Source organism: Balaenoptera musculus, chromosome 4 (genome assembly GCF_009873245.2).
Source record: "Balaenoptera musculus isolate JJ_BM4_2016_0621 chromosome 4, mBalMus1.pri.v3, whole genome shotgun sequence".
Lineage (NCBI taxonomy): Eukaryota > Metazoa > Chordata > Mammalia > Artiodactyla > Balaenopteridae > Balaenoptera > Balaenoptera musculus.
The window spans coordinates 67,637,126-67,709,214 of NC_045788.1; the positions used below are offsets into that span (position 1 = coordinate 67,637,126).

Sequence of the window (72,089 nt, forward strand, 5' to 3'; positions counted from 1 at the left end):
ATTAAGTAAGGTCAACAAAAATGCTGCATATAATACTTCAGCTAGAGTTTTTCACCAGCACACTGTTCTTTTGATAGACAAATAAAATCATATTTTTATCTCTTCTGAGGAAAAAATAATGCAATACTGTCCTTTCTGACTTTCCCCTCTATTGTTACTGCCAGTGCTAAGGTATTCACATAACCCCTTATTGTTCCACTTCCTCCTTATTGCCCCTACAATTATTGATATCTTTATTTTCCTAAAATATAGTTATAAGTGGATAATTCTTTTTCCCTAAAGCCTGCATGAACCCCAGTTTCTAAAAAAATAAGTCTAAACCCAGTAAAATGTTTCTAGATGAATAGAAGGTTATCTACACTTTATTACCACCTAATTTCACAGTTATATATACCATCACTTTACTTCATGCACCCAAAATTCCTTCCTTCATTATTTTGTTCTCATTATTTTTTTTCCTCTCAAATGGTCTTCCAACTTCCATTAGTCAAATGGCACTTCCTCAGTCCTTAGTCTTTATTCATACTTGCAATAATTGCCTCTCCCAACCTGGAATTAATATCTTTATATATTTAGACTCCACATCATTATTTTTATTTTCTTCAGTAATGTAACATTTAAAAACATGTGTATTATACATGTTTGTTTTGTATTATCTCCCACACTCATTATTTTTCCTTTTTCACTGAAAGCATAGACTAGTACATTGTGGTTACTAGGTGAAATTTACTGAGTGAATGAGATACAGATAGACATTGAAAATATAACAGCTGAATAACCAGCCATGGAAATGATTTGTCTCCCTTAAGATATACATGTCAAATATATTTAATGACATTTAGATGGTAGACCATGTAAATAATGAGGGGAGACTTTAGAAATAGAAGAGTTTGCAACAGAAATTGAAAGAAAGGAGAGACAGCAGAAGCAATAGGAACTACAGTCCTGCAGCCTGTGGAACAAAAAACACATTCACAGAAAGATAGACAAGATGAAAAGGCAGAGGGCTATGTACCAGATGAAGGAACAAGATAAAACCCCAGAAAAACAACTAAATGAAGTGGAGATAGGCAACCTTCCAGAAAAAGAATTCAGAATAATGATAGCAAAGATGATCCAGGATCTCGGAAAAATAATGGAGGCAAAGATCGAGAAAATGCAAGAAATGTTTAACAAAGACCTAGAAGAATTAAAGAACAAACAAACAGAGATGAGCAATACAGTAACTGAAATGAAAACTACACTAGAAGGAATCAATAGCAGAATAACTGAGGCAGAAGAACGGATAAGTGACCTGGAAGACAGAATGGTGGAATTCACTGCTGTGCAACAGAATAAAGAAAAAAGAATGAAAAGAAATGAAGACAGCCTAAGAGACCTCTGGGACAACATGAAACGCAACAACATTTGCATTATAGGGGTCCCAGAAGGAGAAGAGAGAGAGAAAGGACCCGAGAAAATATTTGAAGAGATTAAAGTCGAAAACTTCCCTAACATGGGAAAGGAAATAGCCACCCAAGTCCAGGAAGCTCAGAGAGTCCCATATAGGATAAACCCAAAGAGAAACATGCCAAGACACATAGTAATCCAACTGGCAAAAATTAAAGACAAAGAAAAATTATTGAAAGCAGCAAGGGAAAAACAACAAATAATATACAAGGGAACTCCCATAAGGTTAACAGCTGATTTCTCAGCAGAAACTCTACAAGCCAGAAAGGAGCGGCATGATATACTTAAAGTGATGAAAGGGAAGAAACTACAACCAAGATTACTCTACCCGGCAAGGATCTCATTCAGATTTGATGGAGAAATCAAAAGTTTTACAGACAAGCAAAAGCTAAAAGAATTCAGCACCACCAAACCAGCTCTACAACAAATGCTAGGGAACTTCTCTAGGTGGGAAACACAAGAAAAGAAAAGGACCTACAAAAACAAACCCAAAACAAGGAAGAAAATGGTCATAGGAACATACGTATTGATAATTACCTTACATATGAATGGATTAAATGCTCCAACAAAAAGATACAGGCTTGTTGAATGGATACAAAAACAACACCCATATATATGCTGTCTACAAGAGAGACACTTCAGACATAGGGACACATACAGACTGAAAGTGAGGGTATGGAAAAAGATATTCCATGCAAATGGAAATCAAAAGAAAGCTGGAGTAGCAATACATATATCAGATAAAATAGACTTTAAAATAAAGAATGTTACAAGAGACAAGGAAGGACACTATATAATGATCAAGGGATCAATCCAAGAAGAAGATATAACAATTATAAATATATATGCACCCAACATAGGAGCACCACAATACATAGGGCAACTGCTCACAACTATAAATGAGGAAATCGACAGTAACACAATAATAGTGGGGGACTTTAACACCTCACTTACACTAATGGACAGATCATCCAAACAGAAAATTAGTAAGGAAAGAGAAGCTTTAAATGACACAATAGACCAGAGAGATTTAACTGATATTTATAGGACATTCCATCCAAAAACAGCAGATTACACTTTCTTCTCAAGTGCACATGAAACATTTTCCAGGATATATCATATCTTGGGTCACAAATCAAGCCTCAGTGAATTTAAGAAAATTGAAATCATATCAAGCATCTTCTCTGACCACAAAACTAAGAGAATAGAAATCAGTTACAGGTAAAAAAACGTAAAAAACACAAACACATGGAGGCTAAAAAATACATTATTAAATAACCAAGAGATCACTGAAGAAATCAAAGAGGAAATCAAAAAATACCTAAAGACAAATGACAATGAAAACACGACAATCCAAAACCTATGCGATGCAGCAAAAGCTGTTCTAAGTGGGACGTTTATAACAATAAAATCCTACCTCAAGAAACAACAAACATCTCAAATAAACAACCTAACCTTACACCTAAAGGAACTAGAGAAAGAAGAACACACAAAACCCAAAGGTACTAGAAGGAAAGATCAGAGCAGAAATAAAGATCAGAGCAGGGGCTTCCCTGGTGGCACAGTGGTTGAGAATCTGCCTGCCAATGCAGGGGGCACGGGTTCGAGCCCTGGTCTGGGAAGATCCCACATGCCGTGGAGCAACTAGGCCCGTGAGCCACAACTACTGAGCCTGTGTGTCTGGAGCCTGTGCTCTGCAACAAGAGAGGCCACGATAGTGAGAGGCTCGCGCACCTTGATGAAGAGTGGCCCCCACTTGCTGCAACAGGAGAAAGCCCTCGCACAGAAACGAACACCCAACACAGCCAAAAATAAATAAATAAATAAATAATTATCAAAATACCAAGAACCTCCTAAAAAAAAAAAAAAAAAACATCAGAGCAGAAATAAATTAAATAGAAACAAACAACAGCAAAAATCAATAAAACTAAAAGCTGGTTCTTTGAGAAGATAAACAAAATTGATAAACCATTAGCCAGACTCATCAAGAAAAAGAGGGAGAGGACTCAAATCAATAAAATTAGAAATGAAAAAGGAGAAGTTACAACAGACAGAGAAGAAATACAAAGCATCCTAAGAGACTACTACAAGGAAATCTATGCCAATAAAATGGACAACCTGGAAGAAATGGACAAATTCTTAGAGAGGTAAAACCTTCCAAGACTGAACCAGAAAGAAATAGAAAATATGAACAGACCAATCACAAGTAATGAAATTGAAACTGTGATTAACAACCTTCCAACAAACAAAAGTCCAGGACCAGATGGCTTCACAGGTGAATTCTATCAAACATTTAGAGAAGGGCTAACACCCATCCTTCTCAAATTCTTCCAAAAAATTGCAGAGGAAGGAACACTACAAAACTCCTCCTATGAGGCCACCATCACCCTGATACCAAAACCAGACAAAGATACTACAGAAAAAGAAAACTACAGACCAATATCACTGATGAATATAGATGCAAAAATCCTCAACAAAATACTGGCAAACAAAACTCAACAACACATTAAAAGGATCATACACCATGATCAAGTGGGATTTATCCCAGGGATGCAAAGATTCTTCAATATATGCAAATCAATCAATGTGATAAACCATATTAACAAATTGAAGGATAAAAATCATATGATCTTCTCAATAGATGCAGAAAAAGCTTTTGACAAAATTCATCACCCATTTATGATAAAAATTCTTCAGAAAGTGGGCAGAGAGGGAACCTACCTCAACATAATAAAAGCCATATATGACAAACTCACAGCAAACATCATTGTCAATGGTGAAAAACTGAAAGCATTTCCTCTAAGATTAGGAAAAAGACAAGGATGTGCACTCTCACCTCTATCGCTCAACATAGTCTTGGAAGTCCTAGCCACTGCTATCAGGGAAGAAAAAGAAATAAAAGGAATACAAATTGGAAACGAAGAAGTAAAACTGTCACTGTTTGCAAATGACATGATACTATACATAGATAATCCTAAATATGCCACCAGAAAACTACTAGAGATAATCAATGAATTTGGTAAAGTTGCAGGATACAAAATTAATGCACAAAAATCTCTTGCATTCCTATACACTAATGATGAAATATCTGAAAGAGAAATTAAGGAAACACTCCCATTTACCATTGCAACAAAAAGAATAAAATACCTAGGAATAAACCTACCTAGGGAGACAAAAGACCTGTATGCAGAAAAGTATTAGACACTGATAAAAGAAATTAAAGATGACACCAACAGATGGAGAGATATACCATGTTCTTGGATTGGAAGAATCAATATTGTGAAAATGACTATACTACGCAAAGCAATCTACAGATTCAATGCAATCCCTATCAAATTACCAAAGGCAAATTTTATGGAACTAGTGCAAAAAATCTTAAAATTTGTATGGAGACACAAAAGACCCCGAATAGCCAAAGTGGTGTGAGGGAAAAAAACGGAGCTGAAGGAATCAGACTCCCTGATTTCAGACTATATTACAAAGCTACAGTAATCAAGACAATATGGTACTGGCACAAAAACAGAAACATAGATCAATGGAACAGGATAGAAATCACAGAGATAAACCCACACACCTATGGTCAACTAATCTATGACAAAGGAGGCAGGATATACAATGGAGCAAAGACAGTCTCTTCCATAAGTGGTGCTGGGAAAACTAGACAGCTACATGTAAAAGAATGAAATTAGAACAGTCCCCAACACCATACACAAAAATAAACTCAAAATGGATTCAAGACCTAAATGTAAGACCAGACACTATAAAACTCTTAGAGGAAAACATAGGAAGAACACTCTTTTACATAAATCACAGCAAGATCTTTTTTGATCCACCTTGTAGAGTAATGGAAATAAAAACAAAAATAAACAAATGGGACCTAATGAAACTTCAAAGCTTTTGTATAGCAAAGGAAAACATAAACAAGACGAAAAGACAACCCTCAGAATGGGAGAAAATATTTGCAAATGAATCAACGGACAAGGGATTAATCTCCAAAATATATAAACAGCGCATGCATCTCCATATTAAAAAAACAAACAACGCAGTCCAGAAATGGGCAGAAGACCGAAATACACATTTCTCCAAAGAAGACATACAGATGGCCAAGAAGCACATGAAAAGCTGCTCAACATCACTAATTATTGGAGAAATGCAAATCAAAACTACAATGAGTTTTCACCTCACACCAGTTAGAATGGGCATCATCAGAAAATCTACACACAACAAATGCTGGAGAGGGTGTGGAGAAAAGGGAACCATCTTACACTCTTTGTGTGAATGTAAATTGATACAGCCACTATGGAGAACAGTATGGAGGTTCCTTAAAAAACTAAAAATAGAATTACCTTATGACCCAGCAGTCCCACTAGTGGGCATATACCCAGAGAAAACCATAATTCAAAAAGACACATGCACCCCAATGTTCATTGCAGCACTATTTACAATAGCCAGGTCATGGAAACAACCTAAATGCCCATCGACAGACGAATGGATAAAGAAGATGTGGTACATATATACAATGGAATATTACTCAGCCATAAAAAGGAACGAAATTGGGTCATTTGTAGAGATGTGGATGGATCTAGAGACTGTCATACAGAGTGAAGTTGTTCAGAAAGAGAAAAACAAATATCGTATATTAACGCATATACGTGGAATATAGAAAAATGGTGGAGATGAACTGGTTTGCAGGGCAGAAGTTGAGACACAGATGTAGAGAACAAACATACGGACACCAAGGGGGGAAAGCGGCAGGGGGTGGGAGTGGTGGTGTGATGAATTGGGTGATTGGGATTGACATGTATACACTGATGTGTATAAAATTCATAACTATAAGGACCTGCTGTATAAAAAAATAAATAAAATTAAATTTTAAAAAAAAGGATTACAAATTGGAAAAGAAGAAGTAAAACTGCCACTGTTTGCAGATGATATGATACTGTACATAGAGAATCCTAAAGATGCCACCAGAAAACTACTAGAGATAATCAATGAATTTGGTAAAGTTGCAGGATGCAAAATTAATGCACAGAAATCTCTTGCATTCTTATGCACTAATGAGGAAAAATCTGAAAGAGAAATTAAGGAAACTCCCATTTACCATTGCAACAAAAAGAATAAAATACCTAGGAATAAACCTACCTAGGGAGATAAAAGACCTGTATGCAGAAAACTATAAGACACTGATGAAAGAAATTAAAGATGATACCAACAGATGGAGAGATATACCATGTTCTTGGATTGGAAGAATCAATATAATGAAAATGACTATACTACCCAAAGCAATCTACAGATTCAATGCAATCCCTATCAAATTACCAATGTCATTTTTTACAGAACTAGAACAAAAAATCTTAAAATTTGTATGGAGACACAAAAGACCCCGAATAGCCAAAGCGGTCTTGAGGGAAAAAAAATGGAGCTGGAGGAATCAGACTCCCTGACTTCAGACTATACTACAAAGCTACAGTAATAAAGACAATATGGTACTGGCACAAAAACAGAAATATAAATCAATGGAACAAGATAGAATGCCCAGAGATAAACCCACACACCTATGGTCAACTAATCTATGACAAAGGAGGCAAGGATATACAATGGAGAAAAGACAGTCTGTTCAATAAGTGGTGCTGGGAAAACTGGACAGCAACCTGTAAAAGAATGAAATTAGAATGCTCCCTAACACCACACACAAAAAATAAACTGAAAATGGATTAGAGACCTAAATGTAAGACCAGACACTGTAAAACTCTTAGAGGAAAACATAGGAAGAACACTCTTTGACATAAATCACAGCAAGATCTTTTTTGATCCACCTCCTAGAGTAAGGGAAATAAAAACAAAAATAAACAAATGGGACCTAATGAAACTTCAAAGCTTTTGCAAAGCAAAGTAAACTATAAACAAGATGAAAAGACAACCCTCAGAATGGGAGAAAGTATTTGCAAACAAATCAACGGACAAAGGATTAATCTCCAAAATATACAAACAACTCAGGCAGCTCCATATTAAAGACACATGCATCCCAATATTCATCGCAGCACTATTTACAATAGCCAAGACATGGAAGCAACCTAAATGCCCATCGACAGATACATGGATAAAGAAGATGTGGTACATATATACAATGGAATATTACTCAGCTATAAAAAGGAACAAAATTGGACCATTTGTTGAGACGTGGATGGATCTAGAGACTGTCATACAGAGTGAAGTAAGTCAGAAAGAGAAAAACAAATATTGTATATTAACACATATATGTGGAACCTAGAAAAATGGTAGATGAACCGGTCTGCAGCACAGAAATTGAGACACAGATGTACAGAACAAACGTATGGATACCAAGCGGGGGAAGTGGTGGTGTTGGGGGGGTGTGATGAATAGGGAGATTGGGACTGACATATATACACTAATATCTATAAAATGGATAACTAATAAGAACCTATTGTATAAAAAAATAAATAAAATTCAAGAAAAAGAAAAGAAATATACACCCTAAAAAAAAAAAGAAAGAACGGAAATTCCAAAGAAAGGAAAGACATTGGCACAGAAGTGGATTCCTTCCTTTTGACAAAATTTCATATCTAAATTCAATGATAAAAGGAAGAATTTACAGCACAACATATTTTCATAAATTCACTGTCTTACTTAAGAATGACATTAAGATTAGCATAATCCTAATGTATATCCTGAAAATATCTATCTGTAATTTCTGTTGTGTGTGTTTGTGTTACAGTCTCTTAAATGCGTCATATGAGTTTGCTTGTTTTCCAGTTATTCGATATTTTTAAATGAGATATATCATGGCTTTAATCTTAATCTTCAACTATAACTTTGGTTATAGTAGCCTGATGTCATTTGTGGTGGGGGGATGATATTAAGAATTGTTTCGTATCTTGCTATGTAGTTCATTTGGATGTGATTAGAAATATAATGGAATAATTACCACTTTCCTATCCTTCTTGATAGTTGGGATGCAGTTTCAGGGGCTGATTTCAGAACATTGGTCAGAGCAATGAGATTAAGAACATTTTTATACATTTGCATACCTCGGATACAACAGGGCAATCATTATTTCTCTATACCAATGAATATATATTCAAAAGTGACTGGCAAAGTGATGCAGTAGCCAACTATAATCGTTCTGTAAGTACCCATTAAAGTCTTCAAAAAGCTTTACCTTAATAAACATCCTTTTAAAAAATCAATCATATTGCCCTCAAGAAAACATAGATCATTTCATCCAAAATTCGTAACTCCCTTTATATATGGACAAAGACTTCTACTTATTAAGAATAAAAATTTACATAATAAAATAAAAGAAATGCAGTAATTTATTTTTTTAAAAAAAATACACATTTGTGTGTAGAAGAAAAGAGAAGTATGTATACAGACATATGCGTAGTAGTTTCAGAGTTATGATTGTTCTTTTTGCTTATTTTGTTTTCTAATATTTCTCTCCTAAGCATGTATGATTTAGAAAAAGATACAAACAATCTGTAAAAACACATCATTAGTTTGTCCTCACAATGCTAAGGTGAAGCAAGAGCCTTAGCAGAGATCATAGATTTAAATATTACATGTAACATACCTTATGGGTCCAATATATACTGATGGCAGGGGTGATAATAGAGGTAAAAAGACCAACCTGAGAGCATTAAGATACTGTGAGGGAGACCCAAATTTGATTGACCATTCTTCCCACTCACAGATTCTTTTTTCCTTTCTAAACTATCTACTTTCTGTTTGTACTTGTTACAGGAGCTATATACAGTTGTTCTAGATGGTTTTAGAAATCTCTCCTAGTTCTCATAAATTGTACTTTCAAGCTTTCATATTTTATGTTGATGCTTTTCTTTATGATGATCGTGATGGCGATAAATGTAATAATATAATTAACATTCCTGTGTACTTACTATGTGTCAGAAGCAATTCTAAATATTTGAATATAACTTATTCAGTCTCTGCCTCAAAACTTGAGTTAGGCGCTATTATTTTGCCAACATCACAAATGAGGCAAAATCCTAAGGTTAAGTAATCTGCCTAAAGCCATACTACTGTTAAGTGGAAAATGATAATACATTCTAAATTGTGAAAAAATAGCCTTTTTTTGTACTTAATTGCTATTCTTAAGTTCTAAATGAATCTAGACACATGTGAAGCTTGCTTTACCTGGCTTTTCTAGAATTGGAGACTCAGTGTTAAAAACAATCATCCAATATTTCAATATTCCTCAGTGTTGTTTGTAGTAGATTCCAAAATCTATTGATCAGGTTGTAAAATCAATGGGATAAGAAGTGAGAAAGGAACACTTTCTTAGTTCTTTCATATTCAATAAGATTAATATTATTTATAGAGAGCAATATGCTTTTTCTTTCTTATTTTACACCATCTGTCTCTGGCTTGGAAGGGGGTTAGAATTGTCATAGTTTTGATACAAAGGAAAAAGTTGTTAAAATTCATGTTTGACATTGAAAATAATATCACAGAAAGATAATGAGATTGACAGGGAGAGAAAATTACTTCCTAGGCATGGTTGTAGGATTGATCATTGGCAAGCTGGAACAGAAAGGAGAAGGGGGAAAGTAGAGGGAAAGCAGGTGATCAGATATTTGTTACAACTTCTTAGAGAGTAGAAGCATGTTAAGGGAGTAAGATGAATGACAATGACATAAATAACAAAGGTTTCCGAGCTGCTTTTTCTTTGAGATTCTGGAAAGAAATTGAATTCCAGGCTCCCTCCCACACAGCAAAGTAAACTTGACTCTTTCTCTTGAAAAAGTTGTGTATCCTATAACATTTTATTTATCTACACACATGCACACATGGATTTTTGATCATTGTATATTATAGACATTGACTGCTTTTTACTTTAATCAATTAATATAAGTAGTATTTAAAATTTAATAAAGATGTTGATATTAATTTTAATAGCAGCATTATTTTATTCAAAAATGATGAAGAATTAGGCCTTTTCTCACCTTCTGAGATGGTCCACACTCTGTCTATGGAGTGTGTTTCTCTCTAAATAAATCCATTTCTTACCTATCAAAAAAAAAAAAAAGATGAAGAATTAGAAATGCATAATTTGATGGCTAATAGAATGACCTAATTAACTAAGTATCTGGAACACTTACTTCCCATGGCTTAAAAATCATCTTGTCTGAGAAGAAAATAACTCAGGTATTTGTTGCCTAAATGTCTAACTCAGTCATATAACTCTTTTCATTTTTAATTGCACATATTTGACAATTCAATGCTTTGGGAGAATGGAAATCTATCACGTGTCCAACATCACAATCTCCATTTATTATCTTCTGTGGGTATCTCTCTGTAGATTTTCTGCAAATTGTTTCAGTTTGGACATTAACAGAAACATAAATGAGAAGAAAAATATCATCCAAAATTTTCCATTCCTGGGACTTCTGTGGTGGTGCCGTGGATAAGACTCTGTGCTCCCAATGCAGGGGGCCTGGGTTCGATCCTTGGTCAGGGAACTGGATCCCACACAACTAAGAGTTCACATGCCACAACTAAGGAGCCCACGTGCCGCAACTAAGAAGCCAGTGAGCCACAACTTAGGAGCCCTGGAGCCACAACTAAGGAGCCCTGGATCTGCAACTAAGACCTCGTGCAACCAAATAGATAAATAAATATTTAAAAAACCACAAAATTTACCATTCCTCCACTGTCCCCACCCAAAAAACTTTGTATTGTTTATCTCACCTCTGCTTCTTGTTTTGTTCATGTATACATTTTTATTAAATTGTTTCATGTAATGAAGTTGTAATTATGTTTTTGCTTTTGTCATTTTTATTATTTAATATGTATTTCATAACTCATTTCCTTTGTATGTAAAAATTAAATGTAAATTTCATAAATGCATATTCATATATAAAAATGCAACATATTTTTAGGAAAACTTTCACAAAGCTATAATTTGAAGATGATTAATTAACAGTACCAGAAAAAATATTGATCAGAATTTTGCATAGAAGCAATTTTTGGACACTCTTTTATCAAACTAAAAAAACATTTTGCAAGTAATTGTAGAAAAAAACAATTGATATTGCTTCAAATTTCTAGATGGGCTATCACTTTCTCATATTTTAAGTAAATAAAGAAAACACAAAGGGAAACACTAAAATGTTCACATATATAAAGTAAATTTTAACACACTTAAAATCACTGCCCATTCCTGGGTATGAATCAAGAACAACTGGTAATTTCCACTACCTGTATCTCCTTTGTCTTTGAAGAGTCTTCCTGACCCTTGAGAAGTTAAGAGTATTTTAAAAGAAATCATAAAAGTTGGACTTCTTTATGAGTTACTGTATCAATACCAATGTAAATAGGTATGAAAATCATAAATGATTTGTTTTATTTTAAGGATGCAAATAGCATATCTAAGTTATTGCCTTTACTCTTTTGGGTGCTATAGGTGGTGCCTCCCTTCTATTATTAATAACACATTTATAGAGTCAGTAGCAGTTCTTACTGTACAGAAATTTCTGCTGGATTCCAAGAATAGATATTTTATTTTATAAACAATCTACCCTGAAGCCACCTGGGCTAGTGATCATTCCTAGCACAGGCCTCATGCTTACTCTGTTGAGCTTCTCTTCTCTTTATTTTCCTCCTGCATCTATATTTACTGATGCAATTCTAACTTAATATCCAATGAATGTCTCAACATGACTTCAATGACTCCTTTCTTAGTTCCTCTCCACTCACTAACCTGTAAACTCTTTTAAGACATGGGCCATAGTCCCTGGAACATAAAATTGCACTTTGAACATAAGAGAAAAACAGAGAGAATTTACTGATTTGAATCAATAGAAATATGTGTAAGTGGTTTTAAGACATGACATTTTATGAAGTATGAAGTTTTTTACTCAAGAATTAAATTGAACGTACATTTACTCTGTGTGAAGATTGTGAAAAATAACAGAATCTTAGCCTACACATGGTTCTTAAAAATTAAAAGATTATCTCACAAATTTATGAGATAGATAGGGCAAACGTTATCTCCATTTTATAGGTGAATACACCAAGGCTGAGGAACGCTAAATTAATTCCTGGGGTGTTACAGCTGTGAGGGAAGAAGCTCAATTTTTTGACTAGAGTCCTTTCTTTTTCCATAATATCACTGAAATGTAGGGAAGGGGAATGTGAATCTTTTGTCAGTATTCTGACCTACTGACACAAATAAATGCTAATAATTAGCATAGATATTAAACAATCTTCCTGAAGCCCATTCCAAGGCCGTTGGAAGGAAGATATTTACATTTATCAGAGGGCTATTCTGGATGTTCAGCCCTTTTTCTTCCTTTGTTGCTAACAGAACAGCTCACAAGAAACCTAACCAACCTTTATCGTTTCAAAAGAAAGCATATTAATTAAAACTATTGTAGAAATTTGGAGTGAGGACAATAGGATGGGTGGATTACTTATGATCCTTAAAATCAAAAGAAGGAAAGGCTAAGTCTATAGCAATACGGTGCTCTGCTCCCGAAGGAGGCTGGGATTCCGGGGGTGCAGCACAGCTCTCCCAGTGGACGGGGCAGGGGATGCACTGTGCAGATGCCACTTTCAGGTTCCACCCGTATTGACTCCCCTGCGGGTTAGGGATGGAAGAAGAATGGAAGGTGGCAAATCTCAGGAGACTAAAATGAAAGGAGGGTGTGATTCGGCCTTTTGCCTGATTATAACTAGGGGTTCTGACTTCTCACTCCACACTCATTAAAGGGCTTCTCCTGCTCTCAGCTTCAGAGCAAACAGAGGACCCTGAGGGAACAGTACCTTTGGAACGCTCCTGATTACAGATCTGAGATCCTAGGCCTCATCCCAGAGGGACCATCCATTGAGTATTAGGGACCCTTTTGAAATGAGAAATTACCTTGAAACACCCTTTCAATGCCTTATTATTTCAGATTATAAGCCTGGAAAAGAGATGAAAGAAAAACATCAGCTGTGCCCCTGAAAAAGTACCATTTAATCCCTGACTTCCAAAGGGAGAATCAGGGATTAAATAGAATGCTCCCTGTAAATTAGAAGAATTGGGCTCAGCATTGTAAATATGTTTCCTCAACTGTTTTACTGTCCCTAGAGTTATACTTAAAAGGATTGACAAGAGAGGGAATGATGATATTACTTCAACAGGCATAAAATCTATTTCCTGTACGAAGGGAAGAAGAAAGAGACTTCATGGACATTGCTTATAAACTGCTACTTTAGGCTTTAGGCTTTTTAGCAGCAGTAGCAAGATTAGAAGAGAGATTTATTTCCCTTTCAATTTATCTTCCTTTCATTTAAGAAGCATATTAATATTTTTCACTGTGCGTAGTCTACCTTTTCCATCCCACTCTCTTTATCCCAAATTTCTACAATAGTTTTCAATTTATACACTTCCCTTTTTCTGAAATGGTGGAGGATGAATTAGGTCTTTTGTGAATAATCCCTTTTAGCAATGATGGGATTAAGAAAGCTTGGACCCCAGAATAGCCTTCTGATGAATGTAAGCAAAGATCTAAGACAACCCCCATACTCCCAGGCCTCTAGCTCTGAGGCTCATAATCGTCTGTAACAGACTGCAGACTGTAAATATATTTACTGGTCCCAAACATCATCATTGTGTAATATAGAAGAAAAAGAATTGGGTCTAAAGTCAGTGCCAGGGTTTACTTTGGGCCTCAGCTACTTGTTACAATGTGATCTATAAAACACTAAAGCCAGTTTTCTCATCTGTAAAATGGGAATCAAGATGTTTCTAATAACCTGTACTTATGACATGCATTTTCAAGGGTTATTTAGAGTGAGTGAGGTTCAGAGGTAGTTGTCTCCAAGAAAAAAAAAAAAATTCCTGTAAGGAAACTAAGTAAAATCCAGATTATCCATTACTGGTAACCTGTGTAACAGTGGATTATTGGCCTGATATGCAAGTCTCAAATTATTTCTCTTGATATTAATCTTCCCCTTAGGGATAGATATATGGCTTCTATAGTGACCTCAGGGAAGATCTGCTCACAATTTGTATGTGCAGACACCCAAATATTTTCATAATCTACCATGGTATGACTGAGATCAATCTGGAACATTTAACTGAGACTTTATTCATTTCAGGGGGGAGGGGGTTACAATGTGAAAGATAAGGAGAATGTTACAAAACTAGACAATATCTTATGGGATATAGCTTGCTGCTCTTTAGGCTCACATTGCTTATCTCATCCTGGTTTCTGCCATACTTTTGTGTGGTGAGACTATCTTAATACCATTCCAGAATTCATTCCTAATCATCAGTTTTCCTTGAGATCCCAAACCAGATTCCTGACAGTATTGCTTGAGCACCTAGATCCAGCCATATCTGAAGCACAAACTTTTTAATTATGAATGCTAATTATTCCCTTGCTTTGATTAAGCATGTTTCAGTTATTTTCTCTCATTTATAGCTATGTTAGTTTGAGCCCATATTTCATCTTTATATCTTCTGCAGAGCCTGGCACAGACTATATCTGTTGAATGAGTGCCTCAATTATTAATCATACCACTATTTGGAAGTTAAAATACATATATTTTTCTATAACAAAATTTATGGCAGAAATAAATACCCAAAACTTGTTTTTGTCTGTTGTTTATTCACTGAAAAATTTTCTAAAATAAGGCCAAAAAAGTAGGATTAAATTTTTTATCATTTATTTATTTATTAGATATAAATTCATTACAAAATTGACTTTTACATTAATTAGAAATATCTTAAATCATAAATCAAAATCATTTAAAATATTAAGTGTTAAGTTATATCGTACATTTATAGAGTATCCAATGTTAAGAATCATAACTGGATGTCTGGTTATGTTCATGTAACAAAAAATGTAGCTAAAAATATGACAAATATGTTAAGAAATATACCATATATTTGTAGCTTGTAAACCAAATAAAATTATTAAAAATTTAATTTAAATTTTTATTATTTTGATTTATTAAAATTTTTTTTAAATGGTGCATTTAATATTAACCTTATGTGAATCTTTTGGTAAACTGAAACAAATGTAAATTGCATACCTTGACTTTACAGGCAAGAGGTAAATTTATCAAAAAATTATCATAGGTGTATTAACTCTACACTTAGTAGGTCAGTTGTTGATTTGTCACACTTTAAAAAAATGTTCCTGTTTTCTTGAAATAGATCAAACAGAGTAACTCTTTTCATTGATTCACATAGCTTCTTTTCTTCAAAATTTTCAAAATTATAGTTTAGCATCACTGCAGTATTAAACAATCCCATTCATTAAACGTCACCTGCATAAGTAAGGTTTTCCAATTACCCTTATTTTCCAGATGCTAGTGAGATACAAGTATGATTTATTTTCAGATGATTAGAGGACACTGAAAATGTGATCAAATTTTAAAAACTGATACTGGATTCTAATTTTTATGGGAGGTTAGGTAAGAGAATGCTGTACACACAAAGCACTTGACCTTTTAGGCCAGTTAACATCGGAAAGCTTCATTAATGTATCCTGGATCAAGGAAAGAACCATTGAACCCTAAATGCTGAAAATATTAGTCTGGCCACGTATACCATACAAAAGAGGTGTACATCAAAAGATTATGGTTAAAACCTAGGAGAAGAAAATCCATTATTCGAAAATGTTATGCACAATATAAAAATATTCATTGCAATCACAAAAGTGCTATTTAATTTTTATTTCTCACTTTATATTAGTAAAATATTAACTCTGGTTTACTGGATGGGCATGGTAAAACCATAAAGTTAGAACATAGACTCAGGTGAGAGAAATTTCTAATTTTTCAAACATCATTAAAATAAGTTTCTATACATAATTCCAGTGAATATCAAATGCCTATAGATATGATTGTAAGACTATGTGGTAATTTTCTCCTGCATAAGCCAGAGAGAGTTATCATTTACCACAAATGTGCTGTAATTTCCTTAAATTGGGCTGAGACCAAGTTTCACTTAAAAGCTATTACATTTTATGTGGCTTTGTTGTATGTACCAAATGTGCTAAGCCTGGGTGCTTCCTCACAGTACCTAACACATGATGAAGCATGTAAAAAATGCAAAATAATTTGTTGACTAATCAATTTTGTTTTACAGCTTGATCATTTAGACTTTCAAAATATTTATGTTGCTTTCTTGATTCCTACTATTAAAGCACAGTCAATTCTAATTCTTATATTTGTAATTAAAAAGAGATAAATTTCACCATACAGGGGAACAGATATTAGAATGTAAAAGGCACTTTTGTTTTGGTTTTTGTTTTTAGAAAATAGAATGTGTTCTATTTCTTCCCAAGTCATGAAAATAATTAATATATTTGACAGGTTTCTGGTAACTGACTGTACTGCTGAACTGAATGAATAAGCATTTTCAGAACTCTAATGAAAAACTGATGAACTCATAAAAGTGCTAACAAAAGATCAAGATGAAAAAAAAAAAATGAATTACATGGGACTGAGTGAACTGATGAGGATGAGTATAATTTTTGTGACTTTCTGTCTGAATTTAAAAAAAAAAAAAAAATCCCACAAGGACTCAGAGGCAAAGAATATACAAATCAATTTTCACTGCAAAGTAAAGGAGCTGTTACAGTGGAGGATTACTGGACTGAATGTCAATATTATGACATAGTATGAGTGTGTTTCATGTTTGGTAATTGCAATCATTGTTGCTTTTGTTGTGGTCATCCATGTACAATGCTTGGTGTCAGTCTATTTATGTCTTGTAAAAATAAAATACAGTGTGTGTGTGTGGAAAAAAAAAAAAAAAAAAAAAAGAAAAGGAATAGATACATGTATACGTATAGCTGAATCACTTTGCTGTACACCTGAAACTAACACAACATTGTTAATCAACTATAGTCCAATATAAAATTAAAAAAATTTTTAAAAAGCATACTGCTAAATAAGTAACACAAATTTAAAATACCTAGAACTGAATGACAGTGAAAACATTACATAGCAGTATTTGAGGGATAAAGCAAAGGTAGAGTTTTGAAGAAAATTTAAATCTTAAATACATAAATTAGGTAAGAAAACTTTAAAGTGAATGCACTAAGTGTCCATTTTATGAAGTTAGGAAATGAAAAGAATAAACTGAAAGGAAAAAAGAAATACAGAAAAAAGCATGGATTCCCATACACACAGAAAAGACCTTCTGGGATTTTGTGATTGTGTTGGCTCTGCGGACCAATTTTGGGAGAAATGACATCTTTGCAATTATGAATCTTCTAGTTCATAAACATGATGTATCCCACCACTTATTTGTTGCTTCTCTAACTTCTCTAAATTTCATTATGTGGTTTTTCAGTGTGGAAGCCTTTCACATATTTCGTTGCCTTTATCCCTGGGTGTTTGGTGGTTCTTTTGATGCTATTGTAAATGGCATTATTCTTTGAATTTCATTTTTTATTTATTGGTTGCTGGCACCTAGAGACAAGTAAGTTTTTACAAAAAAAAAAAAAAAAGACAATTAGAATATTTCTATTCTGCAACTCCTAGTGAATTAATGTAACTAGGCATTGACCACCAACAGCTGTTAACATCACAAAAAGAGAGACTGCAGACATTATGAGCTCCTGATAAAAGAACGTAAAGGGACCTAACATGAGTCTGATCAGGCCTCTGGATCCAGCTGCCAATTTGCAGGGAACACAGAGGCCCAAGGAACACGTTTATCTTCCTCTCGGAAAATTCTGCCTTTATGTCCAGTGCTCCAAGTTCTTCAACATAGCAGTCATAAGGGGAAAAAAAAAAAAAACAGATGAAGGGGGAAACCTGTGGATTAAAAGGGATTTAGAAGACAAAAAAAAAAAAAAAAAAAAAAAAAAATAATTAATATATTTGATTCCCCTTCATGGATTATAAAGAAAACTGGGTGGTAGCAAAACTTTATAAAATAGATCATTTGTCCACATCACCAAAATAAAGCAAAAACCAAACAGCAACAAAACAAAAGACATGTCTTAGTCACAAAGAATTCCAAATAGAATACTCATGCTCTCAGGCATTGATTGTACAGATGACTTACTGAAGGGTGGAATAAAGAAAAATGGGAAAGATTTACAACATGGTGGGTCTTATCATCAACTGAAGTTTGGTCCCCCCAAAATCATAGGTGCACATCTTTGATACCTAACTTATTTTGGGAAGGATAGGGAGCCTGGGGAATTGGAAAGAAGGAGAACTAGCATGAACATGAAGAATGCATGTTTTTTAATCTAGAAAGAGAGATCTTCGATGTCAATATTTCCATTAAATCTATGCACACTTATTTAGAAAATAATGTCTCTATTTTTTAGATGCAGGTTCTCACACAGACTGAATTAACCCAAAAATGGGCTCATACCAGAAAAAGAATACTGTGATCAGAGCAATGATTTCTAGTGTTAACTACAAATGGCTCACATTTTTTAAAAATTGTATACAAAAAAGTTCACCCAACATATCTGCAATGCCAATCAAAAGCAGAGAACAGTGCCCTGGGATGGCAGTGTTGGAGTAAAGCCGATGGGACCCAGGCTCAATTTATACAATGTCAGTGATTATCTACTTTGACTTCTGTATTCTACAGTTGGTAAAACTGAATTTTCATACCAAGGAAGTAGCTTTCTCAAGGTCACAGCAGATGAGTGGGTCTAAGTCTCATGAGGGTGGCCACAGCATCTAACTTGTTCACATTTTATCATCACCCCATAGCACAATGCCTGGTACACAGTTGGTGTTCTACAAATATTTTGGGTGTGTTGATGAATGAACAAATGAACACATGAATGACTGAATGGATAAGTAAGACAGTGTCAGAGCTAGGCTAGACCATACTTTCAGGAATAGAAATGTATCAGCATCTAATTAGTTTAGGATAGTGACTTATTCTGTTACCACGAGTTCCTCAAAAATCTTCTTGTTTGAGTGATGTTGGTTGCAAACACAATGCCAGGTGCCCATAGAAGCTGATACACCATGCAGGCATTTTGAAGTAATTTTCATTCTCTTTTATCTTTTAATTTATCAGTGTTGTTGCTTATCAGTAGATTTCCAGGTGTTGAAGAGATTTTTTTTGTCAGCTCCATCATGGGACACTCAAGTTAATGAACTGCACTACACATAACATTACTCACACCTACATTATGTCTTCAGGAATGGCAATGGGCAAAGATTCTTGTTTCTACCCCACCCCCAGTTATTTGAACACCCAATAACAGGTATGTGGAGTAATTATAATGCTCATTTCAAAGGCAGTTTTTAGAAATGAAGAGGAACAGGAGAGAAATAAAAGTGGAAAGGTGAAGGCTGTGAACATTTAAACTGTCTGATGAGAGAAGAAAAGCTTTTAGACTTGTTATAATTGGAACAGCACATGTAGGTCTCAAAGGAATATTCAGGCAATTGGAAAATACCTTTTCAAGTATAGGGCCAAGGAAGGAAGTCAACAGCAGGTGTGGGTGTGTAAACAAGTCAAATTTAGGTGAAAGAAGAGCAGGCATGTTTCATTATAGATTCCTGGAAGCCATTCCCTGCAGATTTAAGTGGGTAATTGAGAGTGACATTTAAAGTGGCAGGAGACAGTCTGGGCAATAGCTTGCATTTTCCACATAGTCAGGTTCAAGTGCAAGACAGGTCTTGTAAACAAAGTTCATGGCAGTCCTTTGTGATAGAGGAGGGGATCACTAAGACTGCTTAGGGACCCAGGTAAACTTCCAGCCTCCCTCTTCATCTCGACGAACAAAGGCTTGTCCCTGGTGGAAGGAGTGAGTTTTCACATTACAGTGAGGGCTCAGGGATGTGGAAAAGGCCATCTCTGTCTTATTGGGTGACACATCAGAAGTATAGTAAGGAAGAGTTTGTAGTCCTCCTGGGGGATTTGAAAGTTGAGAAAGGAAGTGAAAATCTTCCCTGTGGCTGGCAGTGCTGTGTGAGGGGGTTGTTCTGTCACCGCCATAGTCAATTGGCAGATCTTCCCCGGAGGCACTGAGATAATCAACTGCATCATCCAGAAACTGGGGCAATGTGCTTGTGGTCCGTCTGGGATGAGACGAGAGGGCACTGTAGTTAGCTGATGAGGTGTCATCAATGGTGTTGAGGTCTTTCAACCCCAGTGTTCGAAGAACCCAGGGATCCACAGGGGGCCCAGGTTGTTCACAGTTAGCAAATTCACTAGAGAGGTTTCTTTTGGCATTTTTATGATGGGGAATCTCAGGAGGAAAATATCTTTGCTCTTTGGGTTTCCTCTTCCCCTTTCTGAATTTTCCACATGCTTTGGAGAACGCATCTGATGACAGCAATTTCTGGGGAAGTAATATTTGAAAATACACAGTCAGATAATCAACATCATTTTCTTTACAGCTGTCAAATATTTACTGGTCACCTTAATTCCTTAGAAAACTTGATTAAATTTACATTTTCACATGCAAAAGCAAAACTGATTGGATTAACTTCTGCTTTTAAATCAAAATCTATGATGACACGTTACCACCTAGAAATTCCAATTCATATAATTTTACTAGTCATTTAAAAGTTGAAATGATGTAAATGATGTCTTTAAAACTTCAGTTCCGGGAAGTAATGATTATTATTATTATTATGGCAATAATAGCAACTATCCTGTATTGAGGACTCGTTATATGCATGACCTCATTTTATGTAGAAACTATTAAACCCTCCTTCAATGAGAAAACTGAGGCACAGGGACATTAGTGGCTTGCTAAGGATCATGCAGCCTAGATTTAAGCCTAAGCCACATGAATCTAGACAGAACCACTGATTACAATTCTACATAACACTCTTCCTCTAATTTTCCTAACTTTCACAGCACTCCCATGTGGTATGTATCATATTATTCTAAATCTTGCAAAATTGAGAAAAAGAGAGAAAAATTGCTTAATTAATATCACTTACTAATTTAATAACTGTCCTTTTTCACAGAATGGTGGCTGGAGATAGGACCCCAGGCTAATAACTGTGAGCTGTGCTCCCTTTTTTAACAAAGCTAACTGAATTCTAAAGGAACTAAATATAGTGGTTTTTCTTCTCTGAGCTGCTATATCTGGGTAAGAGTCGTAAGAAATATGATCGATTTAGATAAATAACGTAGCTTGTCTAGAAGTAAGGTAAAGATTGGTGATAAAACAATAATGGTAACAGAATGGCAGATAGGTAACAAAAAATACAAAACCCCAAAAAAGGAAGAACAGCAAAAAGGGACTATGGGTAAACTATCCTTGAGTTAGAAACAGTTCATTTTAAAAGGGTAAGAATGAAATGTTCATGAAAAGATAATGTAGTTGGCTATGTCTAATTGCCAGTCAAGAAATCTGGGCTCCAGCCATATTTATAACATTTTAGAGCTGGAAAGATTCTTAAAAGATCTTTTAGCCCATACACTTACAAATGAAGTAAATGAGGCCCCAAGTGGGAGAGTGACTGACCTAAAGTTAAACAGATAATTAAAAGAAACCCATGTCTCTCGGATCTAATTCCCGCTCCAATGTCCCATCCAACTCTATCTTTCGATTAGCCTCTGTTGTCTCAGCAATCCCCTTGACTGGTTTTTGATTCTCAAGCAGCTCCTTTTGTAATATATGCTAAAATCTGCAATCTAGATACTTCAGGGAAATGATACATAAACATTGTTGTGAAAGTGCTATATTTCCTTCAGAAAAATTTGCCCATCCTATTGACGCATTTCAAGGCACATTGCTTAATACACCTCTTACACTGAATCAAGGAGTTTTACCCAAATGGTCTTCTTTCTCAAATCACTGCTCTGTCCTTATAAAGGGGGTCATCACATACCTTGGCTTTTTCCTCAAGACATTTAACTAAAGCAGAATTCAGGTATTGTCTGAGATGATTATTCTCTTCATGTAACCTAGCAAGTTCTTCTTCCTTCTGCACCAGAGTATCTTGGAGCTGCAAAAAGCAGACAATGGTGAAGGCTGCTCCACTATATTGACTTTGTAACCTTATAATAATGCCACTGATCCTTAACCTACTTAAACTTGATTATAATTCTGTTTGTTTTATGAACTCAATCTCAGGGAGCCCTCGTCCTCAAAGGCCTAAGTTCCATCTACACCCACTTACCACTTGATTGTTCAGTTTGTGCTCTGAATTTTTTATTCATTGCAAACTGTTTGAAGAGATTATATGACTTTAAAAATTGTAACCACAAGGGGATCGGGAAGGTATGTAGGAAAATGAGCTGCGTGCAACTGTTTAAATATAGAAAACGGTGTTTAGAAAGGTTTTGCTGAACTTCTTCCCTGCATGTTAAAAAAAGAAGAAAGAAAAAAAGACGTGGGTTGGCTTCCCTCAGCCTCAGGTCAGTTTGTACGTCCACTAGATTAAATTACTCTCTCATAAATAACAAACAAAATAGGAAAAATGAAGCAATCTTTGCAAGAACTTTTATAATCATCATCCCTTGTCCAAGTGATGAGCTGTTTATGGTTTAAAAATACTATCACGGGGCTTCCCTGGTGGTGCAGTGGTTGAGAGTCTGCCTGCCAATGCAGGGGACACGGGTTCGAGCCCTGGTCTGGGAAGATCCCACATGCTGCGGAGCAACTAGGCCTGTGAGCCACAACTACTGAGCCTGTGCGTCTGGAGCCTGTGCTCCGCAACAAGAGAGGCCACAATAGTGAGAGGCCCGCGCACCGTGATGAAGAGTGGCCCCCGTTTGCCACAACTAGAAAAAGCCCTCGCACAGAAATGAAGACCCAACACAGTCAAAAATAAATGAATAAATAAATAAAAAATAAAAATAAAGGAATTCCTTTAAAAAAAATACTATCACACTCATTCTATCATTTGATCTTTCCACCAGCCCTCTGAGGTAGGCAGCACAAATATCTCCATTTCATAGATAAGAGAAAGGAGGATTTGAGAGGTCATACAGCTAAAATGTGTAAGGTCACGGCTTGATTGAAGGTCTTCCTAGAGGGTGTTGGTTGTTGTTGGTTTTGTTGTTATTATTTTCTGTCACAGTGATCACCTAACTTTGACTTTTCTGTGGACAAATATCCATTTTGGTTCTAAACTGAAAGTCAATGAATTGAGCAAGGGAAAAGAAGCCATGTGACATTAAGGTACGATGTTGAGAATGAACTGCATGGAACATGGCCGGTCTCATGTTCTGATCATCTACACATACCTGCTTGTTTCTGTAGAGCTGAGAGGAAAGCTGAGCCTCTTCCCATGAACACGAATTAAGAACAGGGAAATTCGAGTCACTGGATGATTCTACGTGAAAACACCAAATGGGTAACTGAGAAAACACACATGCAGTTTTTGTGTAATAAAGAACTCACTGGAGGATTTCGGAAAGGTAATAGGTTCAACTACCTTTCTAAAATTAGCCATTGCCTCCACATGGGAAAATAACATTTAAAGTTTTCAGAAGGGGCAAGCATGCTATGAAAGACAAATATTTATAGACAATATGCCAAGGTGGCTACAGAGGTGAATTTTTAGGAGTCAAGAGGTCAAGTTCCTTCCTGATATATATATTCCTGCTGGCTAAATTTATAAAGACTGTCCTATCTGCATTGTTAATTCATGCAAATGTTTATTGGTCCCACCCTCAACTAGGCCTACATTGCAATTCCACTATGTTTTCCAAGTTTTTATCTTATTTTCTAAGCTGTAGTGCTTAATAATATAGTGTTTGGCTCCAGAATCAAATCCTATTTTTGATGCTACCATTTTTCCCCAGATGAAAATCTCTGCCTATCTGCCTATCAGTTAAGCCTGAGGGAGAGTATTTATTCAGAATTCTATGGAATAGCGCTTTCTACTTCAAAATAATTTGAACTTGCTTCTCTGAAGAACTCAATGAAAATCTCAAAACTGTACCCAAACTCATTTATTTCAAATGTCATCATCTATAAAGTGTTTTATGCTTTTTCAAAGAGTTTTTTGTTGGTTTTTTCATATTTGACAGCAAACTATGCCTACCAATAAGAACTATGCCTACCAATAAGAACTATGCTTGGGCATGCTAATTTCATTTACTTTTAGTTTCTTTTCCTCATCTAGTACAGTTCTGACTCTTGCTCTCCTCTACTTCAACTAAAATATTACTGAAATATTTCTGATTAAAGTGGAATGATGGGCAAAGAGACAGGAATAAAATTTTATACACTCTTTGGTTTCACATTCTTGGGCATTCTGTTTTCTCTGTTTCTTGTGGTAGAAAGCTAAAATTGAATAACTTCCTTCCTTACATATAAGTGTGTTTCAATATTTGGGGGCTTTTTGTTTGTGTCTTTTCTCAAATTCAACAAGTTCCTGTGGTAGAACCAACAGTCCAGATATTGAATACTGAAATGCCTTAGAGTTCTTCCAGAAACTTGAGTGTTAATCAGAAATTCCTTTAATAGTTATAAACACTGTTTACTAAGCCCCAGGGCAAAGTTAATGTGTAATTTTCCATCAAAGTTATACTTCCCTCCAAAGTTGAAGTCTTCTTTAGGCAAAAAGGAATCATTTTCTTTCCACTTATAAGACACTATTCATAGAATTTCCTTTATGAAATAAAAGATTAAGTTAGTACTTCTCCTTGCTTCTCTCTCATACCCAGGGAAACTTTCCTGAATACCAAAAAAAAAAAAAAAAAAAAAAAAAAAAATGCTCTAACTGGTATTTTAATTCCAAAAGCATCCCAATAGTATTGTTTATATAACATTGACCCAGACCCAAACTTTCTCAGTGACTTGGAAATCTCCAAGAACTGTAAAGTATAGGGAGAAATATATATTGTCCAGTGAGCAACGGGAAGAAGCCCATTTTCACTATTTGGCAAGCACACAAAAAGCAAGTTATTAGGTTGCAAAATACAGGAGTCTTTGGGCTTTCTTAAACTTTACATATCATCCCTTCTTTTACAGAGTTCCAGCCCATAATGCCTTGCAACTATGAGTACAGGAAAAGGGCTTCAGATCTACCAGGAAAGCAGAAGAGCAGAACTTACCCTGTGCCTGTGGTGCTTGTTGGGGCTCTCTGTTGTCCAGGAGACCAGCAGCCCAGAAAGAGACCCAAGTCTCCGTGGAAACGTCAACACTAGATTCTGACGTTGTACCGGAATACGGGCAATTATAGCTTTGGCCTCCTACAAAGTACTGGTCTTGGCAAGGCAGAACGGTGTTCTGTAAAATTCAGTATGTGGGAGGTCCCAAGAGATGGGGTCATGAGAATTTGGAGGGAGAAAAGAGTGGGAGAAAGAAACAGAAAATATACGCAGTGAATAAAAAACAGTAAAGGTGTTAAATATAGATCCCAGATTGATTTTGAGTGGTCCAAATATAATTACTAAAAAGGAATCAGCTCCTTGGTTTACCCAGTACTTTCCTTAGGTCCTCTCAGCAAAGAACAGGCTAGTATTAGATGGACCAAACTTGTAAATATCTAGGAGTAGTCTCTGTTGCCAGGTCTGAGGCATCTAACAGGCTACCCAAGATCTAAGTAAAAGGAATTCTACTTAATGAGTGAAACACGTAAGAACTACTTGACTCTTTCTAGCAAATATCTTAATTATATTTCTAACAACCTTAAATGACAAAGAACTTAGAATCCTAAGGCTGAAATTGACAGAACACATCATATAATCTAACCTCCTTATTTTCGTTTTTAGTTTCTGAATTATAAATTTGCTCCATTCCTCCCTTCCTCCTACCTCTCTTCCTCTGGTTTTAAATGCTACTGGATACTACTGAAACAGGTTAGTTAGCAGAGACAGCAAGCTCTATCTAGGTCTCTCCATCACTACATCTCAATGCCTTTCCAAAGTTATCTTGCCACGACTAACTGCCTGGCATGTATCCTCTACCGTGTTCTGAGCCAGTGAACCCCTCCTGCTCCAGCCTCCTCAAACCTCAAACACACAGTCTTTCCAAATGTCCAGTTAGGGGCAGGTATGCAGACTCCCTGGGTTAATTTGTACAACAGCCCATTCCTAATTATTTGTCAATGTTTAATCAGGTAAAAGCCATTCATTTCAGCAGAGCCCAGCTTTGGACAAACTCTTTTTGACCACGACAAGTCTTCTGTTGACTTGTGAACTTTCTCAGGCATAACATAAACAGAGGGAAAACAAATAAAAAGAGGAAAAAAGAAAGTTAAGTCAATTAAGTCACACTTTGTTAACGTTCCCAATAAGTTAAGTTTTGAAAAAGTCCAATCTTGAAGCAAGTCCAGCGTGGGCAGTGCAGACCAAAGAAATTCAGCCAAAAGTTTATCAAGTGCTATTTTCTTTTATTCTAAAAGCATGTTTGTAGGCTCTTTCCCTGAGGTTATTATTGGAATCAAAGCTGAGCTATTATGCAATTGACATCTGAGAAGAAAACAAACCCCAAATACCCCTAGCCTCAAGTTCAAGTATTTGCAAATATGTGCATAATCTAGAGAAAGAGGGGGAATGAAAAGTGAGTACAGGTGTAAAGGGAAAGTTGGGAGAAAGTACAGAGAGTAGAAATAACAGAGAGGACAAAAGGATGAGAGAGAGACAGAGAAAGAGAGAAAGCCAGGAGGAGACAAGGGAGAAGAAAAGAGAGATGGAGCAGGAAGGAAGACCTGTTTTAACTGGCAGGTAGCAGAGAAATCTTGTTTCCAAGGTGGAAGAAATTCTAAAGGCAAAGCTTACTAGACCTCAGAGACCCCCGGTTTCGCCAGCGGACTAGCTAACGCCGGCTCCTCACTTACCATCTTGCCCTGGAAGAAGGCGCTGCAGAAACTGAGCCCACTCTTTTAATTTTTTCGGGAAAGCCGGTGGGAGCTTTAAATGGGACTGAGGGGAGGAGCTAGGAGAGGCGAGTTCTAATCTAAGGGAGCTCCGGGTGACGCCCGGGGCTCCCGGCAAGCGCCGCCCTCTGATTTGGTGCGAGGCTTACAAGCTGGTGACGTGGGTTAGGAGACATCTGGCCAAAGCCAAAGTCCCTGCCACTATCGGCGACCGCCTCCCGAGACCTGGGACCAGCGGGCCGGGGTCCCGGGCAGGCCCACGGAGCCCCGCCTCCGGGTTCGCAGCGCGGCTTCAAAACCCGCGCCGGTGCCGGCTCGCCGCGCGTCCCCCGGGCCCCGGCGTCAGGACCCGCAGTGACCGCGCCGCCCTGACCGGTAGGGCGATCCTGGCTCCTGCCCCCGCGAGGCACGCAGCTGCCGGGCAGGGCGGGGCACACCGGTTGGCCCGGGAGCCAGGGCGCAGGGTCAGGGAAAACCCAAACCAGCATCTCGGGGGTCAGAGTGTCGCTTGGGGAACCCTTCCAACCCCAAGGTTAATACTGCTCATGGGTATTCTCTGGCCACTTGATAAATATCAGCTTGCTGTATGACGTTGCCGATTGATTGGCATTTTCCTTCTATATAATATCTCACCCACCTTCTGAAGTGGGTGTGAAATGTGGAGGCGATCTATATCCATTCTACAATGTAAGCTTCAGGAGAATAGCGGTTTCTGTCCGTTTGGTTCACTGCTGTCTCCAAAGTGCCCGGAACAATTTCTAACATGTAATGGGTGCTCAATGAAGAATGAATTAAGCTACAAATGTAGGAATCTCAAGCGTCTGTCTCTGTGTTGGTCTTTTCTTCACAACTACTATTATATAGAATGAATTAATATAATTAAGGAAATTCAGTGTGTTAATACTTCTCAAAGTGTTTTATTTCTGCCGTTTTTCCTCTTGCATTTTATTCTCACCATTCCTATGATGTTATATCCAGAGGAGAAAAACGAGTACTATCATCCGTAAAACTATTCATCTACCACTAACAGCCAACTCTTATTTCATCTGCAATAACCCAGGAGGTTGGTACTTTTACTGTCTCTGTTTCAAAAGATAGTGAATGAAGCACCGAAGTTAAATTTGACCAATGTTCACACAATTAGGAAGTGGCAGACTGGGAATCTGAACCGCTGGCTCCAGCATCCATGCTAACTACCATAATTATAGTTTCTGGCTCTCTTTGACGTCTTTTCACTGCATATTATATTTATGTAATGGGCATTTTCATGGATTGAGCTGTGTTTCCCCCAATTTTATATATGTTGAATCTCTGACCCTCAGTGTGACTGTATTTGAAGATAGGGCCTCTAAAGAGGTCATGAAGGTTAAGAGGTCATAAGGGTGGTGCTCTAAGCTAATAAAATGAGTGTCCTTACAAGAAGAGGAAGAGACACCAAGGATGGCATGCACAGAGAAATGGCCACGTGTGGACACAGAGAGAAGGCAGCCATCTGCAAGTTAAGGAGAGAGGTCCCAGGAGAAACCAATAACCCTGCTGACACCCTGACCTTGGACTTCCAGCCTTTAGAATTGTGAGAGAATAAATTTCTATGGTTTAAGCCATCCAGTCTGTGGTTCTTGTTATGGAAGCCCTAGCAAACTAATACAGACAAAGTGAAGGAATTGAGAAAAGTTCTGATTCTGGTCTGCATAGTCCTTTCTCTAAACCGGCTTTAACCTTTTTTCATTCTGCCTTGTATTTACCATCCATAGCATTTAGCAGTGACTAACATATAGCAGATGCTCATTAAGCTTTGTGTCCAAAATTAAGAAAGAGATGGAAGAGGAAGAGGAGGAAGGTGCCAGACTCAGTAGAGTCCTTTTATCCTGTTCTAATACTGCTTATTCACACATTTTTAAGTGACTAGTACCAGATTTGAAGATCACTCCCTGGAAGTTATTGCCTGAGTCACTCAACAGGACTCATTTCATTCAGTGACATGAGAGTGGTCCCCTCTCTGCTCTCGCTGCACAAAGGGCAAAGATGCCCTGGCAACAGTTCAAAACTGATTTAGGTGGTAAGAATCAATGATCTTGTTCAGGGCAAAGAAAATCTTAATTAGTTTTGCAATGAGCACCTGGGGCAAGAAAAAGGAGGAGGGAGGTTGTTTTGTTTTTGAAAACTGTCATAACTGAGACATGTAAGCCTCTGGGAGATACAATTTCTTGACTCCAAAAATGACACAAAACAGGCAACTGAGCAAACATGGTATGACATAAAGGGCATAGGCTTTAGATCCAAATATACCTGGGTTCAAATTCCTGCTCTACCCTCTGAGACTAAGTCACCTGAGGCTATATTATGGTCTCCAAATCCTCAGTTAGCTCCTCTGGTAAATTAAGAAAGAAGTACCTACTTGAGAGGTTTGTTAAAAAACTGACCACTAATGCTTGAACATTCTTAATTCACTGCCTAAATCATGACTAGTAGCTATTATTACTGTTAGGTGTAGAAAACTCTTTCTTTGAACATATATGCTGCAGTGCCTTGCCTATTAAAAATAACTAAAAATACAAACTACATTTGTAAAATTCCAGGGGTTTTTTTGAGGGGTAGAAATATATTTTAAAACATTTTGATGGATTTTCAGCACATAAATGTTTCATAAATCATTAACTACTTTAGCTTAGTAAGACTGGAAGTGTATATGGTGGCAGAGAATCTTTAAGCAGTAAAGAGCTATTGACAATTTAACATAAGTCAGAAGATAAAGCTTTCCTGCAATCATAAACTAATGGAAAAAATTTCTAAACTCTTAAGGTGTGATTTAAGCTCATATTTTTATTTGAGGTCCACTGCTTAGGTATAAGCCTTATGGTTTATTTGATGATTATTTTTTGAAAAATGAATCAATTAAGCAATAATGTGAATTCCTTTGGCCATTTTTTATTCATAAGTATCAAAGCATAAGGTACACCTTCCTTAGTGATTGCAATCCATGTAGATGTTTTTTCTTCTATGAAAAATAAGATCGGTTTAAAACTGCTTTTTTGTATTGTGGCTGAAGGGATGGTGTTTAAAGGAAGGTGGCTAATAACAGCCCAATTGTTGAATCAGGGCACTGCCTCCTGCCAGGCCAAAGATATAACAAAATAGGAGGTAATTTGACCTGTACACAAACCAAGTCTGCAGACAGAAAAGGGGAGAGTGTGGTCAGAGGTGGGCCAAGGAGATAAATAGATTGGCATATGGAATGTTCTTTTATTTTGCCCCTGGAGGACACTTTATTTGATGACCTCATTAGTGAATTCAGTAGCATATATAATAAAAGAACAATTAAGAAATTCTCTTTACAAACATAACCTTTCCCTATAACTTCTACAGCGAAGTCTCCAGGGAATAAAAAGATACTAGGCCTGCTTTCACATATAGGTAAAGAAAAGTGAAACCCTTAGAGAAAATTCAATTCAGTAAATGATTTACAGTGGGAGATTTCACATTTGCATGTTCTATTTCAGCGTATCTGGAGAACTATGACATGTTTAGTTTTAGTTTTGAATATCACTCCTCCAGAGTGATGTGCAGAAATCAATCATGCTGGTGTGGACAGAGTCTTTGCCTACTCTTCACCACCTACCCATAGCTTCTAATAATCATCACATATGCAATAACTTATGCCCTAGTAAAAACTATTTCTACATGAACAAAAGGTATACAAAAGAAAGTCTACTGTTAAAATCAGGTTATTAGCCAAAGAAAAGAAGAGCCAGGGACAAATTATAGAGTGAAATGTTCGATTCAGGTCTGACTCAGATAAGTGCTATGGAGAATGAGGGGGCAGCAGGTGGAGATTTATGATACTATTTTATTGGATGTTTTAACCAGAATTTATTTCAATAGCTTTATAACCAGCTTTAGACCTTTACTTATTGACTCATTGAGCGATTGCTTAATTTTTCAGTTGTACTGGATTGTATTATATTAAGAACCATCATATACTATAATGATATTCACAAATCTTTCAAATATCAACTGTGTACTTCATATTGAAGGATACCTAGCAAGTGGATGCAAATCTGTATTCATTGTGTAAAGTGCAGGAAACCTCTTTTGTACTCTGTGAAATTGCTTTTTCTGGTTTTTCTCATAATATGGCACTTAAGAAAATTATATTTGTGGGCAAATATCCCATTTCTCCCAGGCCCTATCAGGCCACCATGAGGACAGGGGACAACACTATCTCCCAGAGCTTTAACTCATTGCACTTTGGTGCACTGGTTGGAAAGCCCCGCTCTCCTCTCTGGCCAAATTGGAATAAAATAATCTCAATAGCACTGTAAATACATAAGTAGTGAAAGTTATTTGAATTAACAGAAAGATTAGAGATGTGGAACCCCAAACAACATAAAACAAACACAACTCTACTCCTCATTACTTTAACCACATTAGAAAATAATGGAAATCATGAGTTATTATGATTACTATACATCAGAGTTATGCTAGTCCAACTCTAATTTGAAATAAAATGAGTTTCTGCTTCAGGAGCAGTAATACTTTCATAAACTAGGTTTCAGTACCTTCATTGCTCCTGTAATCTCTCTTAAGGATTTTTGATCTCAGGGTTAGTAGATGGATTGCTGACTACGCACTAAAGACCTAAAAGGTGCATTGGCACAGACCATGACATCTAATTTTATCCCGAAGATAATACAAACAGGTACATCAGTGGCTGGTTTATTCAAAAAGTTTAGTTCATAGTGTTAGCAAAACAGGACCACCAGGACCTCATTCTTTCTAACCCTGGAATTAGAGAATCTGAAACAATGTGACATCTTTCATTAAAAGAAGACAAAGAAATATATTTAGATACAAAATGTTAAAGTGAAGTTATAATTCCATATCTTTCGTAATCCATAAAAATCCATAAAATGTTAGCGGAATTCTTATTGATCCAATAATTTGTGGCAAAATCACCTTATTTACAATCAAATAAAAGAAACTTACTTGAAATTTGCAATAATCAAATTTGGGTGTCTCTAGTCAAACTGTTTTCCACATTTTTTTTACAAAATGAAAGCATAATAAAAACCTCTAGCTAAGGGAAGCATTTATACATTCAAAAACAATCTGAGAAAAATACAGAGAATTATAATTGCTATGAAATTAATAATGCTAAATAACACTTGAATGAATGAGCAGAAGCATTAGACTATGAATAAAGTACCATGCCAGCAATAAAGTAAAACTCCAAAATCCTCTGTTAATGTATAAAAAGAGAGTCATGATGAAGACAGTGTAAATAATCTGTTTTTGCTTCATCCAACCAGAAGCTTTCCTGCTGCCTGCCACCTCTGGAACAGCAGTATTAGCCCTGCATGACCAAATCATAGCCAATAATTTTAAACACAATAAATTTCCATGGCTTCATTTATAGGTGAGAAGGCACCAAAAGACAAGCAAGCAAATTGACTAAGCTCTTTAAAAAATGGTTTGTTGTCCCCGAACACAACTGGTAAGAACACAAGTTGCATATTGAAGAGCTTTTATCTTTTAAAAAATTATTAACAATTATTCTTTGTGCACTCTTTAGTATCTATTTAGATGTGTATAAATGTACGTGTTTATATATTTGCTTATATACATATGCATGTATCTGGGGGAATCAATGAGTCCATTGCCTTGAAATACTTACAGAGTGAAGAGAAAAGGTGTTGGGAAACAAAGACTTATTCTTCACTCCTCACTTTTCTATAAAGGGGCAACTGTTCCCATGAGAAAGGATTTATTTGATTGGCGAGATTGAAAGAAGGAAAGGAAATGAGTTACCCACATTCATGTCAACATCTACATGACACAAACTATTTCTGCTTCCCCTGAGGAAATGAAGTAGGGAGAGCTCTGTCCCAGTTGGAATTGTGTGTGGCTAGCCAGTGTCACCTGTGATAGGGCAAGTAAGTCTATATTATTTAGAAATACTATTAGGAAGCCTATTAAAACTACAAATATAAATCATGTTTGATAATCAAGCTTGTTTTTTCAAGTGATAAAGGTAACTTTTATATCCATGTACCTGCCTTTTATGTCTATTGCTGGTTTCTTAGCTCAGGAGAGAAAGAAAAAAGTGTTATTGCTACACACACACGGACACACAAATTGTAGGCTTTGTAATAAAACATAAGTAATCAGAAGAAAAAAATATATGAAATCAACCACATGTGAATATATTTCAAGAACTTTAAAATATCCATATCCTTTAAGGGAGTGAGCACAAAATAATCGATTTATGAAAATAATAAATTTGAACAAAAATAATGTACAACTTTGATTATCATATCAGTATAACAAATATTTGTAAAAACTTTCTAAATATCCAATAAGAGACTCTTTCAATAAATGGCAGTATGTTCATAGCATAGACTGTGTAGTCATAGAAAATATTTTTGTAAAAGAGTTAAAGACATGGACAAACAACATTATGTTAACTACATTAAGATACATACAAGTATATTCATACAACTGAAAAAAATAAGGGAAAAATCATTAGTGATAGATTTTTGTGGAATAACATCATATTTAAAATTAAAGCAACTTGAACAGTAGTGATAGATAATGTCTATGTGTATGTTGATTAAAATAAGTATTCCACATGTTTCTACTTTCATGCAAATTTGCAGTATGAAGGGTGAAGTGGGGGCAGAAAAATATTTTATTTCTTTTCTCTCCACAACCTTGAAATTGTTTTAAAAATTGTACATATCTACAGAGAGGAGAAAAATACTTTACCACAAAATATTTAATTACTGCATTGCTCCAAAATGCCAAAAATTACAAAGACTTAGTGAGGCTTTGATACTAAGATAAAAATATCACAAAATACAAGAAGGTTAGGGTCTTTTTTAAGTATATCGAAAAAGAAAATAAAATATTATAATCTTTAAATTAAAACAAAGCATTGAAGAGATTAAATAGAACTAGTGCCAATAGGTAGAATTAACAAGTTGCCAGATTTCAGCTTAAAAAAGAAGACATTCTAACACTCAGTACTATATAAAGATAGAACTTGATACTCTGTGAGTAGTGAGCTCTTGGTCACTAGAAAGTTCACAAAAAGGCAAGATAACCAGTAATCTCAGATGTTTTATATTTCATCCATACACTGGTAATACCAAGAAAATATGCTCCTTATAATTATTTCCAATAATGAGAACTTACAATTCAACAGGATTTTGAGATTAGAAGTCTGTCTTTGTAATTAATTTCCATACATATCTTTAAAGGGACTGAGAACTCCTTGCCCTTTCTTGTATGGGAATAGAGATTTAAGAGTTCTGCTGTGATTTAGTAGAACTTCCATAGGGACCAAGGGTTTTTGGAAGATGGGAAGAGGCAGCTGTGGGTGAAAATGTTGGTGGTAGGGAAGGATCACTGCTAATCCCCATTCCTTTAGGATCTTTTCCTTCAACCTCAGGATCACTATGTCCTGAGAACTAGTCATAATAAATAGAAGGAGCACATTAAGTGAGAGGATATATTGAGTCCATCCCAGGTCTTAAGGGCTTAAGTTTTAGGGAAAAATGAGAATTTGGAGTGTAGGACCTTCATGGGTCAGGTTACACTAAGTCAGAACTTACCAGGGTTCAAGGGAAAATTAAAGGTTACCAGGTTGAGCTTTCCTCCCACATTGATGCTTTGATTATGCCTGTGGGAACTTCAGATTGCGAGACACTAGGGTGTCCAGAAAATTGAAAAATACACAAAGTAGATGATGATATCTTGCATAAGTTGTAAAATTTAATAAATAAATGAAAAGCCTATAAGGAGAAAATGAGCCAAAAGTGTGGGCAATCAGAAGAGAAGGAGAATGTGAAAACTGGCTTACTGAATCCTGTGCTTTCTTGAGGCTAAAAAAACCACAAGTTAAATACATATTTTACTTTTTGCTCTTTGTGAAACAAATGTTGACTTTTTGTCTTTTGCTCTCCTTTATGTAGTCATTTTGCTGCAGACATCAGGGTTTACTATTCATTTTACATTGGAAATGTGACTATATCCTAGCTGAAAATGTATGTATGGAAGAGACAAAGTCTTACATATTTTATGACCCTCACGAATGACTTATTCTATGTATAGTCAGAGGCTAAAACAGAAACAAGGTAGAACTTACAGGGACACAGATCTACGTTCAATAATTGAAGATATTTTTTAACAGAGTTGTCAAAAAGGAAATAATTTTCTTTTTTCTTTAAGCAGTAGTAGGTTCTTCATTCCTAGGGGAAGTCCATCAAAGACCAGAACACAGAGAGGTTATTTAGTTAATGCAAACAGGCACTCATTCAAAAAGTAAGTGAGCTCCTCTTCCATTTTATACTGTATTATATATGTAATGGGGATAAATCATGAACAAAACAGACATAGTCTCTACCTTAATGATGTTTCTACTCTAGGAGGGAAATATTGTCCACATATTTACCTGAATTGAAACTGTGATAAATGCAATAAAAGATTAATTATAGGGTGTAGGAGTGTTGAACCTGTTTTCCTAACCCATTTACCAGGAGCAAGAAAGCTGGTAGTAGACTGAGGCACCAAGGTTTATTTTCCTGAGGAAATGACATTTTAGTAAAGACTCGAAGGAAGAGTAGGAGTTGAACAGGTAGAGGAGAGGGAAATATACAAGAAGGAAGGTAAAAAGCACATGCAAAGCCCCTGAGACACATATTCAGAAACAAACTGATGAGTAATGGGGTGGGAGAGGTAGATGAGACAAAGCTTGATGCAGGCATCAAGCTCTATCCTAAAAGCAGTGGGAAGTTATTGAAGGGTTTTAACTAGATGAGTCAACTGACTTTTGTTTCCAAAGAACCAATTACTGGATAAAATAATGGTCTTCCAAATTCAAGATTCTGCAAAATGGATGCACTTTATCCAACCAATTACACCTTGGGCAATTCAGGCCCCTATACCCTCGGGCACAACTAGCTTTCATTTAAAAACAAAGACAAAATATCCTTTTCCATTGATCTTGTGTTATGCCTAAGGCTTTAAATCTGTGTATTCGTAATATTTAGAACAGAAAGAGGCTTTAGGCATCATCCCATCTAATCTTTCATCTCCAGAGACACATCCAGGAGGTTTCTGGAGTTGCCCAAGACCACCAGTTGTTAAGTGCAAAGCTAGAACCAGAAACTGAATCTCCAAATTCCCATCCAATCTTGTTATTAATCAATGTTGTTTTTTTATTCATGATTAGCGATGATAATAATTCTGTAATGTTTATTAGGCAGTCACATTTTAAATTTGAGGTCTTAGGCTATTGTGATTTTATTTTACAGCTTAGAACTGTTAAAAAGTTATTCTAATGGCCTTCTTTGGGTATTCTAAATATCGTGAGAAAAACTTATATAATACCTTGAAATTAAATTACAGTTATATTAGCCATATCATGCCACTTGTTTAAGCATCTTTATTCAGTCCAACATATTTGTAACATAAAAAGTTACCATATTCTTAATAGTAATCTGGACTCCAGCTGTAACTTTCTAAGCATAAATGCATATTTTTTCAAGATCTACTCTCTTATCAACTTGCAAAGATGCAATATAGTATTATGAATTATAGTCACCATGCTATACATTACATCCCCATGATTTATTTGTTTTATAACTGGAAGTTTGTATCTTTTGAGTACCTTCACCCATTTTGCCCACTTCCTCACCCTCCACCTCTGGCAACTACCAATCTCTTCTCTGTATTTATTAGTTTAGTTTTGTTTGTTTTTAGATTCCACATATAAGTGAGATCATACAGTATCTGACTTTCTCTGTCTGACATTTCATTTAATATAATGCCCTCAAGTTCCATCCACATTGCCGCAAATAGCAAGATTTCCTTCTTTTTTTTTAATGGCTGAATAATATCCCATTACATACATATATGTACATAAAATTACCTACGGGGGGAAAACATGCACTATTTCAAAGGTTTATTTTCCTATTGTATAAAGATGCTCCTCAACTTACAGTGGTGTTACATCCTGATAAACCCATCCTAAGTTGAAAATATTAAGTTGAAAATGCATTTAATACATCTAACCTACCAAACGTCATAGCTTAGCCTAGCCTACCTTAAATGGGCTCAGCACGCTTACATTAGCCTACAGTTAGGCAAAATCATCTAACGCAAAGCCTAGTTTATAATAAAGTATTAAATATCTCAATTAATTTATTGAATACTGTATTGAAAGTAAAAAACAAAATGGTTGCATGGGTACAGAATGGTTGTTTACCCTTGTGTTTACCCTCACTGTTGCTGCCCAACATCACAAGAGAGTATTGTACCATATATTGCTAGCTTGGGAAAAGACTGAAATTCAAAATTCGAAGTATGGTTTCCACTAGTTAATATGACTTTTGCACCACTGTACGGGAGTTGAACCATTGTACGTCGGGGACTGTCTGTATGGAGTAACTGTGAAGTTTGTCATGTCAATGAAATTGTTGTATTTAATTAAATATTGTATAGTTTTCTCATGTTTCCCCAACAGTCCCCTGACCAAAGCTGTTCTTTATGTCAAAATAAACATGAACATTGAGAATTTGGTCCAGGTTTCCCTCTTTCCTTTGGCTGTGTAAGTGTAGAGCCTATAGGAAGGTAAAGGTTTTTATGGCACTAATTTTTACCCTCATTCTGGTCTTGGTTGATGTCCTTGCATTTACTTAACTTCTTCTGTCTCTCCTATTTTTTCTATGCCAACTTCATGTATTTTTTCTCTTCCTTTAAGGAGTTTGTTTTCTGGAAAGAGGTGGAGAATAGTTAATAATACAGAACATTCACAAATAAATAAGGAAACTCTAAACTTAACAATAGAAAAAAATGTGCAATGGACATTATTCACAGAAGAAAACAGCAAATGGTTACCAAAGTGTAAAATAGTTAACCTTACCAGGAATGCTAAAATGTCCACACACACTTATAGATAATTTTACAGAAGTAATTTTTAAAATGTGTATCTTTCATTGTTGCTGTGTGGCAAATTATATCTTTCAAAAATGGACAGAGTAGTTTTTCCCTTCCTATATGTGCTTTTAGAACCTTGCCACTCCTGTCAAGAGGTGGGGTCTGGATTCTATCTTGCTTCATCTTGAAACTACAGGGGACGTCGTGACTGCCTCAACCAAATTAATATCTCAAGATGATATGGTTTCTCTCTCTCTCTCTCCTTGGAAACTAACCACACTGTTATGAGAAAGGCGGGGCCACACGGAGAGGGTCCATGAGATCCACGTTCCTGTTGACAGTCTCGGGTCTCAGCCTACAGTCAGTATCAAAACCAAACCATGTAAGCGAGAGAGCCTTCATGTGATTTCAGCCTGGCCTTCTAGCCAGACACTGGGTAGAGCACAAATGAGCTATTTTCACTCGGCTCTTCCTGACCCAAATTGCAGATCCATAAGCCAAATAAATATTATCATTTCTTTAAGCCAGGATTTCTTGGCTTTGCCCTACTGATATGTTGGACGGGACAACTCTTTGCCTTGGAGAGCTGTCCTGTGCATCAAAAGGATGCTTAACAATATCCCTGGCCTCTTGCCAGTAGCAATCCCTTCTCAAGTCATGACAATCAAAAAATGTCCGTTGGGAGGCAAAATCACTCCCAGTTGAGAATCGCTGCTTTAAGCCACTAAGTTTTGGGGTTGTTATGCAGCCATAGTGATCACTTGTCTCTCCCCGTCCTGGACATTGACCTCCGCCAACATCTGCCACTTAGGTAATTTATCCATGCCCATGTAACTAAATGTACATAAACATCTATAGATAATACATGCACACATACCACATAGGGTTATTTTCAACATTATTTTACATTTTAACATACTTTTACAAAAGAATGGAAAGATACATAGATTTGTCTATATAATATTTCTTTTCTCATTCAGTGATACTTTGTAGAAGCTAAGTAAACTGAAACAGTTTTAACAGATTTATTGGCTATAAAATAATACATTGGATATATAATATTACACAATATATTCAATAATTTCTCTTAATGAAAATTTAGATTATTTTCATATTTTTTGTTTCTATAAACATTACATAGTTAACTTTTTCCATGTATATATCCTGATGTAGTGGCAATTTATTTCTTAGAGGTAGATTTCCAGGAGTGTATTTGTTGAGTCAAAGGTCTTATAATTTTAATAGATGCTGCTAGACGCTTCTTTTTAAACTGGCTGCAATACTTCACATTTCAACTATCAGCATACAACTACTTTTATTAGTTGAGAATATTTTATGTCCCTCATAAGATTATATATATATACATATATATATTTCATATATAATTTCATATATACTTCAAATATATATATATTATATAGGTCCTACTCTACTCTGTTCATTTCTAAGTATTTTCAGTTGTGTGTGTGTGCTATTATCAATGAGGTTTTTTTTTTTCTCTCTTTCCACTTCTATATACTTCAGAGCTAAAGAGAAAACTATTTGTTTACGTATATCTTATACCCAGACTCCTTACAAAGTCTCATTATAATTTTAGAACCTCCTGGGTTGGATACAATCATATCAACAACAGAAAGAAATGAAACTCTTTCTTTTCCAATATCAATACTAATTTTTTTTCCTTACCTTCTTGCTTTTTTTACACATCCAGCCAACACTGAAAACTAATGACAAAAGCAGGCTTCCTCTGACCTTAAATAAAATTACTTTAAAGCTTTGCTGTTTATAACAATATATTGTTTTATTTGCATAGTCAAGAATTAAATTTAGTAGTTTCTTTCCTTTCTGATTTTATTTGGTGTAATTACTAAAATGACCACTAAATTTTATCACATTTCTTTTCAATATCTCTATCTATAGATTTTCTGATAGTTTCCATATTACTTTAATATGCCTAGAGTATCTATAATTTAAATATTTGATAGAAATCATCTGTGAACCTATCCAGTCCTTCAATATTCTTCAATTATAAATAACCATTTAAAAATTTCCACTTATTTTTCACTCATTTGTGGTACTTATATATTTTGTCCCCCAAAATCCATTTTTTAGGTTTTCAAAAGTGTTGCCATAGAATTGCATATCATAACATTTTATTATTCTTTTAATATCCTCTCAGTTAGGTCTTATCTTCTCTAATCGTGTATATTTTACTTCCATTCTTTTGTTCTTAATCAGGTTTATGGGGGATTTATCGTTTTTATTAGACATCTAAAAAAAAGAAACTTTTGATTTATTTATCTTTTGTACTTTTCCTCAATTGCAATAGAGATGAAAATCATGTCCACATCACAGGGTTATTATGGTGAGGATTAAATCAGTTAAGTTCAGGAAGTGCTTAAATTTACTTAAATTTCAAAAGAAACATATTAAAGGTTTTTATTGTAATTATATTTTCATCAAGTTGCCAATATTCTAATATATAGTTCTTTATATATTTAGCTACTATATTGTTTGTGCTACAAAGGTCTGTAACTGTATATCTTCTTCACCAAATGTGTCTTTTATTAATACATGAGTCCCCTTTATATATTGTTTAGTGCTTTCAATTGTAAAGTCCACTTTCTGACATTAATATTGCTATGTCTTCTCTCTCTCTCAATTGCATTTACTTTCAGATTTTCATTACTTTTTTTTCACTCTGATTCTTGTAAATAGCATAGAGCTGGATTTTTTAAAATCTAGTTTAAAAACATGCATTTTTAAGGGAGATTATAGTCCATTCCCAACTTAAATAATGATTGATAAGACATTTTATATCTTTCATTTTGTTTTATGTTATTTATTTGATTTACTATTTTTAGCATTTTTTGTACAATGTCTATTTTATTTTCATATCGATGAACATGGATCTTTCCAAGATCCAAGAAATCAGAAGAATTAGTCTTTATTTTTACTAAACAACTTTCTTGTTCTGTGATGTTAACCATTTTTTTTTAGTCTATAAGGCATAAATAGTAGCTGCCTTTGCTTAGCTCTTGGGATTACTGGCATGATGAAATAATCTATATATCTATCTATATTTGAAAAATATAAATTTTTAAGGTGTCAGCAATACCTTAAGGAAATATTAATATAAAAGCAATTAACATATTAAAACCTTATGTAAATTTATTCTGTTGTACAGCTAACAAAAAAATGTTTTTACTAAATAATGTATATAATCCAGCAGAGGTTTCGACACTATTTTTTAAGTTAATAGGCTTTACTTTTTGCTCAGTTTTAACTTTACAAAAAAGTTGAGTAGCAAGTACAGAGTTCCTGTATACTCCCTCCTCCCTCCCCCCTCCCCCAAATTACCCCTATTATTAACATCTTCCATTAGTGTGATATGTTTGCTACAATTGTAGTTAATCTATAATCATCTATATTATCTAGTTCTGTCAGCATGACAATCCTCTAGGGTAGACATACTTATCATTTCTAACTACTGAGGAACTGAGCCACTTACCCAATGTCACACAGGTAAGAGATGGAACAGAGGTTTTTCAAACCAGGTAGACTGAGTCTAGCCAAAGCTGTGAAACTCTAAATGATATACCGATTCTCACTGACTTAATGGTTAACCTTAGGAAAGCATTATACTTCCTCATTCCTTCTTTCCATTCCAATAAGATAATATTTAAAAAATATTTTCATTTCCCTCAACTTTATTCTCCTCTGCCCTTCTCAAGAGACCTTTAAAATGTTTTTACACTCTATTTGCCTACCACCTATTCTTAGATTTTGCTAAGATAATTTACAATGTTTAGTTCTCAACTATTATTCATACCAATGCTTTTTTCCCATCACAAATAAACTGAAATATTATTTTTCCTAATAAAAATAAAATTAAGTGTTGTCAAAGCTATAGTCACACAAGTGTTAGTTGGTATAACATTTCTGTAAAGCAGTTTGGTGTTAGATATAAAGAATATTTACATGGTAATACCTATTTACTCATTAATTCCACTTTAAGAACATATTATAAATAAATATCCAGAAATTGACATAAATTTAAATGAAAATATGTTTCTCACAACATTAATTGTGAAAATATGAAATTTACCTAAAATTCAATCAAGAGCTGAATGGTTTAAATTAGCATATATCCTTATAAAGGGATTTTACCCATCCATTCAAAATAACATATAAAGAATTCAATCACACTAGAAAAATTTTAAATATGACATCAAAAAAATGTATAAAATGTGTTACCATTGACGTAAACTGTGTAAATAGTAAGTAGAATCCTTCTGTATTATTTCTTGAAACTGTTTATCAAGCTATGATTATCTCAAAATAAAAAAGTAAAAAAAATGTATACAAAACCACATAATCAGAGAGTAATTATATATAAATTCAAAACAGTTCTGTCTGAACTTAGGGATAATTGGTTATCTAAAAATTATTTTTACTTTGGCGTATGCCAAAGATTTTACATTGGTTATATATTACTTTAAAATCAGGTCTCTGCCCCTTACTCTTTTATTCTTTTAAAGAGTTATTACATTCTTTACAATGAAATAGTGTTTAGTACTGAGTCAGCTAAAACCATACTGCCCTCTATGGGATTTTGGCTGCTCCACAACAACTGTTTTCATTTATTTATTTATTTATTTACTGTGGCCCAGAGATTTGCACAGTGGTATTTATTTACATAAAAGAAACCTATATGGAAAGCTATATGTGAAAGGAATATACATTAAAATGACCAAGAGAGTCATGTGGAAAACTAAATCAGTGTCTTTGACATGATAAGATTGAACTCACTACAATTTAATATAGAGTACATGCCTAGTAGAAGAAGTAAAACCTGAAGTTTACAGAAAAAAAGCATTGTGATTTAAACAAATTCAATTCTTTAAAGCATTGATTTAAATGTGACTGATCAATAACTTTGAAAAATAAATGGAAAAGAAATGCATTAGTTGTAGACAATTTGGTATTCACTTTGTAAAGGCTGTGTGGTTTCTTTGCCCTATGTGTAGCACTTGGTCAATACACAGAGAGATTCATTCAGTACCAGAGATGGAGGGAACATCTGAGACACTTTGGTCCATTTCTTTAATTTTACAGACAGAGACACTCAGCAGCAAAGAGATCATGGGACTTTTCCAGGCTCTCACTGGAGACCCTAGCAGAGCTCTTTCTTGGACACACTTCATATTTCTAGGCCAGTACAGTCTTTCCACTACACAGAAATACTCTTTTCTGTTTCTGGGCTGTATGATGTCTGCCTGTTTGTTTCTATGTCTCCTTACACCAGACTTTCTCTGGACTCTCTTTTCTTCCTTTACACTGAAGACTTGAAGATTTCCTTTCCTCTTCTGTTTTCCCTTCATTGTTGCCTCAAGCTTGCTTAGCTGTTAGATTATCCAAATTCAAGAATCCACTGAGGGGTTCTATGGCATAAAAATGATACTCACATCTCTTCCTATTCAAAATTTAATATATACAATATCTGTGGAGTAGATCACATAAAATATGCATGTATCTAGATATTGAATTAAATCAACCAAGACAGAGAATTTGGACTTTGGATTCTTTAAGTTGCACCTCTGTCTCCTAGTAGATGTGAGATTGTGAGCAAATTACTAAATCCCTCTGAGCCTCAGTTTCTCTATAAATAGATTACCATGTGCTTTGCATAATTGTGGTGAAGAATAAATGAAATAATGATTTTAAATATCCAGTGAGTCCTGGGCATTTAGTAGGCACTTAATACATAGTTTCCAAAATAATCAAATACTTAATGAGAATCCAAAATTTATCATACATTAATCCTATCAAGATAAACGAAATATCTTCACCTATTCTGTACATTGCCTTTGCACTCCTATTGGTATCTTTTGATGTCCAGAAATTCTGAATTTTAAAATAATTCAATTGATCAATATTTCCTTTATGGTAATTCCTTTGTGTCTTATTTTTTAAATCTTTGGCTACCCCAAGGTCATAAAGATAGTCTCCTATCTTTTCTTTTTAAGAATTTACTGCTTTACATTGTACATTTATATCTGCAGTCTCTCTGATGTAATGTTTATTGTGTGAGGTGGAGTTTAAGATTCATCTTTCTCCACATAGTCAATTGATCCAGTATATTTATTAAAACAATTGTTCTTTTCCTCCACTGCACTGCACTGTCACTATTGCTATAAATCATAAATCAAGTGATCATATAGTTAAGCCTACTTTGTATTTCCTATTAATCTATTCATGTCATCTTTGTTTCCCCTCCAGTACCACACTGTTTTAATCACTATAATTTTATATTAAGTTCTTGAAATCTTACAGTTTTTTTCTTTTCAAAAGACTATCTGACTATATTCTTGTCCATTTACATCTTCAGTGTTGGCCTGTAAAAGCCTATTGGGGTTTTGGTTGTGGTTACATTGAATCTGTGTATCATTTTGGGGAGAATTATTATCTTAACAACACTGAGTCTTATAAACACGAACATTGTGTATCCAAATGCAAAATTATTAATAAAATAATACCCCTGGAGACAGAAAGAATATAGGATTCAACATCCAGAGAAAGGATAGAGATTAGAGCTTCAATAGGAAAAGGGCCTAATTGGTAATAAAAAGATATGGAAGAATATTGATGTGACATACTTTTTGATAGAAAACTGAGAAAGTACCTACCTGATAATTTCTAATTTCTTTGTAAAGGAAACAATCAATCTATTAAGAGACAAAGATACAAGCTTGTGGAAATCTATGAAGGTTCAAAATTGCCACAAAAGAGAGAGAAGAGGGAGCTGATCATCAGATAAGGCTTCAAATAAAGAGAATGACTTTGGAGGGGTAGTAACTAAATTATGTGACCAGTACCATATGAGTAAAGAAAAATAAGGATGTTTGAATTGATCTCTATTTGAGGGTTTGTTAAAAAGTTTTATAGGAACTTCAATGTAGTGACAGATTTGAAGGTTTTAGTAAAGAAATGGTAGAAGTGTTGGATCATAAAGAAAAATGTCTCAAGAGGATTGAAAGACTTGGAACAGAACAGTTAAGAAACTAGGTACCTTACTGAAGTCAGAGAGCAAGCATAGTAAGAAAAAGTAAACAAAGTACTGGAAAGATAGGGGATTATTGCCAGAAAATGGGAAAACATGGATTTTTGAAGGATGTCTCAAAACTACTTAAATGTATTTTGATCTCTTCCTCTTGAAAACAGTATAGGACTTACTTTAGCCATCCTTTTGGAGTACTCATTTGTAGAATAATCTGCTGGGCTTGGGTCCCTCTTGTGAGTAACTGAAAGCTCCTGGGTAGGAAGGTGAGTGGTGGAAAGAAAGGGAAGTTGTGGGAGAGGTGAAAACTATCAACTGTACTTGGTGTAATTAGAGCTTTAATAACGTGTCTTAGAGATCAGCTGGTTACAGCACTTTATACATTCTGAAGGAAGGATGAGGAGGCCAAAAGTTGCACATCCTATTTAAGAATAATACATCATGACTGCTTTAACTAACAATCCCATTGCCAGTCCATTATCATGAACTGGAGTGGGGCAGGAAATAAAGGTTTATTGCCTTGTTATGACATTTTCATGTTCTGCATTGTCAGTAAACTCTATTGAGGCAGGTGACAAGAATAAGAGAATAATTGCTAAGTGATATTTCTTTACTACAGTTCCCTAACCCTTCATGCTAACCTTCTTATTTTCTCCTTTATCCCAATGACCCGTCTCTCATCTCTATACCTCTTTCATTTAAAATATCCCACATCCCCCAAATTCCTTGCTTTTATTCTACTCTGGCCTGCTTGGCTCAAATCCAAGTCCATAGTGTAGAGTAGATTGGTCTGTGAACTGGGAATCAGGAAATTTGAGCTGATACACTTGATATACCAGTGACTTTCAGTGTGACCTTAAACAAAACATTTTCTCTATGGACCTTTAGTTTTCCTATTTGTAAATAGAATGGATATTGGAGTTGACTATCTCCATGGTCCCTTTGAGCCACTTTAGAGGATACACTAAAATTTCCACATCTTTGTCTCTTCCAAATCCTTTGCCAGTGAGCTGTTGCATCCTTCAGACACTAGAGGGGGCTTCCTGAAGACTTTTCCAATATATACAAATTCAAGGAAGGGATGACTGCCTCTAAATGGCAATCCAAAAGAGAAATGTGATTTCACTTTTTAAATAAAGTAAATGTGAAAGAAATACATGTGGCAGCAATTATAACATTTTGTATTAATATGACTTTCTAGCATGAGACTAAATTTATTTTAAATACCAACCAGGTCTAGACTTTTCTATCCTCTATCTTTAAATTTATGAAAATATTTAAACCAATGAAAGAGAGTGCAATCATGTGTAGGATTCTGAAAGCCACTGTTCATAACTAAGATAACTTTTTGTTTGAAGATATTGTAAAAAGAGTTATGATTGTCCTGTGTATTTTTAAGAGCATGTTGTAGAAAATAAAGAAATGCAATTTGATAAAGATTCATTTAAAAATAAAAATATTATGAACTCTTTTCTTAAATTCCAAAGAAAGTAGGCTTGTGAAATTTATGATAAACAAATAAAGATCTATCCATCATCTTAAGGATAATATAGATTGAGATGAGATGTTAATTTGCATTTGTTTTATTTTTTTTTAAATTAAGAAACTGTCTAACATATCTTTAGATAAAGGAGAGCTGACATTAATCTGATTCTTTGCTTCTCTTGTAGAATATTTTCTTATTCTCTTGGAATCTGTTAGGTTTTATCTTTGATATTCTTATACTTCAGTATGTTTTTAGGTGTTGGGATTTTTTTTCTTCTTAAGATTTGAATCTTTACAATCTGAGATCTTATGGCTTCATTATGAGGAATCCTCAGTTATTCTTTTCACTAATTGCTTCCTCTACATTCTTTTCCTTCATTTCTGGTATTCCTACTATGGGAATATTAACAAATCTCTAACTTCCATTTCTTTATTAGGCTGTACCCATTCTCTTACTAATCCTTTCAGTTTTTTTTTTTTTAATTTCATCTAATGTATTTTTGACAACCAATATCTCCAACTGATTCTTGCTTCTTGTTTTCCAACATCCTCCCTTATATTTCTAAGAATATTTATATCCGTGTTTTAAATAATTGTTTTCTCTGTTCCATCTGCTCTATGGTCTCTAGTATCAGGTATTTCATTTATTATCCCCCAGAATATTTACACTACTCAGAAGGTGCAAGGATTTTTATTGTGAACTCATTATTATTCACATGAGATTCTCAGCTGCCTTTTGTGACTATAATAATTCAAGGTTGGGATAGCTCTGATTGTTTTCCATCCATTAAGTGTGACTCTGCATTTGTTCTCTTCTTTTTCTGATCTATAAAAGTTTTGATGAGGGAACATAAGACAGAGCCCCACATTTTAATAATGATTGTATAATGATGGCAAGTCAACTGATTTATTTGGTAGTATTTCATTTCTTATTCAGGTATGGAAATTATGTTATCATTTAATGTTTTCTCTCTCCCTCCCTCTCATTCTCTCTCCCACTCTCAAAATGTTGTTCCTCTAGCTTGGAGCACTATTTTTCTATTCTGAAGTCCCTAAAGCCCATATATTACTGGGTGTTAATAAAATAGATAAAATATATTTAATGGAATTATTGATGAATACAAATATGACAAATATTTTATAAAAGGAAAAGTGCTATGAACAGTTTGCTTAATCAAAGTTGACTTATTACATAATGTCTGTGTGAAAAAATACAGATTAGGTATAAGAATACTAAAACTAAACTGAAAAGATATGGATTTAAATCCTCAATCTGCTTTTTATTAATAGTTTGAAATTGGTTAAGTTCTAAGACCTTAGAACTTCAGTTTTTAAGTGTATAATATGTGAGTAATAATTCATTTATTCTCTTCTGAGTTTTCTTGTTAAAACATTGTACACACAAACAAAAAGAATATGCCAATGAGGGAAAAGTGCATGTGTGTGTGTGTGTGTGGTGTGTGCTCTAATTTGGGTGTTCACCTGATAATCCCCAATACAGGGTTGCTCTGGTAAAATATGATGGAGGAATGCATTTAGGCTTGACTATCTGTCAGCTTCCATTGAATCTAGAATGGCCAGTTTTGTGGTACAAGCTTCATTCACTCAGCTGGTTACATAAACATTTGTAGCCATTCTGTGTCACCTTACAGCACGGACAGAACAGAGAGAGTGAATGTAGGGTCTGCATTGCAAGAGTAGACCTAACAGCTATGTCACTAGGTGTGCTTTACACATGGGAGTAGAAAGCATGGGAGTTCAAGTAAAAGAGAAAGCAGGATATCTGCCTGCTTCTTACAGAAATGAAGCCTTGCCTATCAGCAAAATACAAGCCAATTACTGATGTTCAGAGGAGTCCATGACCAACCCCTCTTCCTATGCACGGAAACCAGAAAGGGAGTAAGAAAGAAGTTAGAGCTGTAGACAGTGTCCTTTTCTATGGGTTAAGGAAGATATATGAAGAGAAGAGTAGAGATTTTTCTTTTCCTTCCACGACAGTGATAATTAAATGAAACCACGTTAAAGGTACTTGGCAAACTATAAATCACAAAACAAAATTGAAAGTTTTACTATCTTTACTAAGGGAGGCATTTATTTATTTAAACCATTTTGTGCTCCAGATGGAAACTATACATTTTTTTCAAAGTTGCTTTGGATAAGGTGCTTATCACTCTTGTTGGAAAGTGGCAGGCTCTTACTACATGGTAGTTTGTTAGGAGAATTTTTACTAGATTTAATGATCTGACAGCTCCATTCAATCCTATCAATAAAATATGCACAATTCATAGGACTTCCTGAACTACTGAAATCCCTATTAATCATAATACTAATGAAGACTTCAGTTTGGAAATCATCAGTTTATAATCCAGTTTCTGTAATATATATTAAGTATCAAAATAGTGTTCATTCTTCTTAACTTTATTGTTAATGGCATCTCTTTGCTCATTATTCCCTTTTTCTCAAAATACTCCATTCTCTTGTCCACTGTGATACCAGTCCTCTTCCTCTTCACTCTCTGTGACTTCAGAGTCTCCATTGCCAACTCCTCCTCCTCTATCAGGACACTGGAATTGCTCAAGCTTTCAGACTTGCCCTTTTCCAAAAATTATTCTATGAATTTTTCCTGAGCAAACTATTCCACTGCCATTTTTTCAATGACTTTCTACACCTTGATGACTTCAAAATTTATATATTTAGCCTGAAATTTTCTTGTGATTTCAAGGTTTGTATATTTATTACATTCTTGTTATCTCCTGCTTTCTATCTCACAGGCAACACAGGCACAACTTGTCCAAAACTGAACACAATCTTTGCTATCATTCTCAACCTTCTTCATCTCAGGAAATGGTGGCACCATCCATACTGTCACTCAGGCCATGATCATGGAAGTCATAAATGACTCCTCCCTCACCCTCACCTTCTACAACCCATCAGTCATGGAATCTCAATCCTAAATGTCTTTTCTAATACTCCAGTTATTTCTATTCCCAGCCCACCATCATGGTCCAAGCTTCTGTCATTTTTTGTCTTGCACTATAATGACAGTAAAGTCACTCTTTAGCCTTGCTGAACTCAGAGATTAGTGAGTAATTTCTAGTAAGTTACCAGCCCTTTAAATAAAATTACAAATCAATACTATAAACCAAAGCCAATACAACTGAAAAAATTAAAACCCCATGTCTACATGACTAAATAATAAATCAGCTAAAGAAAAAATCACAATGCATATTATAAAATTTTTAGAACTACATAAAATAATTTTGTAAAAAAATTTTTTAGAAATAAAGATGTGAAGATGATTCACAAGCTCAAATTAAAATACTGGGAAACAATAAAAATCAAATATTAACTAACTTTTTAATCTAAGATTAATCTAAACTAGGATAAAACAGAATTTTTAAAAGTAGAAGAGAGGAAATGATTTTAAAAAATAGGACGAATTGCAACAAAGAACTGAAAAAATGTTGAGTTAATCAACAAACCCAATAGTAATTATTTGAAGTACACTAGTCCAACAGACATACATACATCCTTGATTATGAAAAAAATTAAACATTAGAAATAAAAAGGAAGCTATAACTTTCGCTTTGGTTGAGTTTTTTTTTAATAATAAAAAAGTGAATTTGTTAATCCAAATATTTTTGGAAACAGAAGAAATGACCCCTCAGAAGTATATCAATAAAACAAAATGACTCAAGAGAATAACTCAAAATATCGTGATGACTTTTAAAGAAACTAAACGCATAGTCAAAAATCTCCCTCCAGCTTATACACTGGGCTCAGATGGTTTTGTGAGTTTCTAATCAAACTTTCAAAGGACTGATAATCTCAATTTATTGCAAATAGTTGCAGAGATGAGAAAAAGAGAAAACATACCCCAAATCATTTTATGAAGCTAGTATAACCTCCATATCAAAATCTGAACAAAAATGGTATAAGAAAGGAGAATTATTGACCAGTTTCCCTTATAAGCATAGTTGTAAACTACTAAATAATACATCATAAAATATTGCCTCTGTTTACTTATTACTGCCTTCATATTGTTTGGCCACTTTGGCTCCCATATTTTACAAATGGAATTTGAAAAATGCCAGTGATGTTTAATTGGGCTTAACTGAATTTTTAGCCATTTTCTTTATATTTGACCTCTATGCTCCCCAAGACGTTTTTACTTTTCCTTGCTTTTTAGAATTTCATTAAGTCTAGTAGATTCTGTTACTGACTCTTTTCTTGGCACTCTTCCTATGTCCTCATTCCTAACTCCTTTCTGTCCCTTTACTCTGGGAGTTAACATTTAGGACCTGACCTATTTCTCCTCTTGACTTATATCGCCTCCCTTGAAGAGCACACCATTCATGTGTATCTAGTAATCCTTACCATCTTGGTAACTCCCAAATTCAAATGTTCCCAATCTGCTCATCAGAACCCTAGGTCTGTCAGATACTTATTCCTATTATGCATATCACGCCTCAAGTTTAATTTGACTAACACTGAACTCAGTATTTTTTCTGTCAAAAAACTGACTTCCGGGCTTCCCTGGTGGCGCAGTGGTTGAGAGTCTGCCTGCCAATTCAGGGGACGCGGGTTCGAGCCCTGGTCTGGGAAGATCCCACATGCCGCAGAGCGGCTGGGCCCGTGAGCCACAATTACTGAGCCTGCGCGTCTGGAGCCTGTGCTCCGCAACAAGAGAGGCCGCGACAGTGAGAGGCCCGCGCACCGCGATGAAGAGTGGACCCCGCTTGCCACAACTAGAGAAAGCCCTCGCACAGAAATGAAGACCCAACACAGCCATAAATAAAAATAAATAAATAAATAAAAATTAAAAAAAAAAAAAAAAGCTCTCAGTGACCCTACAGGAAACAATATGTACTCCAATCACAGAATCAGAGTTGTTGTAAAAGCTGTTTCAGAAAGACATGTTTTGCTTTCACGGATAGGCTTTAACCTTCATTTAAAAAAAACAAAAAACAAAACTGACTTCCTATCTCCTTGTCTTCCTTCACATCATGTTTGCCACTGTCATATTTTTTGCTACCCAAGCTTGCCAATTTGACCTTATCATCTTGAATCTCTCCTTTGTTCATTAGCTATAGCCATCTGATTCAGTCTTTACTATGTCTCATATTTGTCTCTTTCTATCCATTCCCATTGTCACTGTCCTTGACCAAGTGCTTATCACTAATATGGAACACAGCATCTTCAATAAGCCTCTTGTTTTCCTCCAATCTACACTGCTCACTACCAACAGTTTTTTGTTAAAGCATCCTGTTCATCATATTAGATCACTATTTACTGTTCTGCAATGGTTCACTATTTCTTATTACAAGATTTTTAAGATTCCTCAAAATCAATTCTTAAAATCTGATCAAAATTATTTCATATTTCTAGTATGCATATCTTCATGTTCCATAATATAATACTCATTACAAGGAAAATCTCATTATAAGTTAATCACACCAAAAGCTAAAATAAAGACCCCCTACTATGGAATTGTAAATATCCTTGGCTAGGGAAAAAATATTATACTTTTAGTTGATTCATGCTTTATTTTATTTAAAATATAAACAAGTTGAAAATTTGGAGAGACTAAACTGAAAATAGTGTTTATTAATCTATGGGCATTTTTAAGCTGGTTATTTTATTGTTCTTGTTTTTTTAAAAAAAGAAAAAGAAAAAGGTGTTACTTGCTTAATGACAATTAAGTTGTAAAAAAATATTTTAAAGAAATTTTTTTAGGATGGCAACTTTTCTTTGAAAGCAAACATTTGGCTCTGATTGTAATTTGGTTTGTTCCATAGAGGGTAAGGGAAGAGATGCTTAACGTGTCTTGTCTGACATTATCGTAAAGAGGCTTATTAAGAAAATTGCCTGTAACTTGTACCAATCTGTGGTTTCTGCAGTTTCCCTTTGGCTTATGTTTTCTAATTCCCTGGTCCCAAACCACATCAGCTGTTTCTTAATTCATTTTAAGCCACATATCATCATGACAATGTCTGTTACTCAAAACCCCTGAGTCCCTTGCCAATCTCAATGGATTTTTAATATAATAGCAGAGATTATGTGATTGACAATGAAATTAGATCTCAAGCTGATGCTTAAAACAGTGACCTATCCTTGGTAGATATCTAGATCTTGGGTTTGTTCTGCTCCTGTTCTTTACATTGTCCAAAGTTCTTAGATTGCATCATAAGAGGATTTTACAATAACATCAACTGTAACATCAAAATCACAATATTCTAAGACTAGTGCTGTTTAAAACAATAAACTGGTTTCTCATTTATAATTATTTTAACACAACTTATTTAATTTTATTATTTTAAATTTAAATTTTCTATCTTTTTTCATGTTTATATCCACATTTTTGGTCTCATGAGCATCATTTATAAAAATACAAATATTGTTTTTGTACACAATTGCTTTTAGGCACTCAATTTTTATAGCAATTTTTATTTTAAGACTATATTAAGAATACATATTTTTGCTTAACTAATATTTTCCATTCTAATTTAAATAATTTCATTAATTTATATAAATTTTAAATTAAGTTTATAATATTTATTTTATAGAAAATGTATCCTTAAGATTTTTCAAGTTTAGAAATTTATTCATCATAGTCCTGTAAGTTTCAAACCAAGAAATGACATTGCCCAATTTTGCCTATTAAAATTCAGGATCATATATGCCTTTACTATTAATTTGTACTCCTTTAAGTAAAGTAATATTGATAAAATTATTGGAACACTGTATAAATTATTTCATTGAAATAGTGTAATCTATCAGTGATACTCCTGTAAATAAATTTAATGAAAATGCACATTTTTTTTCAGAATATTAGACATTTTTCCTTAGTCAATGAAAACAAAAAGATTTCAGAATTCTCTTTGCCCTAGAGTTTTTTAAAAAATGTTTGCCAACCCTTTCCCATAAAGAAAACCACACACTCAGACATAGGTTCAAAAAGGAGATTGCAAATTTAATTTTATATGTAGCACTCTTACCTTGAGATGAGATTTCTTAGCCAGCATTGTACACTGCTGTTTCTGACATTAATTTCTCATTGCTCAGTAACCTCACTACTACCTAAAAATGTGTTCCACTGGCTCATAAACAATTATATCATCAATCCGCTCTGTGTGTAACAAGAGACCTTAACCACGGAACTGGGAAATAAAAGGAAGAATTATGCCAGAAGTAACAACGGTGCCAGAAAACTGCTTTGCAGTGATTGGCTAAATGAGGCCAACCAGTTGAGTTTCATTCATCAGACTTGTTGAGTTAACCTACAAGCATTTTTTTTTTTTTTCATTTTCTCTATTTTTCTTTTCTGGGATCTCCTTTGATTTCATGCTGGCTTTTTAAATTGAGGATAAAGTTAATTCACTCAACAATGCCACAGCTGGAATTAAGTATGCCTCTTCTCCTACTGCTGAGGGGAGGGGCAGATGCTGGTTGGTGGTGTCTTATTGGATGCCCAACACCCTTGAGGCTGTTGCTGAATCAGTGGTGCCTCTAGCGACAGGCAAGAAGTCAACTAATTATGAACATATGGTTTGGCAGACACCTTGTTAGCTTGCTGCTGCGTAGGTGTTTGGAAGGAGGTGAAGGGAAAGTTTGAGGTAGAAGGTGTGGTTAAAAGTCCCACTGACAAGCCTGGGGGAGATTTGATTGATCCTAATCTATTCTTTTTGTCAGGAATCAGCATGCTTCTGGCAGCAACAGCTTGGTAATAACAGAGATTTGTGGCCCTTAAGCTCTTGTGGTGATAGCCGGCACACGACCAGTCAACTGGCTCCTTACAAGGTCCCCATTTAATTGGCCGCAATGGTGGGAACAGAAATGAGATGTTAGGTCAAGGTACAACACATGGCCTACCTGAAGTGGTTCTTCACAGTGATCTGAGGCACAGATGTCATCTTTTATTGGTGTGATTGCCATCAGAGGAATAATAGAAGCCTTGAGAAAAGACTGCAGGAAAGCCTTTAGTGAGAGCCATGCAAGTACATTATTTGTACCTGAATTACCTTGAGAAAAAGGCAGATGTATAAAAAGGAGGAGAAATATTAGACTGGGCCGTCACAGGGTCTGACAAAGAATAAAGTGATATTCTATTTTATAGAAAGGAAGGTTTCTTGGGAAATTAATAGTTATTAATAGATAGTTTGAAATATTCTTTGAATGTTATGTCTGTCAGATAAACTGGAAAATCACACACACTCCTGGTATTCAACTGCATAGCTATACCAAATAAATATTTTTCCATCATCTGTAAGTTTGTATACAGAGCTTGTACTTGGTACCCATTACTTGTACCCAAACGTTTAGGATGCTGTAGTCTCTGTACCATAAAATCTTCCACTCAAAATCAGACACAATGAATAGAGATTTGTTCATTGACTCTAAGATCTATGTCTAAGTTATATCAACTTAATCTAAAACTCCAGTTTTCTGAATACCAAAAAGAAAAAAAAACCTCTATGATGTCTATGGAGGATGAGTTTACCAACCAGCAAATATTTCCTCTTGAAAGATTTGCTAAATAGTTTTAACTCCTGTCCTTCATTTACTGATTTTCTTATGTTAATTACTCAGGATGGTATAGACATTATAGATATTTTATATATCATTTAAATTGGCATTACTAATTATATAAAAGTGATTACATAGTCTCTCTTACTAGATGACCACCAACAACTTCACACTGTTTATTAATGAACTCAGGTGGAAGAAATGTTATAGATATGACAAAGTAGACTCACCTCTGTGTGCTGCCATTACAAAGAATACACATGAACAATGCTGTGTGTGAATGAATACGTGCATGTGTGAATACAGTTATTTTTTTGTTCATTTTTCTGAGAATAGTCTGTACAGATTTTCTTTTTTAAGTTAGCTACAACATATTCTTAAACACCCCAAACTACAAATTGCTGAAAATTACACCCAGAGGAATCTTGGAATAAGAAAGACAAGAAGTGGGACAGTGTAGAACATGGAATCTGTAGTTAGTTTTGGGCAAGGCTCTGACACTTAGCAGCAATGTGACTTTGGGAAAATTGCTAACTTCTTTAATTTACAGTTTCTTTATCCATAAATAGCACCTGACCTACCAGATCTACCACAGGGAGTTAGTGTAAAGATAAATCAAGGTAATGTACATAAGGTTTTTAGCATCAGACCTGGCAAAATTTATGTGCTAGATATAGGTTCACTAAAAATGAGACAGAGAGAGACCTATGTTATTCTTATATAGTTCTAATAGTCATTAGGTGGCCTGGCACTTCAGGGTAAATTTCATAGAAACAGTGAATCCAAACCAACATGGTGAGGCTCTATCAAGTCTAAAAATAGAAATTATTTAAGTCATTAGTTAAAGAAACCACACAGAGCAAAAGAGTTCCATAGGGTCTGTTCAGTGAAGAGAGGGTTGCTTCAACCACAAAACCTGCCTGCCCCACACTGAGAGGTGACCTCAGGAGTTCACATATCAATGCTTTCTCTCTTTAGAGCTTCTAGTTTTTGAAAACTTCTGCAATGTGGCCAAAAGAGGATGGCTTTTCATCAGAGGCTACCTGTGTTCCAGGTCTGATTAGCTGACTGATGACACTCACTCATGGTGCCCTGCACAGTGGATGTTATGTATTTGCTCATGAAAATAATCCTATTTTCTAGGGCATTCATTTCAGCTGATGGAAGTTTTTTGAGCAGATCAAGAATGAGATCAGACCTAGAAGAGTCCTAATTCCTTAGTATTGAACTACCACTAAATCAACATATTTTTGTTTGTTTATTTTGTTATGAATTGTGAGCCAAGAATACCTGCAATGCAGTATTTTAAGCTCTGGATACATAATTTGGTTCACTTTCTCTTATTTACATAAGCATCCATCACTCATCTACATCCCGGTAGTTTGTTTCATATTTTAATATTTTAGATTAAAGCATTTCAGTCATTAAGATAATTTATTGCAAAGGGAAAAATATCAACTTGAACTTTGTATAAAGATAAAGCTTTCTATCAGTGTTAAGAATACCGGTGTGTTTTCCATGGAATCACGTGTAACACTTGGATTATATATTTTGCATTTAACATACAAGTTAAAAAATACCCTTCCCTGAGTATTGTCTCATGTATTTTTTATTCATTTAAACATCTGTCTTTTATTTGGCACCTTAGAGATAGGAACAGCTTGTAAGCTTTAAGATGTTACCAAGATTTACTTTAAACTAGAAGTTGGAATTTTAGGGCCAAAGACTGCACCAGAGGGCATTTAGACTGTGTAATTCAGCAACATATATTAATTATTTCCTGATTACAGTGAAGAATCAGGGTGATAAGAGTGGTGTGACTTGCTCAAGCTCATACAATTGAGACCAAAACCCAAAATGTCTGTCTCATGATTCTTATATGAAAAGTTCTATTTGCGTTTTCATGTTTTAGAAGAATTGCATAGAAATATACAATTTTTGAAAAAATTTTTAATTGAAATATTGTGTTTGTTTCAAGTGTACAGCAAAGTGATTCAGTTATGAAAATAAAACAATCAAGTTATTACTTGCAATTTTATCTACAAATATAAGCACCTAACCTTGCTTAGGGAATATGGTATTGTTTTAATGCTTAGCTCATGGAGGTTTTCTTAAATCAAACTTCCTACCTTTATCAATTGTTTCAGAATTACAAGAATTCATGGTTAGTAGAATTTTTTTTCCTTTCTTTTAATTTTTGAATTTTATTTTATTTTTTTATACAGCAGGTTCTTATTAGTCATCAGTTTTATAGATATCAGTGTATACATGTCAATCCCAATCACCCAATTCATCCTACCACCATCCCCACCCCCCGTGGCTTTCCCCGTTTGGTGTCCATATGTTTTTCTCTACATCTGTGTCTCATCTTCTGCCCTGAAAACCAATTCATCTCTACCATTTTTCTAGGTTCCACATACATGCGTTAATATACGATATTTGTTTTTCTCTTTCTGAATCACTTCACTCTATATGACAGTCTCTAGATCCATACAGGTCTCAACAAATGACTCAATTTCTTTCCTTTTTATGGCTGAGTAATATTCCATTGTATATATGTACCACTTCTTCTTTATCCATTCATCTGTCGATGGGCATTTAGGTTGCTTCCGTGTCCTGGCTATTGTAAATAGTGCTGCAATGAACATTGGGGTGCATATGTCTTTTTTCGAATTCTGGTTTTCTCTGGGTATATGCCCAGTGGTGGGATTGCTGGGTCATAAGGTAATTCTATTTTTAGTTTTTTAAGGAACCTCCATATTGTTCTCCATAGTGGCTGTATCAATCTACATTCCCACCAACAGTGCAAGAGGGTTCCCTTTTCCCCACACCCTCTCCAGCATTTGTTGTTTGTAGATTTTCTGATGATGCCCATTCTAACTGGTGTGAGGTGATACCTCATTGTAATTCTGATTTGCATTTCTCTAATAATTAGTGATGTTGAGCAGCTTTTCATGTGCTTCTTGGCCATCTGTATGTCTTCTTTGGAGAAATGTCTATTTAGGTCTTCTGCCCATTTTTGGATTGGGTTGTTTGCTTTTTTAATATTGAGCTGCATGAGCTGTTTATATATTTTGGAGATTAATCCTTTGGCCATTGATTCGTTTGCAAATATTTTCTCCCATTCTGAGGGTTGTCTTTTCGTCTTGTTTATGGTTTCTTTGCTGTGAAAAAGCTTTGAAATTTCATTAGGTCCCATTTGTTTATTTTTGTTTTTATTTCCATTACTCTAGGAGGTGGATCAAAAAAGATCTTGCTGTGATTTATGTCAGACTGTTCTTCCTATGTTTTCCTCTAAGAGTTTTATAGTGTCTGGTCTTACATTTAGGCCTCAAATCCATTTTGAGTTTAGTTTTGTATATGGTGTTAGGGAGTGTTCTAATTTCATTCTTTTACATGTAGCTGTCCAGTTTTCACAGCACCACTTATGGAAGAGACTGTCTTTTCTCCATTGTATATCCTTGCCTCCTTTGTCATAGACTAGTTGACTATAGGTCTGTGGGTTTATCTCTGGGCTTTCTATCTTGTTCCATTGATCTATGTTTCTGTTTTTGTGCCAGTACCATATTGTCTTGATTGCTGTAGCTTTGTAGTATAGTCTGAAATCAGGGAGTCTGATTCCTCCAGCTCTGCTTTTTTCCTCAAGACCACTTTGGCTATTCAGGGTCTTTTGTGTCTCCACACAAATTTTAAGATTTTTTGTTCTAATTCCGTAAAAAATGCCATTGGTAATTTGATAGGGATTGCATTAAATCTGTAGATTGCTTTGGGTAGTATAGTCATTTTCACAATATTGATTCTTCCAATCCAAGAACATGGTATATCTCTCCATCTGTTGGTATCATCTTTAATTTCTTTCATCAGTGTCTTATAGTTTTCTGCATACAGGTCTTTTGCCTCCTTAGGTAGGTTTATTCCTAGGTATTTTATTCTTTTTGTTGCAATGGTAAATGGGAGTGTTTCCTTAATTTCTCTTTCAGATTTTTCATCATTAGTGTATAGGAATGCAAGAGATTTCTGTGCATTAATTTTGAATGCTGCAACTTTACCAAATTCATTGATTATCTCTAGATATCTATTATCTCTATTATCTCTAGATAATTCATTGATTATCTCTTTTCTGGTGGCATCTTTAGGATTCTCTATGTATAGTATCATGTCATCTGCAAACAGTGACAGTTTTACTTCTTCTTTTCCAATTTGTATTCCTTTTATTTCTTTTTCTTATCTGATTGCCGAGACTAGGACTTCCAAAACTATGTTGAATAATAGTGGTGAGAGTGGACATCCTTGTCTTGTTCCTGATCTTAGAGGAAATGCTTTCAGTTTTTCACCATTGAGAATGATGTTTGCTGTGGGTTTGTCATATATAGCCTTTATTAAGTTGAGGTAGGTTCCCTCTATGCCCACTTTCTGGAGAGTTTTTATCATAAACGGGTGTTGAATTTTGTCAAAAGGTTTTTTCTGCATCTATTGAGATGATCATATGGTTTTTATTCTTCAATTTGTTAATATGGTGTATCACATTGATTGATTTGTGTATATTGAGGAATCCTTGCATCGCTGGGATAAATCTCACTTGATCATTGTGTATGATCCTTTTAATGTGCTGTTGGATTCTGTTTGCTAGTATTTTGTTGAGGATTTTTGCATCTATATTCATCAATGATATTGGTCCCTAAATTTATTTTTTTGTAGTATATTTGTCTGGTTTTGGTATCAGGGTGATGGTGGACTCATAGAATGAGTTTGGGAGTGTTCCTTCCTCTGCAATTTTTTGGAAGAGTTTGAGAAGGTTGGGTGTTAGCTGTTCTCTAAAAGTGTGACAGAATTCACCTGTGAAGCCATTTGGTCCTGGACTTTTGTTTCTTGGAATATTTTTAATCACAGTTACAATTTCATTACTTGTGATTGATCTGTTCATATTTTCTATTTCTTCCTGGTTCAGTCTTGGAATGTTATACTTTTCTAAGAATTTTTCCATTTCTTCTAGGTTGTCCATTTTATTGGCATAGAGTTGCTTGTAGTAGTCTCTTAGGATGCTTTGTATTTCTGCGGTGTCTGTTGTAACTTCTCCTTTTTCATTTCTAATTTTACTGATTTGAGTCCTCTCCCTCTTTTTCTTGATGAGTCTGGCTAATGGTTTATCAATTGTGTTTATCTTCTCAAAGAACCAGCTTTTAGTTTTATTGATCTTTGCTATTGTTTTCTTTGTGTCTATTTCATTTATTTCTGCTCTTATTTTAAGATTTCTTTCCTTCTGCTAACTTTGGGTTTTGTTTGTTCTTCTTTTTCTAGTTCCTTTAGGTGTAAGCTTAGATTGTTTATTTGAGATTTTTCTTGTTTCTTGAGGTAGGCTTGTATAGCTATAAACTTCCCTCTTAGAACTGCTTTTGCTGCATCCCATAGGTTTTGGATCATCGTGTTTTCATTGTCATTTGTCTCTAGGTATTTTTTGATTTCCTCTTTGATTTCTTCAGTGATCTCTTGGTTATTTAGTAACGTATGGTTTACCTCCATGTGTTTGTGTTTTTTACTTTTTTTCCCTGTAATTCATTTCTAATCTCATAGCATTGTGGTCAGAAAAGATGCTTGATATGCTTTTAATTTTCTTAAATTTACTGAGGCTTGATTTGTGACCCAAGATGTGATCTATCCTGGAGAATGTTCTGTGCGCACTTGAGAAGAAAGTGTAATCTGCTGTTTTTGGATGGAATGTCTTATAAATATCAATTAAATCTATCTGGTCTATTGTGTCATTTAAAGCTTCTGTTTCTTTATTTATTTTCATTTTGGGTGATCTGCCCATTGGTGTAAATGAGGTGTTAAAGTCCTCCACTTTTATTGTGTTACTGTCGATTTCCTCTTTTATAGCTGTTAGCAGTTGCCTTATGTATTGAGGTGCTCCTAAGTTGGGTGCATATATATTTATAACTGTTATATCTTCCTCTTGGATTGATCCCTTGATCATTATGTAGTGTCCTTCCTTGTCTCTTGTAACATTCTTTATTTTAAAGTCTATTTTAAAATAGACTCCAGCTTTCTTTTGATTTTCTTTTGAATGGAATATCTTTTTCTATCCCCTCACTTTCAGTCTTTATGTGTCCCTAGGTCTGAAGTGGGTCTTTTGTAGACAGCATATATATGGGTCTTGTTTTTGTATCCATTCAGCAAGCCTGTGTCTTTTGGTTGCAGCATTTAATCCATTCACGTTTAAGGTAATTATCAATAGGTATGTTCCTATGACCATTTTCTTAATTGTTTTGGGTTTGTTTTTGTAGGTCTTTTCCTTCTCTTGTTTTTCCCACTTAGAGAAGTTCCTTTAGCATTTGTTGTAGAGCTGGTTTGGTGGTGCTGAATTCTCTTAGCTTTTGCTTGTCTGTAAAGCTTTTGATTCCTCCATCGAATCTGAATGAGATCCTTGCTGGGTAGAGTAATCTTGGTTAGAGGTTCTTCCGTTTCATCACTTTAAGTATATCATGTCACTCCCTTCTGGCTTGTAGGGTTTCTGCTGAGAAATCAACTGTTAACCTTATGGGAGTTCCCTTATATGTTATTTGTCAGTTTCCCCTTGCTGCATTCAATACTTTTTCTTTGTCTTTAATTTTTGCCAATTTGATTACTATGTGTCTCGACATGTTTCTCCTTGGGTTTATCCTGTATGGGACTCTCTGCACTTCCTGGATTTGGGTGGCTATTTCCTTTCCCATGTTAGGGAAGTTTTCAACCCTAATCTCTTCAAATATTTTCTCTGGTCCTTTCTCTCTCTCTTCTCCTTCTGGGACCCCTATAATGTGAATGTTATTGCATGTAATTTTGTCCCAGAGGTCTCTTAGGCTGTCTTCATTTCTTTTCATTCTTTTTTCATTATTCTGTTGCACAGCAGTGAATTCCACCATTCTGTCTTCCAGGTCACTTATCCATTCTTCTTCCTCAGTTATTATGCTATTGATTCCTTCTAGTGTAGTTTTCATTTCTAGTGTAGTTATTGTATTGTTCATCTCTGTTTGTTTGTTCTTCAATTCTTCTAGGTTTTTGTTAAACATTTCTTGCATCTTCTCAATCTTTGCCTCCGTTCTTTTTCCGAGGTCCTGAATCATCTTCACTATCATTATTCTGAATTCTTTTTCTGGAAGGTTGCCTATCTCCACTTCATTTAGTTGTTTTTCTGGGGGCTTATCTTGTTCCTTCATCTGGTACATAGCCCTCTGCCTTTTCATCTTGTCTATCTTTCTGTGAATGTGGTTTTCATTCCACAGGCTGCAGGATTGTAGTTCTTTTTGCTTCTGTTGTCAGCCCTCTGGTGGATGAGGCTATCTAAGAGGCTTCTGTAAGTTTCCTGATGGGAGAGACTGGTGGTCGGTAGAGCTGACTGTTGCTCTGGTGGGCAGAGCTCAGTAAAACTTTAATCTGCTTGACTGTTGATGGGTGCTACTGGGTTCCCTCCCTGTTGGTTGTTTGGCCTGAAGCAACCCTACACTGGAGCCTACTTGGGCTCTTTGGTGGGGCTAATAACTGACTCTGGGAGGGCTCACGCCAAGGAATACTTCCCAGAACTTCTGCTACCAGTGTCTTTGTCCCCACGGTGAGCCACAGCCACCCCCCGCCTCTGCAGGAGACCCTGCAACACTAGCAGGTAGGTCTGGTTCAGTCTTCCCTGGGGTCACTGCTCCTTCCCCTGGGTCCCAATGTGCACACTAGTTTGTGTGTGCCCTCCAAGAAGTGAGTCTCTGTTTCCCCCAGTCCTGTCGAAGTCCTGCAATCATTTCCCACTATGCTTCAAAGTCTGATTCTCTAGGAATTCCCCCTCCCGTTGCTGGACCCCCAGGTTGGGAAGCCTGACATGGGGCTCAGAACCTTCACTCCAGTGGGTGGACTTCTGTTGTATAAGTGGTCTCCAGTCTGTGAGTCACCCACCCAGCAGTTATGGGATTTGATTTTACTGTGATTGTGCCCCTCTTACTGTCTCATTGTGGCTTCTCCTTTGTCTTTGGATGTGGGGTATCTTTTTTGGTGAGTCCAGTGTCTTCCTGTCAATGATTGTCCAGCAGCTAATTGTGATTCTGGTGTTCTCGCAAGAGGGATTGAGAGCACGTCCTTCTACTCTGCCATCTGGGTTTCTCCATGGTTAGTAGAATTTTTTATTACACTGAAGGCTAAACAGAACTAGAACTCTCAATTTATGTTTCATAGGATATTTATATGAATAAAGTCTTTCTCAGTAAAATTTTACCAGCATTCACAACAATTATTATCTATGTTAAAGTTGACAATGAACATCACATTTACTTGAAATTGCAACATTTTCCACATTAAGAATTATCTAGGCTAGCAATGGTTTTAAATTCCTTTTTGAGGGAGACTGGGGTTTTTATAATGAAACCTCAAAGAGGTAGTGAGGAACAAGGAGGTGACTGAGGTGGCAGGGTTCTGAGCTTCTCCACTAACACTCAAAAGGCCACGTGGGTCACTTTTAGATTACATCATCAAGAAAAACAGTGTGCCTTCTGCCTTGCTATCTTTGAGATCACTGGTGGAGGAAGCCAGCTGCCATGTCCTGAGGGCACTCAGGCAACCTTGTGGAGACACCCCTGTGATGAAGTACTGAGGTCAATGTCATCAGCCATATGGAAGCAGATCTGCCAGCTCCAGTCAAGTCTTAAGATGACTGCAGCCCTTCCCTATGGTTTTAACCAAAGTAGGGCCCTAGGTACCATAGTTCTATTGAATATTAGTGAGTACTTCATGACAAAAATGTCTCAGAGGTCAAATAATTATGGGGAAGTCAGAATAAACAGAGTTAGGAAGGTTTGTTTCCTGCAGAATTGCAAGAAGTCTTTAATATAACATATACACCGTGGCTCTGGGTGATTCTAGATCTAAGAGGAGCTAACAGGAACTTGACTGTTTTCATTAGATCCCACATCTTGGTAGTATGCTTTTCTATTCAAGTCTAAAAGTTGTAGACGTGTTTACTAGGAAAGAGCTCTTTATCACTAAGTGGCAAGACATTATCACCAGTGGTTAAATGTTTGATCCAGATCAGTCTTGCAATATAGTAATGGATTGTTTTATATGCAAGTGATAGAAATAAATGGAGCTGTCATACAGCTGCTCATTGTAAGATGGATGTTTTAATAATACATGAGTATCTTTTTCTATACTACATACTCTCCTAAATGTTTCTGAATAATTAAACCTATTTTACAGATCAACAAACTAAGTTTCAGAAGTGTGGTTAATTGCTCAAGGTAGAAAACCCATCAAAGTGGCCCAGTGGGGAATCCACTGTTCTTTCCATTGTGCCATGATACCTCCAATATGATCCTGGCATATCCAACTCTATCTGGGTTTCTCAACTTCTCTACTTACTCCAGGTACTCATAGCCTTGGACATATCTGTCTCCTATGCCTGATCTCCTGTTCTTCCTTCCACCATTTGCAATGACTATCAACAATTTTCCATGTTTCAAGAACTTTCCTAACCAATACTTATTGATCATTTATTATATTTTAAGTACTATATTCATTCTAATTGCCAATTTACATACAAAGAAAGTAAGATAAGTGATTTCTTCAAGGTCACACAAATTTTGAAGTTATTGGGGTTAGAACCTAGATCTTGGTCTTGTGTCCATGCTTTTAACCACTATGCATATTTCTATGACCTATATCATTCAAAGTGTCTGCTCCTGCATCTGAATTAATGTAGCTCATATATTTTCTGTGACTTTTGTAGGCCCTAGCACACAGGACTATATTTCATTTATTGTCACTCATGTGTTACTTTTTTCCCAAATAAAATTATATATAGTTTATTTTAAACATTTTATAAATATATATATATATACACATAGATATATATATATAATTTTAAGTATTATATATATAATATATATTATATATATATTTAATATGTCACTTTCTAACTACATTATAGACTAATTAAAAAGTAGAAATTGTGTCTTGAGGAGATACCAGTGCTTGGCAAATTTAACTAAGTTAGTTGGTATGCTGCAATGGTGGTGGAAAATTGTAAGCAAAAAGAACCAAATAAACTGCTTTTGATATTTACTAAAGTTTCCACTAAACAACTTTGATAATTATGCTCAGGAAAGAGTGAAACTCTGATTCCTTTGTAATGTGTTCATGACTCTTTATGATCTAACTCTAATTTCCTTTTCAAGCCTCAGCTTTTGTTTCCATCATTCAGAAGCCTCAGCAATTCTCTATCCACACTCCCTTAAGTCTAACCATGTTCTCCTTTTCTTTACCTTTGCAAATACAAGTGTTTTATTTGTTTTTGTTTTTGTTTTTATTTTTTGCTTTCTTGCCTGGAAATCTTCCACTCATTCCTTAAAACCTAGATCCATTTTTCTCTTCTTGGCAAGAAAGCAATCATTTCTTCCTCTCTGATCTCTATCAGTGTATATAAAGCAATGCTTTGTTCTAGCTGCAAGTACCTCCATATGTGTCTTCCATCACTCAGGTAGGGGTCTAAAAATTCTATAGTTTTAAGAACATGAGCCTTAAACTTAGATATAACTGGATTCAAATTCTGTCTCTGTCATCGTATAGCTATGGGACCTTGGTCAAGTTACTTAACTTTTTAAAGTCTCAGTCTCCTTCTGCATAAAATAAGGATATTAATAACCTTACAGGGTTCTTGCAAAATGATTTACAGAATGCTATACATTTATAAGCATGCTGAATTTTATAATACGATGACAATAATGATTGATATATCTTTGTATTTCAATCATTAATATTGTATCTGAATCCTAGGACATGCTTAATAAATGTTTGAAGAAATATTACATGAAAAAATAAATGCTATGTATCCCTGTTTCCACTATCCACAAATAAGTTATTCAATGTGATCAGAATGGATTCTTGCAGAATCAAATTGAAAAGCACAAGTCTAGCAACAAATTGTCTGCCCTTCTGGAAACTGAAAAATAAAATTAATAAATTATAGAAATTCAGTGGTGGAAGGAACATTAGAGATTCAAGTGACTCAGATGACTATATCAAATTAGTGTCAAAATTCAGATTTCCTGATTGCTTTGTAAACAGAGTGCTTTTGAAATTAGTCAGATATTCAGGTAAGACTGAAGGTGAAGTGTGGCAGCAATGTGATAGCTGTGCTTCACAGGCAAACTAAGAGTTAAGACTCTGCCTCTAATAACCCATATGGCTATAGATTCTTTTAATTAAGATCTAGGGCTTCCTGATTTCTCTTTCTACTTCTCCCCATTTACTTCCAACACACTTCTTCAATAAAGAGATTAGGTCTAAGACAATAAAAATCTCTCTTGTTCTCACTTGTCTTCCATCCTAGTACTTCTTCTGAGTGTAAACGAGGCTTCTTGTCACCTTGAGCAAAGGATCATTGGATGAATCTATATTGGATGAATGAGCTCGAACACTTCATTTACGTATCTGTTCTCAGTTTGAAGAAGTGTATGTTGACTCTCAGAGTCTCAGTATTTATCCCGTATGGAGTCATGGCTGAGAGAGAGTGTAAAGTGCTCAAACTCTAGAGTCAGACCCCCCATATGAAAATCTGTCTCTACCATTCACTAGCTACAAATTGCTGGATATATTTCTTAGCTTTTTTTGTATCAATTCTCTCATTTGTGAAATGAGAAGAAGAGCATCTGAATCATAGGTTTGTTCTGAGAATTAATTAATTCATTCACATAAGATGCTTAGGTTAACTCCTAGTTTACAGTATAAACTCAGTACACACTATGGTTTTAGTTTGAATTCATGGTAATTTTGTTGAATAAGGAATTTTTATATCAATTTTTTAATTCTTATTTTCTCTGAGTTTCTAGAGAAGAAAGTGGACTAAAAATGCCATTGTAAAATGGAATACATTTTTTTTTCAAAATATTGATTTCCAGTATTTCCACATACATTTCCAAAATAGTGAATATGCTGTCTTCTGCATTGGGAGCTCGGTATCCATTTTTCTCTAACCAATGATTAACAAGTAAGTGCAGGTTTCTAACTTTTTAGCTTTGAGTTCTTTCACTATTCCTATGCCTTCTTTATATTCAGGCTTTGTTGAATCAGGCTGAGCCTCTAAATGGGAATTTGGGTACTGAGTCAGCATTCACTGGGAAACTGTTGAATACATGGGAACCTCTGGACTTGGATCAATATCAGTTTTTTTTTAAAAGGAAAGAGATTCCTTTGTCGTTACTTTGGTTGTAGTAATACTGTTTTAACATCTAAATCCTCTTTAGGTTTTTCTTTTTTAGCCAATAGAAACACCATGACTAGTTGTTTCTCTTCCTAGCTGATTTGTCTCCATTCTGAAAAAGTATCTTAGGGACCCAGGTCCTAATATTCAGAGGCAGTACAGAGTTGGTTAAAAAAATAAAAACAGGTATTCTTATATGAGATTATGGGATCCTTGAGGGAAGGGGTTCTTTCTTGTTCACCTTGTGAGCACAGATTACTGCAGTGTTTGGTGTTATGTTTCTCATTTAATACATGTTGTATAAAAGAACTTGCCTAAACTTGTGTTTGAACGTGTATCTAACACGTAAGAGGGCCTCTGTTCTGGAATGCCTATTGTCAACTCAGCATTTTCCTTAGTCTGATCAAACCATTCTGCTACTCTCTATAGTAACTTTATCAAACCATCTCCACTTTCTTCATACCTCCGACAGCCCCCACCCCTACACAGTTGGCTAATGAGCTCTGCTTGAAGTTCCTAAAAAAAGAACATAAATAATCACAGAGGAAATTCCCAGTTTTCTTAATGCCAAACCTTAATTTACTTATATCTATAGCTTCCCTATTTCCTTTTTCTTGCTTCCTTAAAGAAACTGTCCCTTTCCCTATTTAAGACTCTTACTCCCACTGTTAGATCTCATTGCATTATTTCTTCTTAGGAAGCTTTTATTATTAATTGTCTCAGATGGATTCTTCATATGAACTTTTAAAAATGCTGTCTCTTTCATTCAGGAAAAAAAAAAAAAGATTGGGTAGGGCTCTCAAATCCACATTCTTCTCTACCTCTTCTCTATTTCCTCCCATTGCTTTAAATTGTTGGGGAGAGAAGGGAATGGAGAGTTAGTGCTCAATGTATATGGAGTTTCAGTTTGGGAAGACGAAAAAAGTTCTGGAGATGGATAATGTTAATAGTTGTATAAAAATGTAAATGTACTTAATGACACTGAAATGTGCACTTTAAAATTATTAGAATGTTAAATTTTATGTTATGTAGATTTACCACAATTTAAAAAAAAATTAGGTAACTTATGTTCAATGTTTCTATATCTTCATCTTACACTAACTCTTAAACCCATTCCAATCTGGCTTTTGCTTCTATCACTCTACTGAAACAGCTCCTGCTAATGTAATGGACAAGTTCCATGTTGATACATTCAGTGAACTATTTTCAATCTTTACCTTAATTAACTTCTCAGCAGCATTTGTTAGCTCTTTTCTTCTTGTCGAAATGTCCTCATCTCTTGGTTTCTGGACTTCATACTGCTGGAGTTATTCTTCTCCATCTCAGCCACTCCTTCTCTCCCTTACCAACTCTTTTTTTCCTGTATCTGAGCATTATATGATGAGGTTTCTCAAAACTCAATCCTAGATCTTCTTATCTTTACTTTGTACTCTTTTCCTAAGTCTTCTCATTAATGTCCATGGCTTCAACTACTGACTATATGCAGATGACTATAAATATATGTATATATCTGTATAGAAATTTTCCTTACTTATAGACACAAAAATCTACTGCCTCCTTGCATCTTCACTTAGTTATTTTAAAGACATTTCAAACCCAACATCTATAAAAGTAAACTCAAGAACTCGCACAGCACCAGCATGTTCTCACTCAGTCAATGAGTCCATCATCCCGCAAGGTATAAAAGCTAAAAATCTTGACCCCTCTCTCATCCCAATCTTGTTTCCCATATAGCATTGACCACCAACTCCTTGTACCTTTATCTCCTAAATCTCTCTCAAATCTATCACATCTTTCCACCTCTATCACAAGCATCACACTCACCACCACCACCAAGCTTTCTCAAATTACTGTGATCTCTTATCACCTGGTAGATTTAAAATTGGTCTTCCCAGTATCCTTTTAGACCTTCCTCCAACTCATAATCCACAATGCAAGCTAAGTAATATTTTAGGAGCCTAAATTTTATCTCTTTGTCAACTCTTATTTAAAGCCATCTAATGTTTTCACATTGTCTGATAAAGATCGAAACCCTGAAGACAATTTATTAGGCTCAGCATGTCCTGTGCTTTACTCCTCTCTAGCCCTTTTGGACTCTTGCTCCTGTTCTCTCGGTCTCTCTTTGTCCCTTTTTCTCTCTGTCTCTCTCTCTTAATTCCAATTCCAGTTACACTAACCTCAGAGATTAAGACATGACCATAGTGACACAGCTAGCTAGAGGTAATTTCCAAATATCATTCACAGTCTAGAATTTATTGAAGCATGTTTGATTATTTATGCCAAACTTACTTGGAGGAGAGCCGCATGGCTGGCACTATACCTGTCTGCTAGTTTTACATAGGTACTGATATGGCTGATCTGGAGAGCTAATTAGCCAGGTAGGAAAAAAACACAGAGTACAAACAAAACAGAAAGAGATATGATTTTGGCAACCAATGAGTTCCTTAGGTATAAGATGAAGTAGCAGTGGTACCTATAGGTTTGGAGCACAACTGTAGAAACCCGTATTTGTAGAATTGGAAGCCTAAGCAATCATGTATTATGTATCATGCACCATGCTGTATTTTGGTCATTTCTTTAGTGAAGGAGAATTAAAAGGAAACTAAGGTGATGAATGCTACTATAGTAGCATTTAAAAATTCCTAAAGGAAACTGCATAGTTACCTCTTCCTGAAAAATTCAAGAAAGATTTCACAGAAGAGATGCTATTTTATCGGGGGCCTGAGGTTAGAAAGGAGTTTGCTAAATGGGGAAGGGCAGATGGAATTCTGGTGGAGGGAGAAAAACACAGATGGAGTCTAGATTTAACAACACATTTAGTTGAAAAAAAAGTCTGCAAACTTGAAGTTTTATCTTAAAAGTAAACAATTATCTACCCTTACATAGTATTGAGAATAACTTTACAATAAAATATTGCCATTTATATTATTTATATATAAATCTAAAATCTTGTCCCATTTGTCCCTTTCCCTCCAAACAGGATGTTGCCATTAGGGTGACTTGCATCCTGCTGAAAGCAGAATGTCTGATGCTCAAGGCACAAAGGCATTGTTTAAAGAACCCTTATGATTTTGAACAAACTGGCCCAGCAGGGAGATTTTAACCTGCCCTCCCTAACAGGCACAACAGTCTGTGTTTGTAAACAGAGCCTTATTGCACTAGTGAGAGCAGACACAGAACAGTGTCAGCCCATTAATTGGGTGTCAGCTCCCTGCCAGGAAGAAAACTTAATGAGTCATCTCACCATAAAGAACTGGAGCTCAATGGAGGGGCGAATGGCTTAGAGAAAGTGAGAAAGATTTGTCCAGCAATAACTACACGTATAGAAAAGCTTGAAGCCCACCTGTTGGGATAAAGAGAGAGCAGCATTTGGGAATGGATGGTTTCTCTCTATTCTGCAATTCAAAGGGAAACATGAGTTTATGATCTTATAAGTGCAGCAATGACCAGTGTGTATACTCATGTTTATTGTGAGTAAAATAAATTGAAATTATTCAAAACACATTTTTGTATAAAGTTTATGAAGTTTTTCTTTTATTCTGTTCAAAATATAAATATCCTACTTTTCCACACAAAATCTTCTATAACAAAGCATATGCTTTTCAATGCTTGTATTGAAACTCAAATATGTTCCTGACACCAACAGCAAATTTTACAGAAGGATGTCAGATGTGTGTTATGTATTTCATAGTCATTAGATATTTAAAAACTATTTAACAAGAAAACATTCTTAAAACTGAAAAAAATCCTTCTGATTCCTAATCCCAGTATTCACATAAAAGGATACACCAGGTTTTCACATAATGCTGCAGGCTCATACCTGATATTAGTTCATTATTAGAACACTGTGTTCTTCTACCTTGGGCCATTGGTCTTATTGATTTGTGTGATCTTTTAATACTAAAAAATGTTAGTCTATCATTATATATTTTCCTCAATTTGTTGTTTACATTTTTACTTTACTCACAGTATTTTTACCATGAGTTTGATTAATAAATTGTATTTTTAACTTTTTTGTCATTTCACTATTTTTCTCATTCCCAGAAGAATCACAAAATCTCCACTCTGCTAATTGATTTCTCAGCCTAGGTGGCTTTTCTAGACCTTTTTGCCTCATATTAAATCACCAGTTTTTCTTTCTCTCAGCTTCATTCTACCCCCAACACCATACACATTTCAACAGTTGGATGTGTCATGTGTTTTGCTGAGAAAATTAGGGAGATTTAATTATCGATCACTTCCATAAACCTGAGATTTTCTTCTCTCTAAAATTAATCTATTTTTGTGGTTTTAAAACATGGCCTTAAATGCTCTGACTCTCCTCCTATAGATAGATAGGGATCTGTATCTCCTACCCTTAAATCTGGATGGCTTGTGACTGCTTTCACAAATAGGTGGAAGTGGTGCTATATGGAGACTGAATTTAAAAAGTCATGAAGCTTGCACCTTGTTCACTGAAACACTCCCTCTTGGACCGTAGCTGCAATGTAAGAAATCCAACTACACTGAGGCCACCAAGCGGGAGAGGTCCTATAGAGAGGCCCCATGGAGAGACTCTGAGACTGTGGAGGGAGAAAGCCACTTGAATCATTTCTGCCCAGCACTGGACACGTGAGTGAAGAAGACTCCAGATGATACCACATCTCAGCTATTCAGATC

At 35.3% G+C, this 72,089-nt stretch overlaps 1 protein-coding gene across 1 annotated transcript; it reads right to left on the reverse strand.

The window, feature by feature from the left end:
• Positions 1-19,138: 19,138 nt before the first annotated feature.
• GMNC (geminin coiled-coil domain containing) lies at positions 19,139-27,242 on the reverse strand. Its single transcript, XM_036850773.1, has 5 exons — positions 27,172-27,242; positions 25,445-25,619; positions 23,627-23,715; positions 22,267-22,383; positions 19,139-20,759 (listed from the first exon to the last, which is right to left on the reverse strand). The coding sequence occupies exons 1-5, from the start codon at positions 27,172-27,174 to the stop codon at positions 20,142-20,144; spliced, it is 1,002 nt and encodes a 333-aa protein (XP_036706668.1). The 5' UTR covers positions 27,175-27,242; the 3' UTR covers positions 19,139-20,141.
• Positions 27,243-72,089: the final 44,847 nt, after the last annotated feature.

What these genes read in the sequence shown, in the direction of transcription:
- GMNC (XM_036850773.1), bottom strand. An exon ending in AGCTCTACAGAAACAAGCAG is followed by an intron (nt 22,384 to 23,626) that starts GTATGTGTAGAT and finishes TGCTTTTTGCAG; the next exon opens with CTCCAAGATACTCTGGTGCA. An exon ending in GTCTTGAGGAAAAAGCCAAG is followed by an intron (nt 20,760 to 22,266) that starts GTATGTGATGAC and finishes TTACTTCCCCAG; the next exon opens with AAATTGCTGTCATCAGATGC.